Genomic DNA, 60,948 nt, shown 5'->3' on the forward strand with positions numbered 1-60,948 from the left:
ACTAATACAAATAATACGTCAATATAAACTAAATTTTTAGAAAAGATTTTTTGAGGAAATTGTTGATGCTTTAGGTTCGCTATTTTGGTCATAACTCAAAAACCGTTTGACTTGGCTGACACATTCCTTCGTGAAGTACCAGAAGCAAATTATAGATGTCCTCTTATATTGAAACATTGCTGCACACACCTTCCCAATTATGTCTACTCGGCCTTGGTCTACGCTGCGCTTCTTGTTGAGCTCTTGCATGGAGGCCAAGCAAATGGATACTTAGTATCTTCAGAATTAGCGGCAGCAGCAAAGTAGAGGACACTATACATAAAAGAGTTGCTCTTATTTTTATAGCTTATAACTTGCGCTATATATAAAAGGTTTTATTTCATTGCATCAACAATTGAGAACTCCGCCAGAAGAAAGAGAGAGTGAACTAATTTACTTTGCTTAGTTATCTTAAGCTGCATTCACACCAGCCAATTTGCAAACGGTGTTTTTGTGGCCGATCTCTGAACGATTCCGAAGGAGCTATCAACCTGATTTTTTCCATTCACATCAGTACAAGTTTGGCCCAAGAGTAGGCAATTCTGCCATTTTTATTTGCACAGTCAGATAACTTTTGCTGATATATTTTTAGTGAGTCATGCTTTAGCATTTTGTTAACAGTTTCTTACAAAATTTCTCGTATGATCTTTTGCTAACAGGATCTCCTTCAATTACTATAGCAACGGCGTCATTAATTATCAGAAACTGAAGAAGGAATAGGCATAAAGCACTAAGAATTGTTTGGATATTTATTTTCCTTGCTACCAGAAACTCTAGAGGAGCTTTGCAAAGTATTGTTCCTGATTTATACTATTTACATCCGGTTCCAGAATACGAGGAACCTTTGCAAAGTATTTTTCCTGATTTATACTGTCTACATCTGGTACCAGAATACGAGGAGCCTTTGCAAAGTATTTTTTTGGTTTATACTGTCTACATCTGGTGCCAGAATACGAAGAACCTTTGTAAAGTATTTTTTCTAGTTTATACTGTCTACATCCGGTGCCAGAATACGAGGAACCTTTGCAAAGTATTGTTCCTGATTTATACTGTCTACACCCGGTGCCAGAATACGAGGAACCTTTGCAAAGTATTGTTCCTGATTTATACTGTCTACATCCGGTGCCAGAATACGAGGAACCTTTGCAAAGTATTGTTCCTGATTTATACTGTCTACATCCGGTGCCAGAATACGAGAAACCTTTGCAAAGTATTGTTCCTGATTTATACTGTCTACATCTAGTGTCAGAATACGAGAAACCTTTGCAAAGTATTGTTCCTGATTTATACTGTCTACATCCGGTGCCAGAATACGAGGAACCTTTGCAAAGTATTGTTCCTGATTTATACTGTCTACATCCGGTGCCAGAATACGAGAAACCTTTGCAAAGTATTGTTCCTGATTTATACTGTCTACATCCGGTGCCAGAATACGAGAAACCTTTGCAAAGTATTGTTCCTGATTTATACTGTCTACATCTGGTGCCAGAATACGAGAAACCTTTGCAAAGTATTGTTCCTGATTTATACTGTCTACATCCGGTGCCAGAATACGAGGAACCTTTGCAAAGTATTGTTCCTGATTTATACTGTCTACATCCGGTGCCAGAATACGAGGAACCTTTGCAAAGTATTGTTCCTGATTTATACTGTCTACATCTAGTGTCAGAATACGAGAAACCTTTGCAAAGTATTGTTCCTGATTTATACTGTCTACATCCGGTGCCAGAATACGAGAAACCTTTGCAAAGTATTGTTCCTGATTTATACTGTCTACATCCGGTGCCAGAATACGAGGAACCTTTGCAAAGTATTGTTCCTGATTTATACTGTCTACATCTAGTGTCAGAATACGAGAAACCTTTGCAAAGTATTGTTCCTGATTTATACTGTCTACATCCGGTGCCAGAATACGAGAAACCTTTGCAAAGTATTGTTCCTGATTTATACTGTCTACATCCGGTGCCAGAATACGAGAAACCTTTGCAAAGTATTGTTCCTGATTTATACTGTCTACATCCGGTGCCAGAATACGAGAAACCTTTGCAAAGTATTGTTCCTGATTTATACTGTCTACATCTGGTGCCAGAATACGAGAAACCTTTGCAAACTACTTTAGGATGAATGTTGTTTTGAAGTGTTACTTCGTAAGGTTTCTCATTATATAGGTTTTACATGTGTTATATTTATAGATTTCTTAACATTTGATGTGATACAGTGATGCGACAAGCAATTTCCCTACAGTAAAGACGAGCAGTCACTCTTCGATATCTGACCACTGGTTGTAGCTACGCAGAGCTGTATTACAATTTTAGAATATCAATTTCACCGAATTCCTGAGACATTCTACGCAATTGCTTTTGCAATTAAGGAGACATGGAGAACAATCAGTGGTAAAATTTCTCACAAATGGAACATCCCTAATGCTCTTGGAGCCCTTGATAAAAATCACATTGTGATGAACAGGCCAAGGCATGCTGGAAGTTACTACCACAACTGCAAAGGCACAAAAAGCATTGTACTCATGGCTGCATGCGGGACTGATGATTAGTAGGCATATGTAGGCCTGATTAAAATTAATAAGTTTTTCAAATAAAAACCATCAAAAACTAACTGACTGTTATTTTTCAGGTCAATGTTTTCTTGTAGCTATCATCGTTTCAGGCTCATAGAATGCTAAAATCTTTTATCCAATTTTTTGTATTTGTCTTCAAATTTTGCAAGTTTAATTTGACTTTGTTTTTTAGTTTTAGCTATGCGGATGTCGGAGCAAATGGTTGGGTTTGGGATGGTGGTGGGTGAAACATGTTCTTTATTTACAGGCCTACAAAAAACAACTTACATATGCTTCTACCATCTCCTCTTCCAAGGTTAGAAAAAATTCTGTCGCATGTCTTATTAGCAGATGAGTCTTTCCCTCTTAAATCATATCTTATGAGACCAAACCCATGGAGAGAGTTCAACCATGACGAAAGGGTAAATAAAAAATGATGCCAGCCTACAGTCTATCCTTGATTGGTCTCAATATGATTAGCAAAAATTCTCGTTACCATTCAAGATCATTTTTTTAATTTGTAGATATACAACTACCATTACCTTAAACTTGGCAGCTCATTGAAAATGCCTTTGGAATTTTGGTAGCAACGTTGTAAGTGTTTGGTAATAAAACGGCATTGCAACCAAACAAAGTCACAATAGCCACTTGTACACTGCACAATTTTCTAATAGCCCGCTACCAGATATCACCAATCAGCGCAGACACTAAACATGGGCTTGGAAACTGGTGTAACTTTCTTCGCTTCGCTATTGGAGAGTTGAACAATGTTGCCAGACAGGCTCCTGACTGCGCAAGATCAGGGATCAGTGATGAGTATTGACAGTATTTTAACAACGAGGGGGCAGTTGAAGGGCAAGAAGACATGATTCAGTAAATCACATATTATTGTTATAGTATTGTAAAAGGCGCTGCTCGGTCTTTCACGGCACATTAGCTAATTCCTCTTTTTCAGGCTCAGAAATAATAACGCATGAGATTAGAGTACTTTAGTATATATTTGCATATAACAGGTGCAGGCGCAGCCAATGGCTACTCTGCCATCTCAAAATAAAGTGTCAGCCTTTTATATGGTTGACCTACAACAGCAACAAGTATTACATAAGATAGCATGGTCAAACTCGTGATGGCGATTACCTAAGTTGTGGTAAGGCGTTATTTAATACAAAAGGAAAATGAACTGCTAAATATAGGTATACTTGCATAACACCTACTGCTACCAAAGATTACTAAAATAAAGTATAGGTTTTTCCTAAAATGTAGCCGACATTGTCCATCTTACTACGGCCACCACAGTATTTACTACATTAAATGAAGAGTAAATAAGTAAGAAAATGCAGTAAATGAAATAGTAATTGTCAACCAATATGGAGAGTTGAGACCGAACAGCTTGGGTGTGGTGTGTGATGGTTCAGGTGACGAAATGATAATGGTTAAAAAGGGGCGGGCTGGAATTGAGCTGGTTACTGTAGCTAATACGGAGCTGGCTATGTCTCGGGTAAAGATGGAGCAGGGTGGGGTTGAGTTTGTAGGAGTTAATAAGAGGAGGGCTGGGATTAAGCAGGTGGTATGACTTTGGTGTAATTTTATCTGTCTGAAATGAGTGATTGAACAAAAGTTCTTGAATTTTTAACTGTGTTTCTTTTAACATAGTTTCTATCATTGGTTATTAGACAAAGTGATTCACGAACATGCCAGCCAAATGACAGGCTATTGTCCATTGGCTGACACTGATAGCTAGCAACTGTCTAACTGGCTGCAAGTCTTTGCTAGCGGCTCATTTGCCCTGGAGTCCTTGTTTTCCGTCACTATTCGCTTTACTCTTTTGTCTATTTGATGTGGCAATGTGAAGTTCCAGATCTTTTTTGTATTTTCATATTCTAAAATCTACCATCTATACGTTCTTAGAAATAACAAAAAGATGTTACAGAAAATTTAACTCTATATTATAAAAAACTATGCATCAGAACAACAGAAACCGGAAATTATTTGGTATAGTATTGCACCTCAATACTTGGTGTGGCTAGAGAGTTGCTTTCAGCAGGTGTCTTGTAATATGATCTAGATCGTTTGGCAACCTCTACATGATCAGTAGAGAACAAGCATTCAGCAGGTGTCTTGTAATATGATCTAGATGGTTTGGCAACCTCTACATGATCAGTAGAGAACAAGCATGAGTTATAAAATTTCTACAATTTTGGTTTTGCTGCATTAGATCCTGACCTGGTCTGGCTTTCTAATAGCAACTTTAACCCTACAAGCTGTTTCCTAATCAAAGAATACTTGAAGTTTGCTTTTCTAAAAATAACAATAATAATAATGGTAGATATTAATAATAAAGATAATTGTATTTAAATCAAAAGTATATAAACATATTTATTGACTATTTAATACACCAGCTTGCAACAAATTATGTTTATAACAATAATAATGATAATAAGTTATAATTTTAGGTTCTGGACTAGTATATGTAATGTTGTTTATCAAACATATAAATAACGTAAATAAGAAATCCAATTTATTTGCCAATATTTTCCTAGAAGCAAAACCTTTTGTCTTTATGTTTGTGTTTGAGTAGGTTTGGAGCAAAATCAAATGCAATGTGTTCTTGTTATGCTAGTTACAGTTTAAACTGAATCTAGATCCTCAACAAGCTGAGAGTGTATATATTTAAAACTATAAGATGGCCAATATTAAGGGTTGGGATACCAGACAAGCGCTGAAAAATTAGGGCATAATCCTAAGACTTACCGGTGAGCCCAAGCAAAGCTTCCGGCTCTTTTAGCTTTTCTTTCCGTTTGGTATAATACTCCAGAAGAATTGGGTCAAAGGTTTGAGGCCTACTTCGAAGCTCCTCAATGAAAAAGAACTTAGTAACACCTTGAGGGGCGCTATCAATAGAGCTATTACTCGCACTTAAAGCCATGACAAAAAACATGAAATATGAAATAGATGAAAACGGATATGGTATTCACTTCAAGCGAGAATGTGTGATTCGCTGTAATGAGTGATTTCATTGGCTACTCAAATTTAAAATCGGTCAAGAATCGTCCACTGATCAATCACAGCCTGATAAAATTTCTCTCTAAACAAAATCTGTCTCGAGCTTGTTTGCTCTTTTCTTACAATGTGATTCTCGGTCAGTGGGCAAATCGGAACACAGCTTTGGACTAAAAAAATTGTAGTCAGGTACTCATATATTTACACAGCATTTAGAGAACAACAATGAAACATATTTTAATTAACCTGTTTTTAAATCCTTTGAGACATCAACAGCAATGGGTCTAGAGCTAGATTTAAAATCTTAATCCAACAATCATAAGGAAATATTAAATAAATAGGGTCAAGTAATACACAAATTTGAACGCAATAGCAAATGTAAATCGAGAAAAACAAACAGCCGTTTGAGATGTAAATCATTTTGGGCAAGTACGGACACACCTTTTTTCTAAGTATTTCAACTGCAAAGATATTTAAATCTTTATATATCTTTAAAGTCCAGACCACTTAAAACCACAAACGAAATTCCAAATGATAGAAAAACATCTATACTTTCTGATGAAATTTGCCAAAATTTAGCCTTATCACAGCTTTAGCACTTTCAAGCCTGGGCCAGAGATCATTTTGAGAGTTGTTTTTCCACCTGAATCCTACACCCGAGTAAACCCAAGTTCGTAGTTTTGCTTTGTTTTTTTGTACTTTTGGTTTACATAAGATTATGAAATTTTAATGGCTCAGTTTGGTAACAATCCTCAGCTTAAATATTTCTGTTTTAAGTGAATTAGACTATTAATTTTTGAAATATTGCCTAAATACTGAGGGAACTTCTAGTCAACTAAAAACTGAAAAATGGCTGCTGACAGAACATTAGTTCATTTTGTATTTCTCTACTTCTAGCCTACGTGTGAATGCAAATTTTTATTCACTTTGGGTGATATAGACTTTTAATATAATTTGGAAGTTTCAAGTCTTTGGACTGTAAGTTATTGAGATATTGCCAAAATATTGAGGGTCTTTCTAATAGATTGAGAAATGAAAAACAGCTGCCAATCGAACATTAGTTTCTAATAACCATAGATATATAAACCTATATATCTATGGTTTAAATATCTATAGTAATACTGATTGAAATTTTTTGTAATGAGGATAAAAATAGACAAAACTAAAAAGATTATTCTCTTCAGCGACGAGAGCCCCACACTAAAAATATTGGTTTTTCTTTTCATAATATATATACTCGCTCTATCATCTGTACATCAACCATTGCTTTTCGGTTACTTCTAAAACATCACATCTTTGAGAGAGAAAGAGTGTGAAAAAAAGTTATTTACTATAATTGATTTTGGTTTTTTCATCGTATTCTAAAAGCTTATAGCTTCAAATGATATTCACCTCAAAAGGAATTATGGTATTTTAAGTACCTTTACAGTCAATCAAAAGTTGTCGATGCGGTCTTGGATCAGGGACTTGCTTGTGTAGACACAAAGGGTTTAGATATGATAAATGACCTTTACGGCTACCTGGATTCAATGCTAGCGCGGTATTATCTAGAAATTGACTGATTGAGTATAATTTAATGAGGTCACACCTTGATTAGGTTAACTATGAAACAGAAACTATTTGAAGCTACTGTAGGAAAATAAGTTATGCGCCTCATCTCCATGAAGTGAAAATCAAATTCTGTAGGTTAAATTTTACTGTGAGCCAGACACGACACATACACAAACATTTTCTACTTAAAAACTTGTGTTATGACTATCGGTTTGTTAAGTTAAGGCCGTTTAGTGACAAAAACAGACGTCGATGTAATTTTTCTCTACCTGTAGGTACCCTATAAAAATGAATGAAAATACCTTACATATTACTGAGTGACACAGACAATAATGCCTGTTTCAGACAAGTATTTTTGAATAAATAGTGCGAGATCGCAGGACAATGCTCTTGAAGCATTGTCCTGCGATCTCGTTGATCCAGGATGCATTGTAGAGTGCCGCAAAATTTACTTGTTTTATCCTGCGATTTCATAGCTATTCGGTTCACATCAATCACACACCTGCATAAGCGCGCATAACAAGGTGCAGCACCTCTTGCGCCATACATATGACATTAGTCTTAATAAGGCATAACATAAACCTTTCGGTATATTTAGAATTTCCAGAGGTACACCAGTTTTGCTGTACTTATATACAACGTTTCTGTTTTAAGATTCAATTCTCCTTTACAACCATTACCAACAATGATCACGGCTTGCCACCATTGACCCATGTCACCAATTACCCATGTCACCAATTGCCCATGCCACCAATTACCCATGTCACCAATTACCCATGTCACCAATTACCCATGTCACCAATTACCTATGTCACCAATTACCCATGTCACCAATTACCCATGTCACCAATTACCCATGTCACCAATTACCCATGTCACCAATTACCTATGTCACCAATTACCCTTGTCACCAATTACCCATGTCACCAATTACCCATGTCACCAATTACCCATGTCACCAATCACCCATGCATACTAATACAAGGAGGAACCTCTTCCACCATACCAGCACCAGGTGAGTAATACCCGACCTCCAAACTGACAATAGACATTTGCATAAATCGCAAGGCAAACTAACAACCATATGTTTACACTGCATCTCATCTATACTTTATTGTTGAAAACTAAAAAATTTTATCTTTAATATTACTATTATTATGTTTTCAGGTTTTCATCACAGTTTTGCCTTTTACTAACCATGTTTAACTTTTATTGTTGTTGGTGTACGGTTTTATAAAAACTATAATTTTAGTTATATTTTTACTTTCTTAACTATATTTTTTCCTTTTGCTATATTCTCTTTCTCCCATTACGCCAACGCCGACCTTACCATAAAATGCCAACACAATAACACAACAATGTTCTTCAACAGCAAGAGAAATTGGTATATTGAAATATAATAATATATTTTTTGTAATAATCACTTTTTGTAAAACATCTGGTGCATTTTAGGATTATCTAAACAAAACGAACTATCATAAAACCATCAACAAAAGACAGATTACAAAATTCCAGTGGAAGAGATCATCAGATAAGATGCGTCAATCGGTCTGCTAGGAAAATCACTAAGGGTGGTTTGATGTGATGGCATTTAACAATCACTACCAGACATGATCAAAATAGCTGGAATTTATAATCACCTCAATTCAGTGCACTTTCCTGACGTGTGTATCATTCCAAAAAAAGAGAAGCTAACATTCCAACATATGTATAGCAACAATAGCAACATCTCCAACCCAACTCGCGCCTGACAGATGACGTACCCAAAAACAGCGTTCCCCATATACCGAACCCCCACAACATAAAGACACAAGCCTGAATGCCCAAACATATGCTCTCAGGCTAATAGAGACATCCATACTCTTACACCGCTTTTTTATTTATTAGTCAAAATTAGAAAAAATGCATGTTTTTGAATTGTCATCATGGTTTTGGTTTTTACCAATCATGTTTAGCTATTATTTTTGTTGGTGTCTGGTTTTACAAAAATACTATTTTAGTTAAATTTTTATTTTCATAATGGTGATCTTTTTATTTTGCTTTATTTTATTTCTACTTTTATGTTAACACCAGTACCATGAGACATCGAAACCAATATGAGAATACACCGTTCGTCCATGGCAGGAAAAGTTGTTATGGAGATATTAGCAAAAGCAGACACAGTGATACCTTGAGATACGAGCTTAATCCATTCCGTGACCAAGCTCATATGTCAATTCATTTGTATCTCAAAGCAGTTTTTTCTATATAACATAACTAAATACAAATTAATTTGTTTCTAATCTCTGAAAAAAACATCTAAAAACAAGATATTACCGTAAAAAAGCGTGTCTGCAGTTGTTCTAGTTCACAAAGTAACAAATATGTGTCTAGTGGTTATGGTTTGCAATAAAAAGTGAATTTGTTATGTATAGTATTGTATAGATCTCATACCTTAGAAACAGATGCTAGCCGCTAACTGCTGGGTGAGAGAGACTTGACAGCAACACGTTTGGTACGCTACACTTTTGTGGCACCGCGTAACATGACGTAAACTTTAAATTTAGCTTAAATGAACTTAGTTTACTACACACACAGTTTAAAATAAGTTTAATCGTGAGTTACATTAAGTTTTATTTTAAATTTATTGTTTTTTTTCTTTTTTTTGTTATCATTTTTTTTCAAGTTGGTTTTTTAAAATTCCGGCTCAGTTCTTTTTGTTTCCTTTTTTACTCAACTTCACTTCTTTATTAAAACTTTAAAAATAATCCTGCAAAAAAGATCAGGTGATGCTATTCTCATAAGCACGTCAGCTTATAAAAACATACTCGGCTATCTTGGCCATATTTGACCACTTTTCGCCTACTCAGCCACCTTGCGGCCACATTGAGAACCGTTCCTTATGTGTGTATCTCAAATTTGTTTTGGATTTCACAGTAAAGAATGGTTCACAATTTTCCTTGTATCTTAAATTTCTTGTATGTCGAGACACTCGTATCCCACAGTTCTACTGTACCAGAAGGAAGCGAAGGCTAAATCACCAAAAATATACACAGTGCCGCAATGAACAACATCTGGTGCATCACAGATGTTTTGTGGACTGACCATCATGATCAGGACAAAAAAACTATCATAAAACCATCAACAAACAGATTAGAAAGCTCCAGTCAAAGGGATTATCAGAGAGATGCGTCAATCAGCCTGCTACTACTGTATTTAGATTATATTATTGTTGCTATTCCTGCTTGTTTAAGAATTTTATTAATTGTGTAATGGGTGCTGGTTTATAAGAAACAAGAATATATTTATTACTAAATCTTTTATCCACGATTGACGTAGTTAGGCTCTAACTAGGATCTAGATCAAGCTTTAAAGATTAAGACATCAATACCTAACCAGCTCACTTAGACTTGACACCACAAATATATTGAACAATATAGTCATACCTCGACATACAAGCTTAATGGATTTTAGGACGAAGTTTATATTTCAATTATTTTGTATCTCAAATCAATCTTTCCTATATAAATTAACTAAACTCAAATTTATCCATTTTCACCCTCTGAAAAACCACTTAAAACAGGGTATTACGATAGAAAGCATGTTTTTAATTAATTGTTCTAATGCACTACCTACGCTAGCAATGTAACAAATAGCTGTGTAGTGGTTATGATCTTCAATAAGATGTAACATTAGCATATACAGTACTGTATGGAGTTCTTACCTTCAAGACAGATGGTACCTACTAACGACGGTGTGAGACAGGCTTAATGGCAACACATTCGGTACACTACACCTTTGCAACGCTTCATAACATAAGCTATAAATTTAACTTAAATGAACTTAGCTTACTTTACAAACACTTAAAAATGAATTTTGTTTTACTTTTCTTCTTCCAGCTTTTCTTCGCTTTTAGTCAGCTTTTTCAAACTTTTATTAAACTGATCCGACGAGAAAGACTGAGCGATGCTGTTCTCTCAAGCGGCCTCTCGCATACTCGGCCATTTTGCGGTAGCATCGAGCACCGTCTTATATGCTCGTATCTCAAATTTGGTTCATATCTTAAGGCAAATGTTTGCTCAGAATTTCCCTCATATCTCAAGGTTCTGGTATGTTGGGACACTCGTATTTTGAGGTATGACTGCCCCATAGCATAGTGAGATGTGCAGGAATAATTTATCACTTGCGTTGTGTAGGAGTACATGTATTTGCGCTGTTTTATATTTGTATATGAAAGTTATATACTTGGTTATATGTATACTTTAGTTATACATATTTGCATATGAAGTAAGTTGATGAATATTTTCCAATTATGATGAGTATACTAACATAACTCACATAGTGACAGACTACGCCAATAAATCACTGTAACAGGCGTCCTTATAAAACTGCTACTGTAACAGCTCGCATAGCTTACAGCTTGCATAGCTTGCATAGCTTGCATAACTTGCATATCTTACATAGCTTTCAGCTGACGTAGTTTACAGCTTACATTGACTGCAGCTTACATGTAGGGCAATAAATCATTAGAATGTTCTGGAACAGTATTAATAGTACATCACATATCAAACTGAGCATAGTGTGGATAAGTAATGATGATGCAACAGGGTAAGACAATTCCTGGCATTGCTCACCCAACAACTGAATTTCAGCACCAAAATAAAACTTATTAACTTGTGGGAAGCTTCAAATTTTAACAATTTAAAAATCAACTTACACAAATTTTTAGTAGAATTTATCAGAAAATATTATAATTTTTCTATCATTTGCCATTGTGGTTGATGTTTGAGGTGATCTGACCGCCAGGATGTTTAAGATCAAATTTGACAAAACTTGATTGTGAGTAAACGCTCAAAAGAATACATGCCGAAATGACATCACTAGTTTCCCAGCTGCCTGCCTCTCTCATGGTTGGTATCAGCTACTGCCTGCAAGTTGCAGTGTTAGGAGTCTCTACTCTGTCAGTCTCTTTGCCGATGTGCAATCATAGACATCATAATCACACTTTCGCTTGAATCTGAGCGGATCAACCGCGGTAGAGTTTTGTCGATTTTAATCTTGAAACATCCTGGCGGTCAAATCACCCCAAACATTAAAAACGACTATGAGTGATAAAAAAATATGAATACTTTCTGATAAAATCTACTAAAATCTAGTATAAGTTTGTCTTTAACAAGTCTCCACTGTGATTGGTTGTCAAAAACGCATGTTAGAAGTTTCAGATGAGGCTTCTATATTGACAAACCTCAGAAAAACAAATACTACAAAAGGAAATTGTTAAGTTTTTGCAAGGCTAACTCAGCTGATATTGTAATAAAGATTTATTAGGTTAATAGATACTATGTTGCCTAGCAACAGACAACATAGCATCTATTCAGCTAATAAATTCGACAAAAAATTGGTCGTGAGTAAACGTTAAAAGAAAACACATGCCGAAATGAGTTCACTAGTGACGTCAACCTAGCAACAGGCAACATAGCATCTATTAAGCTAATAAGTCTTTATTGTTATTATAATATCTAAATAAAAGTCTAAATAATACAAGTCTATGATAAAAGGGGAGGAGACAAAGACCATGCAATGTGTATATAAGCATGGCCAAGCTGACCCATGTATTACAGTTCTTGTGATAACGAAAATATCATGGCCAATATAATTTCCTACTTTGGGTTACTGCTTTATGGTGTACACCGCATCATCTATTTTTTTGTGAAATGTTGGCAAAGCATCTCTTGGCGACTCAACGGAGTACAGCAACACCTCGAAGCTGCTCTCAAGGATGAAAATTACGAGACTTCGGCTCAACTCGTTAAGGTTTGGTTATGGCCGCAAACTATTAAACCAATGGTAACACTGCGTTTACATAATTTTCTGACATCTCATGTTCGATTCGTTCACCCGGAATACGCCCTGCAGAAGCATATTTCTCTACTTAGTGTCACAAAAGATCATGCTATCTTCAGCATTCCTAAACCTGATGTTAATGTGTTTGATACAAAGAGAAGTCCTTTTCTGTACTTTCCTATGGTTTACACAGCCGAGGAGTTGTTAATCATGCCCATCGCCGCTTTCAATAAGCTTGCAGACTCGGTAGCAGATACAGACGCTAAAGTTCTATGGATATATCATACTGGAAGATGTGGCTCCACAGCCTTATCACAGATTGTGAATGCTCTGCCAAATGGAGTCACCATGTCAGAACCGTTGAGCCATGTTTCTCTCGTTCACTCATTCGCTGATCTCAAAAGTAACCCTAAAACAAATGGTGAGTACCGTCGGCTCTTTCGCAGTGTAGTACGAATGATGTTGAAACCTACTTTGAAGGATGCAGAACTAATCGCAGTCAAGTGCGCCCCTTTCAATGCGCTGCCAGACATTGACCTCCTAACGGAGATGTTTCCAAAGTTTCAAGTGATTTTTATGTACAGAGATGTAGCATCACAGATTAATTCTATGTACCGGGCTATGTATGGAATCTCGCCAGCCACATATGTCACAGGTTTCATATCAAGAAATCCTTTGCTCTTGTGGTTGTTTCCCTTCACTCAATCGATAATTATTCAGTACAATCGCTGCCACCATACCGCGGAGCACTTTCAATGGATGTCAAGTTATGACAAACGGCACTCTATTCAACAGTTTATGGGATTTGTCATATCATATGCTGAACATTGCCACCACTTCAAAAACTTTCTACTTGAACACAAGACAGCAATTCCTGCCTTCAAATATGAAATCGTTATGTCCGATCTAAAAAACCAAATGTCAAAACTGTTCGGTTTGCTAGAAATGGAGATGACGGATGAACGATGGCTCAGCGTTCAAACGGCCCTTAGCAGTGACAGCCAGGCTCAGTCAATCATTAGCAAAGATAAAGTTTCCAAGAAGCAAGTGTTGATAACTCCTAGGATGATCGAAGAAGCCAATAAATGCCTCGATTATTTTGACTTACTACAATGGGAAGAATCGCTTTCTCTACCTAACACTGTCTTTCCTGTTAACGTCAACTAATAGACATTTTACATATGACAAAAGTTCTGTTCAGTTTCTTTTTGTAAAAGAATTGAATTACATTGTGCACTTTAATTATTACCGTACATTCAATTGACAAAAGTTTGATATTAAATTTATATTAAAATATTTCTATACATATCTTTTAACTTCATGGCTTTCCAAGAAACCATAAATCTTTATTGTAAATATACATGGTTGATTAACATAAATCTTATGCTAGTACATGTTGTTCATACTTCTGCTGTTTGGAATGACTACAATCGATACATTATTAAGTTTTCATGATGAGATCGAGGATACATTAAAGAAACAGCAGTGAGATAGAGCGTTCATACAGTGGATTTCATACACCAGATTAGCCAGATACAGCTAAAGTATAACCAGCTGCTGCTTTAAAGTGGTACAACACACAAATATTAACAACTTTGTACAATAATGACTCGTGCTTAGGGTCATTCTAAAACTAATTATAGATTTGCCTCCCTGGTCTACCCTTTATGCTATGGGATGTAAATATACCAAGCAAGCCATACTTCAGAAATGCATACTTAGTGAAAAATTGGGTTGTTTTTATATTCAATTGCATCTAAAAATAAGTTACATTGTAACACTTAGCGAGGTTTGATAAATCAAAGTGAATATTATTTAAAAGTTCTCTGCAAACATGATACATGCAAAGGATATTACTATCACATTTAAAAATCCAACAATTTTGTGAGAACACGCCAGAACCATAGTGAATACTACTTAAAAGTTCTCTGCAAGCATATAGAAGTGATTTGTGCAAAGGAATATCACTATCATTTAAGTATACACATGAAAAAGTGACACAAAACAGCAAAGATATCTGGTGAAAGATCTATCCTAGAGTTGGTGTGGCAACTTCTATAGGAAGACAAAATTTGAAGGGTTTGTGTTTAGATTACAAAACTAATCATTGTAAAAACCAATCATTTTTGGAGAACATGATAGATTATAACAGGTGATAAGCTGTTTACAAATTTGGCGAGTTGTTTTAAAACTACAGATTGAATGTTACAATTGTTTTAGTACAGAATAAAAACCTAAAAATGAGATACTTTGCTAGCTTGTAACACTAATACCATGGCTTTTTGTCAACTGATACCAAGGCTTCCTGTCAACTGATACCAAGGCTTCCTGTCAAATGATACCATGGCTTCCTGTCAACAAAGTTTACAGCCTTCCTTCATAAAAAAATAGGAGGGGTCATAATACCTTTGAATTTTCAAATACAGTTCAGAATAGTGGAATGTTCAGAGCCTTACTGTTAATCTCGCTCACTGTGGCAGCACAGGATATATTTGAATGGTCTTAAATGTACTGCTTGACAAACACACCTTAGATATCATCGCCATCAGGCTTGCAGATTGAATTTAGAAAGGGGCTGTATGAGAATCGGAAAATTTCAAGAACATCTTTGGGTTGGTACAAGCTTAAGTCACAGTCATTAGCTTGGCAAACATGGACTTAAAGAGAAAATATTAGCTTGGCAAACATGGACTTAAAGTGAAAGTATTAACTTGGCAAACATGGACTTAAAGTGAAAGTATTAGCTTGGCAAACATGGACTTAAAGTGAAAGTATTAACTTGGCAAACATGGACTTAAAGTGAAAGTATTAACTTGGCAAACATGGACTTAAAGTGAAAGTATTAGCTCGGTAAACATGGACTTAAAGTGAAAGTATTAACTTGGCAAACATGGACTTAAAGTGAAAGTATTAGCTTGGCAAACATGGACTTGAAGTGAAAGTATTAACTTGGCAAACATGGACTTAAAGTGAAAGTATTAACTTGGCAAACATGGACTTAAAGTGAAAGTATTAGCTTGGCAAACATGGAGTTAAAGTGAAAGTATTAACTTGGCAAACATGGACTTAAAGTGAAAGTATTAACTTGGCAAACATGGACTTAAAGTGAAAGTATTAACTTGGCAAACATGGACTTAAAGTGAAAGTTTAAAGAGAAACTCGGGAAACCAAACAGCTGATAGCAATCTGTAAGTTTTTAGATGATCTGCCTGAACCTTTGAAGGAAATAAGTCGGGTAAGCTGGGTAGGGGTACTAGGGAAGGCCTACACATAGCTAATACAACTAGTAAAACAAACTTCCTACTAAAACTAAGGTTCACAGAGTCCAATGGACAAACCAATAATTTTATTTGACTCGTCTCATTGGTGAGATACTGTAGGTTTTATCATTTTGGGACTTCCCCAGCTAACAAATGTGTATGAAGATGCTTTTTACATTTTGTACATAAATATGTGAGTCATCGTTAATAAAATACGTAAGACTAAACATAGTGTGTAGAAAGGAAACATTGCTAAGGATTTAGAGATTGTTTATAAAAAAGGTAGCCATGGTACCAGTGCAGTGAGTGCACTAATGTGAAAGTCTTTAAAGACAGCCAGATGATAGTCATTAGACTGATGATAGACATCAGATGATAGTCATGATAGTTTTAACCCATATGGCTGGAAACACCCAGCGTACCGAGCCAATTCCTATCGCGATTTGTGCCTTTGAAATGAATGCACGAAAACTGCAGCAACCAACATTAAAATAGTGGTAGATACATAAATTAATATGCAAGCTAAACTGAAAAGTTTTTCTACCAGCTGATATTATTTTTATGTAGATAGGCTTGCACAGATTTTGCAGCGAAGGTCTCAATTTGTTGAAGCTGTGATTTTTATATTTTAATACACCAAATTTAAATACACCAACTCTTTTTGACATCAGGCATCGGTGAACTTACAAACATAATAGTGCTCATACATGCATACTTTGTTAATGATGTCTGGAGTTGTGTTCCTATTAAATGCTTCTCTACAAAAGTTGGTAGACTAGGGTAAGATATACACCTCGATTACATGCTTACAGCTTAAAACTTGTTGCAGAATTTCGTTGAAACATAGGTTAGGTTTTATAACGATTTAAAAATAAATTTTTAAGCTACAGCAACCAATAGGGTAATGACGGCATCTGTGCTTAGCTAAGAAGTCGCTTGCATATAATTACACGGTTTGCTATAATTGAATTATTCCTGTAAAATATATATGTTTAAAGGAATCGTTGAAAATTAATGTAATATTTTATATGATATATATATATATATATATATATATTGGGGTGCTTTGTTAACCCAGTATAGCTTGGTATATATAAAGAATAATAACAAACTTTAGCCAGACTATAGATCTAAGTTTGTACTATCACATCCAGGAAGTGAGCTGATTGCACAACGTCACTCAGTGAAAATAAATAGCATTGATTAAAACAAGTAAAAAAGGTGAAACAACTCCAAGATCATACTTTAGGCTAATAAGGTTAGAGAAAGCTTCAGAGGTTATGATTTTTGTCATTGAGAGCAATGGGGCATCAATAAAAAACCAGTTAAACTGCAGAAAACAATCATATAGCCTGTTTAAAACTAAGTTAAGATTGCAAGGTGTTAGAACAGTGAGCTATTAAAGAAATGAGTGTATCAGTAGAAAGATTCGCTAGAGAGTTTTTACTTAAATGTCTAGTCATCTAGAGCCAGCTCAGGGTCATCTCAGGGTCATCGAGGACCATATCAGGGTAAAGATTAAGGAAATCTAGTATCACACCATTCGACCATCCAAAGCCAACCTACAATGATATATATAATTAAAATTGTGGAATGCTGGAAAGTGCAGGAGTACTACAGAGTAATGCATATGTACATACATAAAAACAAGATTACAGAAAGATAATTTTTGTATATTATAGACAACTCCATATTTGGGCATTAATTTATTTTGGATGAAATCTAGGAGCCATACAAATATATCTGTCCTGGCTCTTCAGCACAATAAATGCAGAATGCATAAAAATACAACGGCTTAGAGAAAACTAAAAAAATAAATGGAATTTTGTAAACCATATATTTATACATATATTTGTTGTATATATTTATTATATGTATATATAAAGACATATACATATAATAAATATATAAATATAATGTATATATAAATATATATATTTATCATATATATTATGTATATACATATAGATTTATTATACATATATTTATATACATTATAAAAATATCATATATAATAACCAAATATATATACATAACCATATTAATATTTTATCTAATATTTACATATTTTACTATTTATTTTCATAGGTATATTATATATATCACACATATATTTTTTATTAATATATATTTATAAATTTCATCTCTTATTTATAGTTATATATTCTAATACAACTGATATATAGTAAACCCGAATAGAGTGTGTAACACTTTACATATGAATACAAACATGTATATGTATATAGCAACACTCGAGATGGAAAGTGCTATCACCAGTACTCAGAATTAATCCCATATATATCCTGTGATTACTCAGGAGATGCGTGAAAAGCAGGTTCAAATACGTTATAATCACTGAGAAGATAACTCTCATCTCAATTACTCCATGAACAGGTACTGCTTGACAAGCGCCTAACCGTTCTTACCACATTGAAGTCATCCCTCCGCAAATATTTGTATAGAAAAAGTGAGCCAACACCATTTCTGCTTTGCAATCTAATTTTCAATCTATAAAGCATTGGGCCTAGTTATCCGATGGCAATTTCCTTTCACTCAGCCAGTCTGCAACCAGCAATTCTGCTGTTGTTATTTGCAGAGCAGAAACTATTTTACACAAACAGTAACAGCCTCAGATTGACATTCATCAAACTTGATAATCAGTAATTCAATATTAGCAAATCAGTCCAGCTGCATTCCTTAAACATGTTCCCTTCATTCAGCACTGGCTTTACATCACAGTGTATATGGTACAGCACTGGCTATACATCACAGTGTATATGGTACAGCACTGGCTATACATCACAGTGTATATGGTACAGCACTGGCTATACATCACAGTGTATATGGTACAGCACTGGCTATACATCACAGTGTATATGGTACAGCACTGGCTATACATCACAGTGTATATGGTACAGCACTGGCTATACATCACAGTGTATATGGTACAGCACTGGCTATACATCACAGTGTATATGGTACAGCACTGGCGATACATCACAGCAGTGTTTTTTCATTTTGAGTTTTAAAATCGCTACTATTTTCGCGTATTCACTGCAACTTACTAAAAACTATAATAGCTATCAGAGGTGTTGCCGCAGATAATATGTAATGCCAATAGAGATAATGAAACTCTGATGGAAGAGGACAGGAGATACTCTGATGCCTATAAGAGAATGTATGAAGAATACAATGCATAGCACGATGCATGGACTGAGTTTAAAGGTGAACTTACACAAAATCTTTATAAATTTTCGCTTGAGCTGAGCATTTTAAACGTGATCAAGTTTTGTCGATTTTAATCTTGAAACATCTTGACAGCCACATCGCCTCAAACATCAAAAACCATCACAAATGATAGAAAAATACCGATAATTTTTAATAAAATCTACGAAATTTTGTATAAGTTCGTGTTTAACTGTTTAAATTTTTTACCCAAGTTATTTACAAGTGCAACAGCTGTAAATACAGTGTCATTGAAGTTGGCTATGACACGCCACACTTACCCAAGTTATTTACAAGTGCAACAGCTGTAAATACAGTGTCATTGAAGTTGGTTATGACACGCCACACTTAAAATTGGGGACACACACTTATCACAGACATTCCTGAACGGATGCACATTGCCCAGCAGAAGCCTGGTGAGTCTATAGATAAAAATCAAACTTTACAAAATTGCAAAATTTGGGAACAAAAAAGCTTCAGTCTGGTTGTTGCATTTTGTTAAAATTGATTGTTTTCAAGTTCTATTATTTGGGAGTTGTTTTTCCTCTGTAACTCAACGAGATAATACAAATAACTGTGCTGTGAAAAAACAGGCAGTCAGAAGACTTCCTGTTTTTTGCTTTCTGAAGTCAGAAGTCGAAATGGACAATGGCAAAAAGTGGAGATGAGAAAAGAAGCGCGCCTAGAAAAACGCTTAGCCTAAGAACCAATAGATACCCTCCCCTTGTTAACCCCAGGCAGGCCAGCCATGTTCAGCGGTTCCTACTGGTTTCCCTGGTCTATGCTGATTCACTCAATGAACAGCAAGCACAGATCTTCAAGTACATATTACACAATAAAACACAACACTGGTTTTAGTAAATTTCAAGTTTCAAACAATATTTTGCTTTGACCGGCACAATTAGTAAAAGTTAAAAAAGTGGCAAACATATCTGTCAACACCTTCATAAAAGACGCTGAACCATCTTTTAAAAAAGAAAAGAACGTCAAAGGTTACTGTAGCATGGGTCATCACAAAAGCAACAGCTTACCTGCACTTCATACTCGCCACCCTGTCCTGCCTTTCCATTGACTGCATCATACTAAAGAACAGTGAGTCAGAGGTGATGCATCATACTACAGAACAGTGAGTCAAAGGTCATACTACAGAACAGTGAGTCAGAGGTGATACATCATACTATAGAACAGTGAGTCAGAGGTGATGCATCATACTACAGAACAGTAAGTCAGAGGTGATACATCATACTACAGAACAGTAAGTCAGAGGTGATGCATCATACTACAGAACAGTGAGTCAGAGGTGATACATCATACTACAGAACAGTGAGTCAGAGGTGATGCATCATACTACAGAACAGTGAGTCAGAGGTGATACATCATACTACAGAACAGCGAGTCAGAGGTGATACACCATACTACAGTATAGTGAATCAGAGGGGATGCATCATAATACAAAACAGTGAGTCAGAGGTGATACATCATACTACAGAACAGCGAGTAAAAGGTGATACACCATACTACAGAATAGTGAGTCAGAGGTGATGCATCATACTACAGAATAGTCAGTCAGAGGGGATGCATCATACTACAGAATAGTGAGTCAGAGGGGATGCATCATACTACAGAATAGTGAGTCAGAGGTGATGCATCATACTACAGATTAGTGAGTCAGAGGTGATGCATCATACTACAGAACAGTGAGTCAAAGGTGATGCATCATACTACAGAACAGTGAGTCAGAGGTGATGCATCATACTACAGAACAGTGAGCCAGAGGTGATGCATCATACTACAGAACAGTGAGTCAGAGGTGATGCATCATAATATAAAACAGTGAGTCAGAGGTGATACATCATACTACAGAACAGTGAGTCAGAGGTGATACATCATACTACAGAGCAGTGAGTCAGAGGTGATGCATCATACTACAGAACAGTGAGTCAGAGGTGATGCATCATACTACAGAACAGTGAGTCAGAGGTGATGCATCATACTACAGAACAGTGAGTCAGAGGTGATGCACCATACTACAGAATATATCATAATATATGAATATAACAATACAAGAGCTCCTTTCTTAAAGTCATTCTACTGCATTTAACATTATTCACATTATAGATTATGTGTTCATTTACTTGGGTTCAGTACGTTTACAGATACTGTATATATTGTACATAAGTACAGAATATGTACATATACTGCGCCTATTGTATATATATCGTACATAAGTACGGAATATGTACATATACTTATCTACACCAATTTCAACGCGTTGACCAGAAAGACAGTCTCTAAAACTCCTCAAGTAACCAAAGCCATTCAAGTTTTTACCCTAACATACTAATGAGACAAAATGGAACTGATTTTTCTAAATGTAAAATGCTATGGAAAGAGACACTGACCTTCTCAAACATGTAGTTATTCAGTTGCCATGCACTCCAGTTGCATCTCACCCATTTGCTAGCAAGCTGATAAGCAAACTTCTGAGCAACAGGATTAGACGATTTCTGAAATGCTCGAACCCACATATGTTGCAGGGGTGGCCAGGCATTGGGATAGTCCCACTGTTGCTTGGATTCACACAGGGACGTTGGAATGCCACACTCGAGTGATCCAACCGAAGGCTCTTCATTCTGCGATATTTAATTAGATGAAGTTACTGCTGTATAGAGATGATAAAATACAGTTTAGCCTCTCACTGCAAAATCAATTTGTTCCAGAAATAATTTCATAATTAGAAAATTTTGTATGTAGGAACTGATTTTACCATACATATTTGCCCTAAACCATTCTAAGCGCCCACTAAACGCGGACAGAAAATTTGTATAAATTATAAATACACTAGCCAAATGCTCGACGTTGGTAAGGTAATAAAATAACTACCCGATGAATTTGAGTAAATTACCTCGTAAGCTAGTAGTCTAAATCTTTACTAAAACAATAGCCATGCTTGAAACCAGCTTAATAATCGTAACAATCAAATGTGCTAGTTAATGACCTTGAGCGCTTTAAGCGTGTGTGGTTTAAGGAGTGTTTAAGATATATCGAATATCTTCACTATTATAATAATAGTGATTATAACAATAATTATAATAATTATAACAATAACAATTATAACAATAATTGTTCACTATGCACAGCTGGATGCATAGTCTGTAATAGATAAGCTCGCTGCCTCCAGAAATGGAGGTTCAAAGATCAGAATCTTTGCAAAGCAGATTTTTCATTCCCAATACTTTATCACTATAACTGGACACATGGAAGAACCGACAAATCAACAAACAAAGGACAAACATTGAGATTTATATATATATATATATATAAATGTAATTATTAAAACCTGTAACAAATCCATGTTAGAATTATATTACTATACAATAAATAGAGAAAGTACACATGGAAAGAAAGAACAGAGAAATAGTGAGTAAAAACTACGAGGCTAAGCGAATACGGCTGGTAGGGAAAAGATGGCGTCAGAAGTGGGCGCTGTATTGTTATTTTAGTTTTTTTGAGAATAATTGTTTTTAAGAATGCAAGTAAAAAAATATATTTACATCGGCACAAACTATGTCATCATACAGAAAACACAGAACTTGAATTGATGGAAACAAAAGTTGTCCTACTCTGTGTGTGATATAATGCAAATCCAAATTACTGTATACAAGAAAGAAATGCAAAACACTTGTTTAAAGATTTTTCCAAACAAATGGCACTGAGTGAAATACACTGCCTGTCATACCCAAGGGAAAAAAATGGGCCAAGATATGAAATAAACAGACCAAAATGCGAAAGGCTTTTCGACATATCTAGAAAAATCTTTCGAAAGTTAAAGGAAAATTTCTATCAAAAGACTTTTTGCGGTTTGCAAATTTCATATGTAGAGTGTTTCACAAGTAGAGGCTCCCTCGTTCTTTGAACGTACAGAAATTTTCTGGGACAGCCAAACAACTGAATAATGTTTTCAAGCCAAACCACCGAAAGCAGTAACGAGGAAAAACTAGAGTAGAAACTGCTTTTACGAATTGATATTAATAAATCACACTTTCTCCTTGTGTGTGTCTGATAACCAGCGCAAACACCATGCGTTTCCACTTGTTTTGGACGATTTCATAACAATTTCACACGCATATACTCTGTGCTTTCCACCAAAAGTATTTGGTTACAAAACTCTGGCAGGTTTCTGAGTACCAACCTCTCAAACACCCGCCTCCGGTAGCCAACAATGGCATTGCCAGTCTTACTGCTCGTAAATCATAAAATTGGAATAGTTGAAAACCAAAGGGTAGACATTGCCTGCTCTATTTCCATGATTGCGTTCCCATTTTAGCAGATAAACAATGTGAATAAACCAGTACAACTAATTCAGTGTACGCTATGCTATATATTACCTTCTTTTTTAAAATGCATTTTCTGGTAAAGTAATAAAAAAAATGCTACTGATGCTACGGTTTGAGATTGAGGAAAAAGACTGCATCATTCAGGATTCAAACCAACAAGATGGGGCTTCACAGCCTGGCGCACTACCTGCCAATCATTCGCCTTCCAAGGACTATAGAATTATTGTGTACCTACTTATTCTCTGTGCTTTAATGGCACAACCAACTATCTCTCATGACCCTCGAAACTGCCAAGGTACTGGTATTATGTAAAACATATTGCCGCACTACCAGATACCTGTGACATGCATCAACTGTTTCTCTAATAACTTGACTCATTCTCTATCACTGCATAAAAACTACCTTGAGATAGTTGAGAAGCTTTTGAACTTTTCTTTCCTGCTCTTCCTGGGTTCCTCCGTGACAGCCAGTAAACACAGGAGCTATCATCGAAGCAAAGAAACGCGTGTCTCTTTTGCCAGTATTTAAATGGAAGTCGAACCAAGCACCTTTGCTTTCATCCCAAAAGAGCTGTTCCAGATGTTGGAGCATTTCCAAGTATTTCTCACCATAATAGGAAGCCCTCGATTTATTTCCTGCAACGTAACATGTTCACTGTTAGTATGTATGCTGCAATACAACTGGTTTAATAATGCATACATGAAGTAACTAGTCTGTGAAAATATAGGCAGAAATTAAATTTAGTTTCATCGTGAAGAAGCAAAAGAAGTCCAGTTATTTAGCTAAACCCTTAGCAAAATACATTGCGAGACTACTACTAGACTTGTAATAACAGAATATATTGAGAGACTAGTACTAGACTCTTGTAATATCAGAATATATTGCGAGGTTAGTAGTACTAGACACTTGTAATAACAGAATATATTGAGAGACTAGTAGTACTAGACTCTTGTAATATCAGAATATATTGAGAGATTAGTAGTACTAGACTCTTGTAATATCAGAATATATTGAGAGACTAGTTTAGACTCTTTTAATAACAGAATATATTGAGAGACTAGTACTAGACTCTTGTAATAGCAAAATATATTGAGAGACTCCTACTAAACTCTCGTGATATCAGACTACATTGGAAGACTACAATGACGGTGCCAAAGTTTTTCAAAATAAAACTTTTAAATCCATGCGTATGCCAGAGTACCGGAGTAGTAAAATAACTCCCAAATTACCAGCTGTAAATTCATGCCTAGTGTTTTTTAGTCTACCCCCTGGTAAAACAACAAACGTAACAATCACATCTCTCCTTATGATGACGGTACTGCCGATAGATTTAGTTGTGCTTCTTAGTCACCTAGTCGCTGATGAAACTCCATTAGCAGTCGTGTGTTCCAGCAGAGAAAGGCATTGAGGTCTACAGGAACAACATTTCGAGTAGCTATAGAGCTCAAAGCTGAACTCTTTTCTGGATCATACCATCTGGAAGAGAAATCCCAGCCAGACTCTGCAGCTGAAGCCAGATCAGAAAACAGTTTTGCTCTGTTCTCTGTAATGTACCAACTGTCTTGGTTATGAAGGATCAGTTACATTTACACAAATTACAAGCTACAAGATGAGAACCCGAAACCACAAACTGTAACCAGTAATCAGTAACAGCAACTAGTAAAGAAGTTTTCCTACATAATGTAAAAGCAATATTATAGTTTTAAAAGCGCATTTAAGTAAATAGTAATTTAAAAAGTTACAATAAAAGCAATAAATTAGTATTTAAGTAATTGTTGTGACTAGATTCAATATTAATAACGCAAAAAACCATATGATCAGAGTCACAGTTCTGTGACATCACATGTTTTGTGATTGGCTAGTGGCTGCCCAACCTAATTTCATTTAACAATACTATTATAGTTAGTGATACTGTTTACTTGAATAGCACTTCGATAATAAAAGGCCAGCCCTTAGACCTAGAAATGAAAACTTGCAGTAACCACATTTTTTTACTTGAGGCAGCTCTTTGGTTAAAAAGGTTAATCAAAGTGCCATCAGTGACTCTCTGAGAGTGACTGACTGTTCAAGTACAACAGCGCTTGACATAAGACTGCCTTACATAATTATGATACATATTACATATTATTATTACATACATATTATTATTACATACATGATTAATCATCACAATACAATGCCCATAGACAAGATATGAACAGGTTTGCTACGATAGCGTCTTACGTTACGGAAATGAAATGTTATTTTTTTCACGACGGTGAATCGACAGCTAGAGTTATGATAATTTATCTACATTGAAGGAATCAACATACTGTTATGTCAGGATGCCATGTGAGCGATTAATTAACGAACCGCAAACATAACACATGCAACTCTACTTTTTCTTCTTCTTTTAGCTTTTCCCCATTCAGGGGTCACTTCACAAATGGTTTATCCTGGTACAGAATACACTGTGAGCATTTGCACATGAGATTTGGCACAGGATCAATCGAGGTTGGATACCCTTCCTAACACCATCAATGGTCCTTCTGTGATTCGAACCAATGCCCTACTGATTGTATGCCTGCGTACTAACCACTGAATAACAGCTGCTCCTTATGCCCAAATGTACTAAATAAACTATATACTCTACACCAGGGGTGCTCAACCTTTTCATAGTGAGGGCCAATATGAAAAATTATCTGTAGGCAGGGGGCCGAGATTACATCTACATAAGTTAGGTCAAAGTTGCTATACTCCTTGTTTGCACACAGAGTTCCGTGAACTGATTAATTAAGATTTACAGTGCTATTTACAGTAAACTTTATTTAGGTTAGTAAAATAAATTGTACAACTAAAGTAAATGAGATATACATGTACAGGTACATAAATTGAACATTTCATGGACAGTTACAAACACTAAAACATGTAATTAGATATTTCAGTGTGATACTTGGCATTGCTTTTCTCTGACTATTCTATCAATGTCAGGCTGGGTAGCTGAGGAAGCCAGTCTTAGTTGCTGGGTCAAGTGTTCATCAGTGATAGTTGTCCTGTATTTATTTTTGGTATGCTTCATACGGCTGAAGAACTGCTCGCATAGATAAGTCGAACCAAACAAACTGCCCATGAGTAAAGTATGTTTGTATAGGCCTGGAAATTTTGTTTTGGAAGAAAATCACGGTAAAATTCTACAAGTTCATGGCTGTTGTGATGCTGGCTCAGCCTTTTATCAGCTTGAATATCAATCAGTTCCATTTGTAGAGGAGCAGGTGCTTCTTCTGCGTCGACTGAGAATGGGTCTTCAAAGATGTTGATATGCATGCAAGTGCCATCAAATTGAGCAAACCTTCTGCCAAATTCAGCAGCAAGGCCAGTCAGGAGCTTTGCATATGGCTCTGCACTGACATGATTTTCAACACTCTGTTGTCGCTCCAGCAGGCTCTTAAAATGTGTGCAGTTTCCATTTTGAAGTTGATCGACCCACAGATTTAATTTACACCGGAAAGCTGTTATATGGCTTCACAGAGATGATACATGCTGCTGCTTTCCCTGTAGTTTGCGGTTGAGATCCGCCATATGCTCAGTAATGTCTGCCAGGAAAGCAAGATCATTTATCCATACCACATTTCTGAATTCTTCATGGTTACGTCCTTTGCCTCTCATAAAAGTATCGATGGGATCTAAAAGACTGAGAAACCGACGAAGTGTTTTTGCACTACTGAGCCATCTTACTTTACAATACTATGTCACGTCTTGAAATTCTCTTCAATCTCCTTCAGCATCTCTTTGAACTGGCGGTGGCTCAAAGCTCGAGCCCTTATGTAGTTTACGGTGGATACAACCAATTCCATGACATGTCCCATCTTAAGGTGCTGTGCTCCTAAATTTTCCTGGTGAATGATGCAGTGGTACACGATAGGAGGGACATTCCACACTCTGGACTTCAACAGCAAGCCAATTAAGCCTGTGTGTTCTCCAGTCATTGCCGGCGCACCATCAGTGCATATCCCTGATAACTTCTCAAGTGGTAGATTGAAATCTTTAAGTTCTTTGAGCGGGTTGTCGAATATGTCTTGACCAGTTGTGGTGCCGTGAAGGCTGCTCATTGTGAGAAAATCCTCTGTGATGCTGAACTGATCATCAATACCTCTGACCATGATGGCAAGTTGTGCTATGTCTGAATTATCTGTACTCTCATCAAGCGCAATGCTAAAGTAGATAAAATTGCTTGCAACCTCTGAGTTTGCGCTCAATGTCCTTACTCAATGTTTCAATCCTTCTAATTATTGTGTGTCTTGATGAAGAGATGCTCTCCAGTGCTTCTTTCTTGTCGGGGCAAAACTCTTCCACAAATGCTGTCAGTACCTACAATACAATAGTCAATAACAATACTTTCATGTGCTGTTGAATATGCTGATAAAATTTAAATAAAACATAAAATGCATGCAAATATAATACACATATAAATGGTACCCAAACAAGAACCGGTAATATTCAGCATATTGATGAAATAGAGATAAACTTACCTCTTTTGCGAACTCTCCATGTTGAAATGGCAGCTGCCTCTGGCCAATTTTGTTAGCTATCACCAAACTACACTTTGTTGTAGCCTTTTCACTGATTTCAGTGTAGCGGGTGAACAAGCGCTGCTGTGATGCGAGATTTTTTGACAGTGTTTCATACTTCTCTGCTCTCTCTCAGCCACTGTGCTGGTCATACTGTTGTGCATGGCGAGTAGTATAATGCCGTCGAATATTATATTCTTTGAGAACTGCTATAATTTGGTTGCAAACTACGCAGACAGCCTGATTTACAGAGTGGTGTTTCACAAAATAGCTTAATTTCCAATCGTTATTAAATTCTCTGCCCTCTTTGTCTATCTTCCTTTTACTTGCCATGCTTGTGTTTAAATGAATGAACCGATTTATAAACCAACAGTTAGCAGGTCAGTTAGGGAAATTCCCTAAAAACTGGGGATTTTACCCACATGTGCAGTAATATCAGACAGGGAGAAAAAAGTGATGCAAGGGAAGGGGATTTCCAAGAGTCATAGCATAGCTGTTAACATGGTCAGAAAGTGTGGTTACAATTGGCCTACATTTCAGCTAAGTTAGGGCCTGAACTTGGGCAGAAAATTCAGTATAAAAATTTTAAATTGGTAAAGTCTCTGGGGGCCGCATAAAATCAGGCTGAGGGCCGCATCCGGCCCCAGGGCCACCTGTTGAGCGCCCCTGCTCTACAAAAACCGCAAGAACTAAAAACACTGCATGAACTATACCCTAGATGAACTACACGTGCTACAGCAGAGCCTTGTAATATGTACTGTAGAGCCTCCTAGTGCAACAGTATCAGTCACAGACAATTCCTAACCCTCTCTTCTACACCTTGTAGAGCAGCTAATACAAGTGTCTGATGCTGGGCACCTGTAGGCTGGCTTGCTGCCAAGTCCATATCTTCCTTGTATGATTCGTCCCTCGGCCTGTCGGTATCGACTCTGTACTGGAAGTAGTCAACGGATTGGCCACCGAGTTTCACTGAGACCCGCCGGTTCACCTCCCAGAATTCATACTCCTACATAATTAAAGGTCAGATCTTGTAGGCAGATCTTCTTAGCTTCTGGCATCACAGCCCGGTGTTGAGTGGCTCGGAGTTGTGATCTCTTTTTCAGCCTGTACACAACTCAGAGTTGTTATCATCTTCTAAGCTTAGACATAAAATGGAGTTGTGCTCTTCTGCTTAATTTGTGTGTAAATTTTAATCTATAACCTTCTGTCAAACCTGTCAGTAATCATTCACAGCTTAGACGAAGCATGCTTTAAAACATCTTAAAATGTCTTTACATTCTGGAAACTATGTAAGGTAAAGGTACGGCCACCTGTCCGATTTTTTCGTTGGTTCTGACTAAAATCATGAAATGAAAAACACAGAATTATTCAGTCGAAATTCACATAATTATCTGAGCTGTGCATTGACCACCGAATTCGACGGCGAAACGTTTTTAATTGGCTAAACAAATTATTAGCGAGCACGATTCTAGCAGCTTTCGCAATTAGTATAGTCCAAGACACGTATTACGATACACAATAAAAGTACGAGTGCAATTCAACGTAGTACACGGGATGTAACTGCTTAGATTGCGCTATTGTTGGTTCTTTATCGTTCGGACATCATTCGAAAAAAATTGTTTCTTTTTTAATAATTCCAATTTGTTTTTAGCGGAAAAAGTTCCGTTGTATAAAGAGTTGCCAATTTTAGCGCAATCAAGTCAGTTGCATCGTATTTTCTTTGGCAAATCGCGTCAGGATTTTTCTTGCGTGTCGTGTTATGTGCCTCAGACTGAATAAATCGCAAAAGCTGATAGAATCGTGCTAGCTAATAATTTTTTTATCCAATTAAAAGCGCTTCGCCAATGATTTCGCTTTGCATGCACAGCTTTGACGATTCAGTGAACTTTGGCTAAATAATTCTGTATTTTTCATTCATTTCGTGATTTTGGTCAGAACCAATGGAAAAAATTGGCAAGTGTGGCCGCACCTTAAGCCAAGGAACTCCAGCAAGAATGCTGAAAACTGCTTGATGGAAAACAAGCTACACAAAGAATACTATTTATGTTTCTGCAAGTATGACAGCCATCACACAATGGCCAAGCATAGGATTGTGTCGGCTACAGATAAATGACTGTTTTAGCTACATATATATGACCATTTTAGCTACAGATATATGAATGTTTTAGCTACAGATATATGACTGTTTTAGCTACAGATATATGACTGTTTTAGCTTCAGATATATGACTGTTTTAGCTACAGATATATGACTGTTTTAGCTACAGATATATGATTGTTTTAGCTACAGATATATGACTGTTTTAGAGTTAAGACAAAAATGATGAATCTGGACTACCCCAAATGTTTGAAAAAAGCTCCTAAAACAAACAGTTGGCCTCCTCATTCATTGTATTTTGAAAGGAAATAGTTTGGTCGATCATAGCTTGATGTACTACAAAAGAGGTCCCCTCTGACAGGTCATGAGACCCTACATTCTTGCTTATTTATTACAAAAATTGTGCCATTAACATGAGAAACACCTCGCAGCAGTCACACAAAAATTTCCAAAATCTGAAAATGAAATACAAGCTTTTAATAGAAACATCACAACTAAAGTTTTGAATAAAGGATAGCAAAATGGTAAGATTTAAAAGAAAACTTGGTTTTCACATTTCCTTCAGCTCGGCATCCATAAAACTCTTGGTTTACGTTTCACCTCCTCATATAAGACTTTTTAATAATTGCAGTTTTTAAACATTTTAAAAGCTGGTTTTAAAAGTAAATAATTTTTCAAAATAAACCCTGGAAACTGCTACTCTTACCCAAAAAATCATCTGCCAGCATATGAAGAATATGAAGAATGTACAAGTGTTCACCAGAGATCACTTTTCACCCCTTCACCACTTTTTTCTAAAACCAATTACAATTGTCACGCTGAATAGCTTTATTTCCAGCAGTATTTCTTAAAGAAAAGAAAATGCAGATGTTCCTCTTTGGTAATGCTAGCAAGAATCACCTAAGAATTCATAAACCACATTTGTTCATTTTAACCTTGAAAGCACCGGTTTCATCTGGTTAGTAGCGCTAATCCTGCTACAAAGCACTCACTGAATACCATATGGCTTTTTCCCCCAAACAACAACTTTATTAAAAAGCTATTTAAAGCCTTCTTAAATAAAAAAGACAATCAAGAAGATAAAAACCTAGTATCCGGTGGCTATCAGGTGTAAAATGATGAATCTGTATATGACAATAATTTGAACATTTATATCATACTAGCCAAAAGCCAGGGTATTCAGCAACAGCTTATAAACAGTTGCAGATAATGTAGTTGCCTGCCACTTGCCATTAGCCTGGCACATTGCTAAAGACTAATTTGAGTACGCTATTCTCTGGATTACCAAACTTACCAATATGAGCCGTGAGAGCAAACTTTAATCAGTTGCGTAACTCATAACGACTCATATCGCCTCAGAATTCAATGCATCTCGCGTAGCTTAATTGCTAAGATATTTGCCTGGTGACCGAAAGGTTGCGAGATCAAATCATGTGCGATACGGATTCTTCATTTAAATATTTTAATAACTATAGCTGGACAAACCGAAGTACCCACACAAACTTTGAGATTTATATACAGTGAAACTCGGACAGCTCGAACACATGGTTAACTCGAACGGATTTGTTTGGTCCGTTCCCACGCAATGATAAATTGCTTTAGATAACTCGACCTTAAGTTCGTTAACTCGAACAGTATTTTTGTCCAACGGCTACTGAGACGGTTGTTAACGCTTTAGAATATCACTTTATTCCAAGCCATAGAGATAAACAACAACTTTTAGTGGTTCTTAGGCGTCATTATTACCACTATCGGCAAAATATTTTTGTTAACGACTTTTCCAAAGGTTTACAAAAAATCAAATTTTACCAAACATTCGCTCGAGGATAGCCCTCCGCAAGCAAGGAGAGCGAGGTAACCTTCAGATAAACATTAAGAAAAATCGGCATAACCGGTTTTTGTTAAAATGCTCAAAAGAAAAATATGTCTTTTTTTCTGAGAGTTTCAACCGCAATCAGGTTTTGCCTAATTTAATCTGAAAACGTCCTGGCAGTCACATCACCTAAAACAAACAAACGAATCTCAAGTAATAAAAGGAAAATATTTATACTTTCTGATAAAAATTGTTAAAACATTGCATGAGAGGTCCCTTAACTTGCAACAAGCAATCAATGCTTTTGATTTATATATAGTTTGTATATGTACTGATAAATACAATAATACATGCACTTGTGACAGTGTTCTCATAACTTGAACGCTCTGATAACTCGAACACTTTCTCTCGGTCCCGTGAAAGTCGAGTTAGCCGAGTTTCACTGTATATAGATTGGTGAAAACTTAGGCTATTATCTTGCACACACAGCAAGGGTAGCCTTGTGTACATTACTTTTTCCAAAGCTGCAATATTCTCAAGGAGAAAAGGAAGGTCATCAGTACAGCTCAAGTAGCTAGCGACCATAGGTATGAGCATCGGTGGTTGGCTTCTGTTCAGGTAATATTTCCTCCCCCCGTTAGGGACAAAACCATATCTACAGACAAAACAAGATTGAAGCAAGGAATGTACTAAAATATTTATGATACAAAAATTGCTACTTGGTCCCCAAGTCAAACTCTATGATACAAGAATTGCTACTTAGTCCCCAACTTAATCTCTATGATACAAGAATTGCTACTTAGTCCCCAACATAATCTCTATGATACAAGAATTGCTACTTAGTCCCCAACTTAATCTCTATGATACAAGAACTGCTACTTAGTCCCCAACTTAATCTCTATGATACAAGAATTGCTACTTAGTCCCCAACTTAATCTCTATGCTACAAGAATTGCTACTTAGTCCCCAACTTAATCTCTATGATACAAGAATTGCTACTTAGTCCCCAACTTAATCTCTATGATACAAGAATTGCTACTTAGTCCCTAACATAATCTCTATGATACAAGAATTGCTACTTAGTCCCCAACTTAATCTCTATAATACAAGAATTGCTACTTAGTCGCCAACATAATCTCTATGATACAAGAATTGCTACTTAGTCCCCAACTTAATCTCTATGCTACAAGAATTGCTACTTGGTCCCCAACATAATCTCTATGATACAAGAATTGCTACTTAGTCCCCAACTTAATCTCTATGATACAAGAATTGCTACTTAGTCCCCAACATAATCTCTATGATACAAGAATTGCTACTTAGTCCCCAACTTAATCTCTATGATACAAGAACTGCTACTTAGTCCCCAACTTAATCTCTATGATACAAGAACTGCTACTTAGTCGCCAACTTAATCTCTATGATACAAGAATTGCTACTTAGTCCCCAACTCAATCTCTATGATACAAGAACTGCTACTTAGTCCCCAACTTAATCTCTATGATACAAGAATTGCTACTTAGTCCCCAACTTAATCTCTATGATACAAGAATTGCTACTTAGTCCCCAACTTAATCTCTATGCTACAAGAATTGCTACTTAGTCCCCAACTTAATCTCTATGATACAAGAATTGCTACTTAGTCCCCAACTTAATCTCTATGATACAAGAATTGCTACTTAGTCCCTAACATAATCTCTATGATACAAGAATTGCTACTTAGTCCCCAACTTAATCTCTATAATACAAGAATTGCTACTTAGTCCCCAACATAATCTCTATGATACAAGAATTGCTACTTAGTCCCCAACTTAATCTCTATGATACAAGAATTGCTACTTAGTCCCCAACTTAATCTCTATGCTACAAGAATTGCTACTTAGTCCCCAACTTAATCTCTATGCTACAAGAATTGCTACTTAGTCCCCAACTTAATCTCTATGATACAAGAATTGCTACTTAGTCCCCAACTTAATCTCTATGATACAAGAATTGCTACTTAGTCCCTAACATAATCTCTATGATACAAGAATTGCTACTTAGTCCCCAACTTAATCTCTATAATACAAGAATTGCTACTTAGTCCCCAACATAATCTCTATGATACAAGAATTGCTACTTAGTCCCCAACTTAATCTCTATGCTACAAGAATTGCTACCTAGTCCCCAACTTAATCTCTATGATACAAGAATTGCTACCTAGTCCCCAACTTAATCTCTGTGCTACAAGAATTGCTACCTAGTCCCCAACTTAATCTCTATGATACAAGAATTGCTACTTAGTCCCCAACTTAATCTCTATGATACAAGAATTGCTACCTAGTCCCCAACTCAATCTCTATGATACAAGAACTGCTACTTAGTCCCCAACTTAATCTCTATGATACAAGAACTGCTACTTAGTCCCCAACTTAATCTCTATGATACAAGAATTGCTACTTAGTCCCCAACTTAATCTCTATGATACAAGAACTGCTACTTAGTCCCTAACTTAATCTCTATGATACAAGAACTGCTACTTAGTCCCCAACTTAATCTCTATGATACAAGAATTGCTACTTAGTCCCCAACTTAATCTCTATGCTACAAGAATTGCTACCTAGTCCCCAACTTAATCTCTATGATACAAGAATTGCTACTTAGTCCCCAACTTAATCTCTGTGCTACAAGAATTGCTACTTAGTCCCCAACTTAATCTCTATGCTACAAGAATTGCTACCTAGTCCCCAACTTAATCTCTATGATACAAGAATTGCTACTTAGTCCCCAACTTAATCTCTATGATACAAGAATTGCTACTTAGTCCCCAACTCAATCTCTATGATACAAGAACTGCTACTTAGTCCCCAACTTAATCTCTATGATACAAGAATTGCTACTTAGTCCCCAACTTAATCTCTATGATACAAGAATTGCTACTTAGTCCCCAACTTAATCTCTATGATACAAGAATTGCTACTTAGTCCCTAACATAATCTCTATGATACAAGAATTGCTACTTAGTCCCCAACATAATCTCTATGATACAAGAATTGCTACTTAGTCCCCAACTCAATCTCTATGATACAAGAACTGCTACTTAGTCCCCAACTTAATCTCTATGATACAAGAATTGCTACTTAGTCCCCAACTTAATCTCTATGCTACAAGAATTGCTACCTAGTCCCCAACTTAATCTCTATGATACAAGAATTGCTACTTAGTCCCCAACTTAATCTCTATGATACAAGAATTGCTACTTAGTCCCTAACATAATCTCTATGATACAAGAATTGCTACTTAGTCCCCAACATAATCTCTATGATACAAGAATTGCTACTTAGTCCCCAACTCAATCTCTATGATACAAGAACTGCTACTTAGTCCCCAACTTAATCTCTATGATACAAGAATTGCTACTTAGTCCCCAACTTATTCTCTATGCTACAAGAATTGCTACCTAGTCCCCAACTTAATCTCTATGATACAAGAATTGCTACTTAGTCCCCAACTTAATCTCTATGCTACAAGAATTGCTACTTAGTCCCCAACTTAATCTCTATGATACAAGAATTGCTACTTAGTCCCCAACTTAATCTCTATGATACAAGAACTGCTACTTAGTCCCCAACTTAATCTCTATGATACAAGAATTGCTACTTAGTCGCCAACATAATCTCTATGATACAAGAACTGCTACTTAGTCCCCAACTTAATCTCTATGATACAAGAACTGCTACTTAGTCCCCAACTTAATCTCTATGATACAAGAATTGCTACTTAGTCCCCAACTTAATCTCTATGATACAAGAATTGCTACTTAGTCCCCAACTTAATCTATATGATACAAGAATTGCTACTTAGTCCCCAACATAATCTCTATGCTACAAGAATTGCTACTTAGTCGCCAACTTAATCTCTATGATACAAGAATTGATACTTAGTCCCCAACATAATCTCTATGCTACAAGAATTGCTACTTAATCCCCAACTTAATCTCTATGATACAAGAATTGCTACTTAATCCCCAACATAATCTCTATGATACAAGAACTGCTACTTAGTCCCCAACTTAATCTCTATGATACAAGAATTGCTACTTAATCCCCAACTTAATCTCTATGATACAAGAATTGCTACTTAATCCCCAACTTAATCTCTATGATACAAGAATTGCTACTTAATCCCCAACATAATCTCTATGATACAAGAACTGCTACTTAGTCCCCAACTTAATCTCTATGATACAAGAATTGCTACTTAATCCCCAACTTAATCTCTATGATACAAGAATTGCTACTTAATCCCCAACTTAATCTCTATGATACAAGAATTGCTACTTAGTCCCTAACATAATCTCTATGATACAAGAATTGCTACTTAATCCCCAACTTAATCTCTATGATACAAGAATTGCTACTTAATCCCCAACTTAATCTCTATGATACAAGAATTGCTACTTAGTCCCCAACTTAATCTCTATGCTACAAGAATTGCCACCTAGTCCCCAACTTAATCTCTATGATACAAGAATTGCTACTTAATCCCCAACTTAATCTCTATGATACAAGAATTGCTACTTAATCCCAACATAATCTCTATGATACAAGAATTGCTACTTAGTCCCCAACTTAATCTCTATGATACAAGAATTGCTACTTAGTCCCCAACTTAATCTCTATGATACAAGAATTGCTACTTAGTCGCCAACATAATCTCTATGATACAAGAATTGCTACTTAGTCCCCAACTTAATCTCTATGATACAAGAATTGCTACTTAGTCCCCAATATAATCTCTATGCTTTGTAAGCGTACTAGGTGAATGCCCGGCGCTGCCCAAATAAATAAAAACTTTTTTACACAAAAACTTTATTTTTATTAAACATCTACAGCATTTACCATTCCAACCTTTAAATGAAGGCGTTTGTTTTTTTCTGTGTGTCCAGCCAATGCGCAATTCAAATACAATCCTCGCCAATACGCAATTCAAAATTTCAAATTCAAAAATAGAGTGCCACCCTTAAATTGAACGCAACCTCCATTTGACCGCCACTTTGTGATTGTTTGATTTCTATGAACCCATAACAGGAAGTGATCTGTAGAAAAGTGTGCACAAAAATGAATTAATAATGACTCAATAACACCTAATTCTATCAGTGTTTCTATTCGTATTGAAGTCTGTTTTCTAACTCCAAAGCTTTCGGTTTTTTTTCGTTAAAATTTTGAAACCAACACTATAGAAATAATTAATAGCTGTATCAGGCTAATAATAGCTCCTTGTTTAACGCGGTCTTGATGCTTCGATAAATATGACAAAGTGGTTTACATTTATGATGGTAAATGAACGATCAGTTTTAGGCTAAAAGTTATTATTAAAGAGCATGCGGCTAAAAGTCTATCATTATTTATGCAAAATGCAATGTGTAAAGATTTTGCTCTGCAAACAAAACTGTTTGGACGTTAGTATCGACTAGTTCAGCAGTGCAGAAGAATAGTTGAGGTTAGAATACATTATGGAAGGTATTGAATAAACAGAAAAAAAGTAAATCGTTCTAAAAAATGCAACAATCAGAATGCAACTGACTGAGCGAACGATGCAAATATTTTTGTTACAAAAATGTTAATTTTTGTTTCTGCTTGTATTATAAGAATGGTTTGTTTATTTCACATATTCTTAAGCATATAATTGCAGCATTAGATTGATTATTACTATTATATAGGCCTAACTTATAAATTTGCAGATTTATAGCACATTATTTGATAGCTTCCTTGCGGTTATATAAAGCTTATGATAGATCAACGCTAATAACTCCTGTTCTAGTGCACATAAAAAGCCAGCTTAAGCCGCAAACTGTAGAAAACATCTCAATGGGTGCAATGAGCTTAGTGCAACTTTGTTAAAAATAATTATAGAATAAATATATTCCTTCAAATTTAGAATGAAATAAAAAATTAAAAGCTTCAACAAAATGCAAAGCAGGCTATAATATCATCACAGGTTAATTGCAAGCAATAGATATCAACTGGTAGAGATAATTATCGGCTTTCTCATGCATATTGATTCAGAGACATACTACAAGTTGGAGGTAAGTAATCAAATTTTTTGTATCTAAAAGGGTTAATGTCACTCCGCCCAAAGGAGAATGCAAAATACATGTATAGGTGACATTCGTTTCGCCAGTAAAAAGATTAAATTTATCTTCCCAAATTCTGACGAGCTATTTGAAGAATACAACGCCAGCTTCTATTTTAATGCCACCTCCATTTCGCCGCCACTATTATGACAAAGGGTTGAAAAATAGAGCGGCATGGTGTTCAAATAGAGGTTTTAAGGTAATTCAATGCAAAGTAACCAGTAAAGTTCACTAGTAACAGTAACTACTAATAGTAACTACTAACAGTAACTACTAACAGTAACTAGTAACAGTTACTAGTAACAGTATCCAGAAAGTAAGTTATTAGTCAGACATACTCATTAACAAGGTGGATCAGGTTCAGCAACATAGACTTGACTGCAGAATTTAGTTCACACAGGAGCATCCCCTGCACTGCCCAGTAAGTGTCCCTGTAACAAATTCGGTTCACATAGGAGCATCCCCTGCACTGCCCAGTAGGTGTCCCTGTAACAAATTCGGTTCACATAGGAGCATCCCCTGCACTGCCCAGCAGGTGTCCCTGTAACAAATTCAGTTTACATAGGAGCATCCCCTGCACTGCCCAGTAGGTGTCCCTGCAACAAATTCAGTTCACATAGGAGCATCCCCTGCACTGCCCAGTAGGTGTCCCTGCAACAAATTCAGTTCACATAGGAGCATCCCCTGCACTGCCCAGCAGGTGTCCCAGTAACAACCATGGTCTCTGCTAAGCTTTACCGGGCAGTCTATATGTGAACTATATGGAACCCATGTATAGTGTTGTTGCTTGATTCGTAATTTTCAGATCATGTCCCTGCATGTATTTCAAGCACATAAATTACATAATTTTTTTATCATATATTTTAATACATCAGAGTCTTGGCTTTCGAATGAGCAATTGTTTGACATAGTGAGACAGACATTGGTTGGTGTTTATAGGATTTCCCCAGAGCTCTACCGCAGAAATGTTCAATGGTATAGTCTCGAAAATTGTGACGTCACATTTTTCACATTCGGTGTTGTGTGCTCTTACCGCTTATTTTATTGCTTACTACTTACCTATATTTATCAACTACAATAATGATGCAAGTGGCAGGCGAAGGTAGGACAACTCCAGAGAACCAATGAAGATGACAAAGGAATCAATGTCATTAGCTCTCCGTGTACAGATTATTTCTATGATAAATAACTCAGATTCCAAGTACCATACCATGTTTTCCCGATGATATTATGCAGTAGCCCTCTCTTTTCATTGTGATGTTGAGGGGCACGACTGGGACTTATTAATTTCAGGCGTTGCGTGATTTCACGAAAGTGCAATTGACATATAGTTCTGGGGCCACGGACTGCAGGTCACAATTTAATCGATGTGATTTCATTACCTTTATCAACGATAGTATATTTATTGAAGCATAATTAATTAACCCAGAACATGTGTTTGTATTGGTCAGGCGTTAGCACGATCCCCGGGCATTGTTGATTATCTATCTAGAGTCCTAGTTTATTATTAGCGTTCTTTGGGTTTAACAGCACCGACGGGTTTAGTAAAACGCGTGACGCGTGACGAGGCGTGATGGTCAAAAACGGATTGCCGATTTAGAAAAACGCGTGATGATTAAAAATACTTCAAAATGACATCAAATCTTTATAAAACATTCCTAGATGATATTTTGATGGTTTTTGGTTGGGTCAAAAAATTTACCAAAAATTGCGTGACAACGCGTGACGGCTAAAATCATGCCAAATCATCGTGAAATCGCTCCTAATGGCTTACTGGATGCGTTTTACGTAATATTTCGACAAACTTTGAAAAACGCGTGATGGTCAAAGTCGGTTTAAAACAACTTTAAAATATTTACAAATGTATTCTACATCGTCAGGAGTCATATTCACGCATGCCTGACAAAAACTTCGACCTGTATTAGCTTGTAAATCGTCACGCGTTATACTATGCGGCTACCGATATAGTAAAACGGCGACCGTTTCGCACACGTTTTACTAAACGGGTTGCCGTTTTAGTAAAACGCGTGATGAGTTAAAATACTTCAAAATGACATCAAATCTTTCTAAAACACTCTTAGATGATATTTTGATGGTTTTTGGTTGGGTCAAAAAATTTACCCAAAATTGCGTGACAACGCATGACGGCTAAAATCATGCCAAATCGTCGTGAAATCGCTCCTAGTGGCTTACTAGATGCGTTTTACGTAATATTTCGACAAACTTTGAAAAACGCGTGATGGTCAAAATCGGTTTACAACGGTGGTTCTTGTGAGTTAGTAGTCACGTGGTGCCCGATGGTCGCTCGGAAGGGTTCGTGGTAGTGCTGGGCACGGGTAGTAATACTCGTTGAACTCGCAGGTTTATTTTCTCTCGAGTATCGGGTAATAGAGATTTCAGGTATTCCGGTCCTTCGGGTTCGGGTTTTGACTTTCGAGTTCGGGTTTTGGTACACGGATCCGTGGGGTAGTGTGAACAAAAACTCGGTCTATTGCACCTTGCGCTTTTAGTCTGGGCCCACAGGGCATTTCTGGGTCATTTTTGCTAAGGAGGCACGACAATGGGGTATAACGAGTCTTTAATTTAATAGATAGAATAAAGCATCTCATACTTTATTTACCGTACCTACCGGAGATATTGTAGTCAAGCAGTGATTACTTGTCATTAAAAGGTGAGTAGAAATACTTACATCAAATTTTATTTGCGCAATTAGCCAAATCGGCTTCGTAAACAAATCTATGCCTTTTTTAATACAGCGCGTGTTTGCTTTCGCCGATAACACATAGGTCCTTAGTCTGTTTCCGCTATCGCCTTGTTAGAAACTGCCATCAGTTTCGCGATCGTAGCAGTGAAAATTTAATAACTCTGTTTAAATTTATTACCACAGCTAGCTATTATGGATTACATAATTAATTATAACCAAGTTTTACTAAGCCAACAAGCCTTACTAACGGAAAAAGCCGATAATGAAAAGTTTTTTATGAGATTTGGAGCACCATCTACAAAAGGTTAGAGAGGTCCATAGAACATGCTTAAGTTTTAAGCTACCATAGACCCTATCTTCTGCCACCTGTTGAAATGAAAATTCCCTGTGGCTCAGACTATCTTGACTGTTTAACAATCCGCTTGTTAACGCTGCGAGTACGAATGTCAGTCGATAAAAACTGTGGAAAATGATAAATAAATTGAAAAGAAATATAACTGCTTTGTAAATTTGAAAATATATCTGTTTGGAAAATTTAAACATAAAATCCATATCAACAAACCCGATACTCGAAAAACCTGTAGGCAAAGAAATATCCGAGCTTAGCACTACTAGCTACCCGATACTCGAAAAACCCGAACAGAAGGGGGCGGGTCTAAACCCGTTGACCAAAAAGTACTCGTGCCCAGCACTAGTTCGTAGGCATACACCACCGGACGAGCAGAATCGGCCATGTTGGCATTGTGAATCAGAGCTCCGTTCGCTCAGCTCGTGACTCTTGCGCTCTTCGTGAGTTGTGTTACGTTTTGAGGATCATAAAAGTCTGTGAGTCTTGGTGACTCGTGAGTAAACTTACTGGTGTAGTCTGGCACGACGGTGTTTTCTGGGAAAATGTGCAGGTAGAGTAGGAGTGACACAAGGGGAGGTTTGGAGTGTCACGGCTGGCAGTGTGTTACTGCGTAATGTTTACTTAGCAGCTTCCAAGCTATTTTGGCCTATATATTGTATTTGTTTTGCCTTGTTGTTAAGTGGTGCCACTCAGCTGGGCTGAGGTAAGCACGAGCGAGCCATGAGTGAGCCCGGGAGCAGCCAAAAGGCTGAGCCATCTACCGAAGGCGGAGGTGGTCAGCCACCTGAGGGCGCCGCGAGCGCTGGAACAGTACCGTTGATTCTAGATGCCGCTTTTTTAACGAATCTGATGAACTAGCCACGAGGGCCTATTCTAAAAAGGCTGAGCCGGCAGATGCAGCCATTTGCCGGAGATGGTGCGGTTGAGGTAACCGCATGGCTCTCACGGTACGAGCGACTGTGTGAGTTGGAGCACATTGCTCCGTGCGTGCTGATTGCGTACATGCTCGATGGCACTGCTGCCAGAGTGCATAGACGCATGAGGGTGGGCGAGGCATCTCAGTGGAACGCCGTGGAGGCAGTGCTGACTGCTGATTATGCCATGCCTCGACAGGAGACATGGCGTTGCTTTGTCAGCTGTCGACTCGAACCCGGAGAGACAGTTTACGTGTACCTGGACCGCTTAGATCAGCTCGGTGGTAGACTGGGGGTGGCGCTGGAGGACATGGTGTTTAAGACCAAGTTCTATGAAGGGCTGCCCGAGTCAGTCTACGAGTGAGCAGTTACGCATGATCAGGCGTATACTGCTGATTTTGGCTCGGTGCTGAACCGAGTGAGGGGGAAGTTGGTTTCCCGGAGAGCGGTTGAGGGTCGCCCCTCAACAATTAGCTCAGCGGCCAGTTCGGGTAACCGGCCGGTGACTGCTTCTGGCAAGCAGTTGGGGGCTGCTTCTAGCTAGCAGCCGGAAAGCAAAGATAGTTGCTTTCAATGTGGGGGTCCACACAGGGTGAAGGACTGCCCACAGATTAAGCGGCCTTTGTCTGGTACGGGGTGAAAAAGACCTCTTCTGGCAAGAGGGTCGGGTGTTTCCGGTGCAGTAGCGCGGAGCACTTTGTATGGGACTGTCCTGTACGGCCACTGACTGGGGCGGCGGCATGGCTCACTGAGGATGAGCCGGGTTTTCATCAGGAGGATGCAACTCGGGGCGCCGCATCCTCTCATATGGACACCATGTAAGCCAGGCTTACGGGGACTCCCATAGCATCAGGGGAACCCGAGGTGGCGTTGGCGTGACAGAGGGAGGCTAGAGGTCACATGCAAGCAGTGAGAGTGTACTGCGGGACAGTCCTTGGCTATCCGGGGCAACTGGTGCGCCTACGACGAGCAGTCGTATGCCGGTCGTTCGAGCAATGCTGAATGGTTGCGGTTTTCAGTGTCTGGTTGACACTGGAAGCGAGCAGACTCAGGTAAGTCTGCAGGTGCTGACAGGCTCAACTCGACTTAGGCCGAGCCACTCGCTGTTGACAACGGATGGTAAGGCGTCTCATGTGAAGGGTCAGTGTCGGGTGGTCGTCGGTGTACAGGGACACTGTTTCGGCGTTACGGCACTTGTTATGGACAAGTTGTGCTATCTTGGGGTTGACTGCTTGCTGGGTGGTGACGTCATTGACCACATGGGAGGCGTCACTGTCTGTAGAGGAAGTGAGGAAGTGAGGAAGTATTCGGTCAGGTGGGGGAAACCCTATCAGAATGGATGCTGTAAAGTACCTGCAGGGCAGGATACTGGGGCTGGCTGCACATGCGGGGCAGCGAGGGTTCTGCCATTGTCGGGGTTGGGTAATGATCTGGTGTCACTGCGAGTCGACGACCCTGATTTTATTGCCACTTTCGCCAAAGGCCGGTGGACCGTTAGCTGGCGGTGGTCTGAGGAATCTCCAAAAGGATTGCAGACCTGGGTCGCGGAGTACAAGTGTACTCGAGCACCTAACTTGCATGAGCGGTACTGTGCTGAGATTGAGCGCTGGATCTCAAAAGGTTGGTTGAAAAGGTGGAGTCGGCCCGTTGAGGGTATTATTCTCCTTTTGGCGGTGTTTCAACCAACAAAGGACAAAGTGTGACCAGTCATGGACTACCATGAACTGAACGCGTTTGTCAAGAGTCACACGGGAGGTGACGCGGTCGCTGTGTGCAGCGAGAAAATCCGGAAGTGGAGACAGTTGCGTGGCAAACTTGGGGTAGTCGACCTCAAGTTCGCATACCTACAGATCCATGTTTCGGAGGACCTGTAGAAATACCAGATCGTGAAGTATAAGGGGGCCATCTAGTGCTGACACGTTTAGGCTTCGGGCTTTCGTGTGCGCCTAGGATCATGACCAAAATCCTAGGCAAGATTCTTTTGCTCGACGAGCGGGTCCAATGAGGGACTGACCACTATATCGACAATATAGTAGTGCAGGAGTCTGTGCTTGGCATGGAGGAGCTGAGGAAGCACCTTGTTAAGTATGGACTGGCGACGAAAGAGCCGGAGGGCCTTGATGGAGGTCGGTTGTTGGGCATTTCTCTGAAGGGAAATACTCGTGGACATTTGCAAATGTCGAGGGAAACTGCACCTTCCGATATGCATCTTGAGCCAGCTAGGCTGACTAAGAGAGAGCTTTTCTCGTTTTGTGGCTGACTTGTCGGTCATTACCAAGTGGCTGGTTGGTTGCGGCCCTATTGCAGCTTCTTGAAGCAGATGGGATGCAACGGAGCCTGGGATACCCCTGTTGAAAAGGATGTCAGTTTGCTGGCTAGTGAGCTTTTCATGAGGGTATGTCAGAAGGACCCTGTTAGGGGTCCGTGGCACGTAAGACCGAATGGTTCGGTCGTTGTGTGGACGGATGCCAGCTCTCTGGGCCTCGGTGTGGCAGTTGAGGTTGATGGCAGCGTTGTTGAGGATGCGTCGTGGCTGATGAAGGAGTCTGACCATTCACACATCAATGTTGCCGAGCTGGAAGCTGTGGGACAATGTGTTAACCTGGCTATTGCGTGGGGGTTCAAGACTTTCATCTTGGCGGTTGACTCTCTCACAGTTGTCAATTGGATGTCAAATACAATTGACGAGCGCCATCGTGTCCGCACGAATGGTGCTGCAGAGATGCTGGTGAAGCGTCGGCTAGGGGTGATCCGTGACACGATCATCGAGTACGGATTATCGGTCACTATGCGTCTTGTACCTACTGTGGAGAACAAGGCGGATAAAATGATGAGGGTGCCCAAGAAGTGGCTTGGGCATCGAGGGATGAGTAGAGGTGAGGCCGAGAGCTGCCATCTTTACCGGCGAGAGCCTCGGGGATGCTGTCAAAGATGCTACCAAATTTCGTGGTTACGTCATTGGAATAAAGAGATTCCAATCTACGGCGGCTTTTTGTTTTTGAGCTTTCAAGAGCTTGCAATCACATTGAAAGTGTAAACAGAAGCCATCTTGTACAACTACGTCCCAATTGAGCCGTTTTGGAAAGAGATTCTAATCTACTGCGGTCTCGTGATGGCGGCGATTAACTGTTTATTCTGAACTTTCAAGTGCTTGTAATCACATTTCCACATTTTTGGCACTTGCAACACAGCAGAGTAAAACATAGTGAATCTTTTGATGCCAAATAACTGTAATCTGAATTGTGTTCCAAGACAACTTTAAGGGCATTAGCTTTTATATGAATAAGACATTCATTTTGGTTGATTATATGTAAATGTTATAATTGATGCTTTTGTTTAGGTGGTTGGAATAATAATCCTAGTGTTACACAGTTTAAGGCTACCTGTCGCAAATTTATCAACAAATGTGGCGCAAAATCAGATGCATGTAAGTCAGGTAATGTTAGTGCTCGAGACGAGATTCTCATCATACAGGCTACTCCAGAAGTTAATTGGTTTTTGGAGCTCACAACGATTACAGATGTCAAATTTCTGTTATAGGTAACAGTACATTCAATATAGCTGGGTACACTGTGCAAATGCTAACTAGAGTGCTGTCATGTAACATTGGCCGACAGTCCCTAGTTACGACTAAGTCAAGTATCCATTACCGACATCTCTATACTTTACTCGAGCTACAAAACAATGGAGGATTGGTGCGTCCATCAGACGGTGTCATATCATTTTTCACGGTTTGTTTACATATGAAACTAGAACACAATTAGCTCTCCAATATGGCGCTTACATTATGTTTTGCTATCAAAGTAAAAGTCACGTAATTACCATTCCAGGGGTTTGTGAAGTTCAAAGGTCATAAAATTACTCCCAATGGCATTCTATGTGCTTTTTAAATAATGTCTTAACAAACCGGGGAGTTTGTTTTCAAGGTAAAATTATTTGAAGGCTGATTTAGAAAGATTTGATGTCATTTTGAAGTATTTTAACTCATCACGCGTTTTACTAAAACGGCAACCCGTTTAGTAAAACGTGTGCGAAACGGTCGCCGTTTTACTATATCGGTAGCCGCATAGTATAACGCGTGACGATTTACAAGCTAATACAGGTCGAAGTTTTTGTCAGGCATGCGTGAATATGACTCCTGACGATGTAGAATACATTTGTAAATATTTTAAAGTTGTTTTAAACCGACTTTGACCATCACACGTTTTTCAAAGTTTGTCGAAATATTACGTAAAACGCATCCAGTAAGCCATTAGGAGCGATTTCACGATGATTTGGCATGATTTTAGCCGTCATGCGTTGTCACGCAATTTTGGTTAAATTTTTTGACCCAACCAAAAACCATCAAAATATCATCTAAGAGTGTTTTAGAAAGATTTGATGTCATTTTGAAGTATTTTAACTCATCACGCGTTTTACTAAAACGGCAACCCGTTTAGTAAAACGTGTGCAAAACGGTCGCCGTTTATAACGGTGACCGTCGCCGTACTAAACCATCGTCGTTTTTTACTATAACGGTCGTAAAACGCGTGACGGGTGATTATTTTCAGGCTAATACAGGTCGAATTTTTTTCTAAGCACTGTAAATATGTTTTCTGACGATGCAGAATTGATTTTTAAGTGCTTCTATGCAGTTTTAATATATTTTAATCAAATTTTTTTTTCAAACATTTTTTTGGTCAGTCGAGATATTACGTAGAATGCATCACGTTAGCCATTGGGAACGATTTTATGACGATTTTGCACGATTTTAGCCATCACGCGTTGTCACGAAAATTTTTTGACCCTACTGAAAACCATCAAAATATCATCTATGAGTGTTCTAGAATGCTTCTACGTTATTTATAAGTGTTTTTGACCATCACGCCTCGTCACGCGTCACGCGTTTTACTAAACCCGCAGCACCGATTGTCACAGAAAAGTGCAGCCTCAATGGCAGCGAAAGGGATTGGCTACCTAAGGCTAAATAATAATTATCACATCACATTGTGGGAACTGCAACCAAGTGTTTTTTATTGCAGGACCTACTTTTGACACCCTGTTTTTCATAGTTCTATTATTCTTTGTGTAATGAATATACGCTCATATGAAAGCCAAGACTCTGATGCATTGAACTATATAATAAAAAAATTATATAATTTATGTACTTTAAGGTGAGAACTTAAGTAGATACACGACTATTAGGCCTACTGTTTTTCCTAAACAAAAAGCAAATATTACACCTTTATATGTCATATCTTAGTCCTGTTAAATTCCGTTAACAGTTATAGCACAGCATGTAAAGGTTTTTATGCAGGTTTTTTCATGCATGGTCTTTATTTGATTAAAATGGCAACATAGTATTAATAGGATTTAATGACAGGGGAACAGCGGAAAAGATATTTTGTCACCATTGTACTTGTAATATGGTCATCCTTTAAAGAGGAAATTTTTCAAACAACTAACCGTTATAAGATTGACAAAAACCCCAATCAAAGGGAAAGCACAGCACATAAAAAGCAAAAGTGAAAATTTAGAGAAAAGACAGATTTTTCTGAAACATTGACTAGTCAATCAATCTTGCAAAGAAGGAGCCGTGATATTTCCTGTTCCATGTTATGAGATTCAATTTTCAGCAAAAACATGAGACAAAGAATACATGATATAAAACTGCATTCGCTATTAATATATTATCCAATCAAATCGAAGTACAGTGCTGTTTGACAAATCCAACTTGAGCATGCTTTTCAATCTTATTGATTTTAACAGTAGGTATTCCTTTCCAAATTGAAATCAAAATTCTTTTGTTGATGAACCCCACCTCCTTGACCAACCAAAGAAAGTAGCAGAACATAAATTGATGTGCTCATTATGATACCTTTTTTGTCCAATTACATGTAAAAGTATACCATGAATAATGGAGGTAGACTTACCAGTAATAGAACTCTCTGAACCGACCACCAGGCACTACGAAGGGCTCAGGGACGTGTAGAAGAGAGTACCTTTCAGGAAACTCCTTCACTTCCGGTTTCATCTACAAATACTATCTCGCTTCACAAATCAAACTTATTCACAAAATGTTTATGCTATTCTGCCACACGTGTCTACAAAAGCTCTGTCCCGTACTACCACTCCTGCATATCTACAAAAGCTCTGTCTTGTAACAGAGCTCACGCCTATTAATCAACTCCGGCCTACTTAACTAAGTGTGTCTATCAAGCTGTGAGAAGCGCTGGTGAGCTTATAGCTACAGCAGTTTTCCATAAGTAAGAGACTCGGAGTGTTCAAGTCTTTCATAAAAATGTTTGATAGAGTTCTAAAAATTTAAATTAAATCATCTGCTTCATTACTGACGATGAGCGTCTTTTTTATTTGGAGACCGGAATATAATCATCAACTTTTAAAACAATTGGAAGACTTGATATTAATGAAATTCAGGTATCTGAATTTATTGGTATTTAAGTACGGCATTCGTTGTCATGGTTTTCATCAGGAATTTTTAAACTCAACATAGTAGTGACAGTCTTTCAAATAACATTAGGAAAAAGAAATTGCAAAAAAACATGCCTACCTTTCTGCCCAACTCTCCCCATTTAGCATTCAAATCTCTTGCAAAATCCTGTAACTTCTTGTCTTTTATTTTCTTGAGAAAACCAGGACTAAAACCAACCAAATTGAAACACGTAAGTTATATAGTAGCTACTGCTACTCCTACTTGGAGCTCTTAATATGGAAGGTATAGTTAGTGATCCCCTCTTGGTACCGGCTGACCGAGACCACAAACGGGACAACAACAGTGATAGAAAATAAAAAAAATGTTTATGATTGCTGCAGAGCATAACAGTTTTCTTCTTTTATCATTATTTGTAAAAAGGTTTCAGGTACACAGCAATGATTTATCAGTGAATACTTGTTGGCAACCGTTTCACACCTCCTTTTATATATATGTATATATATTTATATATATTATATATATCAACTGGTAGAGATTATGTCTCAGCTTCCCAGTGCATACTTATTTAGAGAACTACAACAAATTGGTGGTAAGTCGTAGCAGATTCCTTACATCTAAAAGGGTTAACGTCGCTCCGCCCGAAGGATAGTGCAAAATATAGGAGACATTAAATTTGCCGATAAAACCTTAAATGTATTTTTCCAAAATTATGATGAACTATTTGAAAAATACAATGCCGACCTCTATTTGCGCGTCACATCTAATAAAATGCCATCATAGGGAAAGGGTTGAAAACCTAGAACCATGTAGTTTAAATAGAGGTGTTAAGGTATACGAAATTTAGGAGATATTCTACTGAATTAACCTAATAAAAAAGCTCACGATTGGAAACTTTTAAATGAATTCCATCCAATTATCTCTAAATATTTTGCTTAAATTATAAAAAGATCTACTTGTCCCAGAAAACCTAACAAGAGTTCCTGCTGACATGTACAGCAGTAGAGTAATGATTGTTTAGAGCAATCTACGTACAACAACTCAATACCATAGAATATGTAAACATGCAATACCTGCTAGTGAATCCTTCCGGTGTACAACATATGAGCTCTTGTCCTTCTCCGTCAAAGCATTCATCAATAAAACTCTTGAGGTCAGCTGTTCCACTTGCTAGCACTCCTTGGAACCTCTTCAACACTTCAGCTATCAATAATATGAGTAGAACAGAAATTCACAGAAGATATTGTAAGTATTATCAGAGATGTTATTAAACTGACTGGCACAAACAGGACATCTAGATTGATGTTAAATTCTGAAGGTTTTGTAGGCAGGGTTCACCATTACTTTTGACATTAAAAAAGCTTTATTTATCTAAAAGCTTTAAAAAAGGCTTTGTTTTTTGACATTAAATTATATTTCTAAATATTAGCTTTAATTTATAACATTAAAATATAACCTACATAATAGATACGTTTTCAGCCTTCGGATGACAAATACAATTTCGGAGTTATCTGTTCTTCCAGAGAAACACCAAAAACAACGAACTCTCACAATGGTTTTAAAATGAACTTTTTAATATTTTTGGTTTCTGTCCTGCAAATATGCCCTGTAAGAAACCTGGTGACTCCTATCTGCATCTATTATGTTACAAATCTGTACAACAAAATAGACAGACAGACTCACATGCGCCGAGCACCTAAATAATGACTTTTAAAAATTAATATATGATGTTATTAGCTAGTGGCGCACTCGTAAGGTTTTGTACACCAGGGAAACCCAAACAACGGGCTGATAAACTATATCTCAGGCAGTTCATAGTACTTGTTCGGATAACTGATACAATCATGGCATCCTGTAGTAAACTGTAATCAACTGTTACCAACAAAGTGCTGACCAAACCACATGCGCGATTGAGAGGTTGGAGTATAGTTGCTACTTGAAGCATCATATATGTATATATATGATGCTTCAAGTATATATATGATACATGAACAGCAATTAGTAAGATTTAGTCAAGCTTAGATGGAAATATATATGTATATGTTACTATATATAGTAATATATATGTATATATTACTATATATATATTACTATATATAGTAATATATATATATATTACTATATATAGTAATATATACATATATATTACTATATATAGTAATATATATATATTACTATATATATATTACTATATATAGAAATATATATATATTACTATATATATTACTATATATAGTAATATATATATATTACTATATATAGTAATATATATATTACTATATATAGTAATATATACATATATTACTATATATAGTAATATATATATTACTATATATATATTACTATATATAGTAATATATATATATATATTACTATATATATATATTACTTTATTGGCAATAATTTCATTTCAAATGGATATGTTTTTCAAATTAGGCCTTACAACAATAGTAAAACACAAAAAAGGGCAGCAGTTAGCCACTAAAATTGAATAAATAGTTTGACAAATAGTGTTTAAAATGCATTTCTCTGCTAAGAGAAAGGATATTAGATGGAAGATTGTTAAAGCAGCTGGCAACGATATTTTCGAAATAGTTGTTAGTGGTTGTATACAATTTGTTCATATCACGTAAGTTGAAATGAGTTGAGAACCTGTAACTGTCATGTAAAAAACGAGGACACAAACGAGAAATGAAGGGTATGGACGATTAGGGCAAACCCCTATTCTTTCCCATCAACACACCCAGGTTCATAAAAAGGAGAGTGGTCATATCAGAAAAACTGTATAGTAAGAATATGGGTGAAGAGGTCAGCGACAGCTGTTCAACTCTAACTTGAGATTGTGCCTCTTTGATAATGTAAAAATGAAGCAAGCTTTTTTAATTATTTACCCAAGAGATTTGCCGACTTTTGAACTTCTGAAAACGAATTGTAGCACTCGTATTAACAAAGTTTTGTATAAACTAGTTAAAAAGTGCAACAATTCAAACAGAAAAAAGTTGTCCTAATAAGGAAAATCTATCAAAAAACATCCGCTGGGCTATCAGATATGCTACACAGGAATTGCAATATTTTTACATACTGGCAGTATTTTTGTTGTGTAGAGAACATGGAGACAAGATGAAAATGCATGTATTATCAAAACTTAGTGAATGATTAAACCGAAGGAACTAATAATCTACATACATACATTTGTGACAGCAGAGTTCAAATTGCAGGTAGAAATGTTCATCTTTGAATACCTGCCTGCTAATTTATCTAAGAGGCGTTATATAGTCTAATCGAGGTCAAAATACAAAATTTTTTCAGTTCATCAAAAAGAAAAATCTGAGTTTACCTTTTGGCAGCTTTAGCGGCTTGTCCACAAAGGTCTTGGAGTCAGAATAAATGCCACTTGTCTGAACATCATCTAGCAACTCACACCACATGTGCCACTCGCTAAGAGATGGCATCCTGGTACCTAGGAAATACATCCCATGCACATTACCACGGTACAAATGCATGAAATTTGGACACACATACACTTCTGCGCTGTGCAGAAGAAAAGCTGAGGTCAGAAAACATTGTCGAAGGTATTGAACAGCCAAAATATGCTCGTCTCATCAAAAGCAACAAACAATCAGAACGCAACTGGCTGAGCAAACGATGCAAATTTTTATCTTGAAAAATGTTTATTTTTGTTTCTGCATGTATTATAAGTATGGTTCGCTTATGTCACTTGTTCTTGAATATATATATATATATATATATATATATATATATATTTGTAGCAATAGATAAATTATGACAGTATGACAGTGGAATTATGACTGTATGACAGTGGAATTTCTAGTTAGTATATGATTTATAAATTTGCAGGTTTATGGCATACTATTTAATAGCATCCTTGTGGCTATCGTAGCAAGGCTTACAATGGATCGACGCTCATAGCTCCTCTTTTATTGCGCATAAAAAGCCAGTTTTGGCTGCAGACTGTAGCTAATATATCAATGAGTGCAATGAGTTTTCATACAACATCATTAAATATATTTATAAAATAAAAATATAACTTCAAATTTAAAAAGAAATAAAAAAATTAAAAACACCAACAAATTGGAAAGCAAGACAGTTTATAGTATCATTGCACGTTAATTGCAAGCAATAAATATTAAATGGTAGAGATATTTCTCAGTTTCCCAATGCATATTCATTTAGAGATCCTTGACAAGTTAGCCGATTTATTGCATCCGAAATAGTTGATGTTGCTTCATTCGAAGGAAAGTGCAAAATGTAGGCAACATTCGCTTTGCCCGCATAAAGGATTAAACTTGTTTGTCCAAAAATCTGACAAGTTATTTGAAAAATACAACACCAATCTCTATTTGAATGCTACCTCCATTTGACCGCCACTATGGGGAAGGGTAGAAAATAGAGCGCTTTGGTGTTCAAATAGAGGTTTTACGGTACTTCAAATGTACTGCAAAGAACTTAAACTGACTTGACGTTTTATACTATGCAAAATTTATTATGTAATACGAAGCAAAAACTTAACATAAACTTTTTACGTTAAATGGAACTTGTGTAAAAGGAGGTTTACATTATTAGAGCATCTATTGTATTACAATGCATAGACAAAAACAGTACAAAACTTTTACTGTGCTCTTACTAACTCTCCAGGCTAACTAGTTTTATAGTTGTTTTGTGCACTGCAAACATTAACCCAAAAACACATCGTTAAAATCATTGTTTATATAGTAATATCAATAGAAAGTCTAACAGATGATGGGCTGTACAAAAATAACATAAATTAGCATTAAATAAAATATGTTGAAAAGAAGAATAATAACACTGGTAGAAAAATAAATAACAAAATGGTGTCCAGGCATTGGCAGTCATTAATTGGTAGTTGGATTACCGGACCTAGTTGTGCAAAATTGATGGTACTAGATGAGCAAACTCTGGTCGCTTAACCAGTGAGGATAAGGATGTAATAAAAGGTGACTTCACATTGATTTCATGAAAGCCAAGCATCATAGATTATGCTAGATGTCAGTGCGTAAGTTGATATTTTAAATCAGGTTTGTGGACACATATTTCTACATATACATCAATTATATATAATGGATGAGACAGTAAGTGCATAATTGTGTTGGCAATCGACGAGGTGAGGCATCTCTATGTGCTGAAGAATGTGAGTGATTGTGAGTACAGGAGCGGGTTTCTTCGACCTGACCTCAAGGATGCTGGGCAGTTGGTGAAGGTTAGCAGTGAGGGTAGTGAGGGCCACACTGTTAGTCGAGTCCGCTATGTCTCAAAAGGAAGTAATGATGTCTGGTTAACGACTAACTTGCATTAGGTCTCTGTAGAGCCGTGCATGAGATCTTAAATAAATCAGCCTGGCAGTGTTCAGGGCAGCCACCAAGATTAACTGCTTTATGCCAGTAGCTAAGGTCGTTTTATAGGCAGTTATTTTAGATTCTTGCAGACAGGAAGATTTAACACTCTAATGGTAGGTATGGAACAAGTACAGCAGGATCTTAACCCAGATTGGCCATTTGTGATAGCAGATGGTACAGCCTCTACATGAAAACTATTGCTAGATTATTATTAGCTTCAAAGAGACTGGTTCCCTGGATATCCACTAGCAGTAACGAAGCTGAGCAATTGTGGTGTTGACTGCCTCTTATGAAGACATCCTAACAATCACATGAGTCACTATATGGCAAAGCTCAGACTCTGTATGATATTCATAAGAGAAATCTATGTCGAATGCATGTTGTGGCAGCATAGCTGCACTGGTGTAACTATACAAGCCTAACTTGTAAAATCATTAGGGCATGTGCGTAAGGAACATGAAGGAGCCTTGAATCTATGGTGAATTGCAGATCCTGATTTTATTCCTGTTTTTGTCAAGATTTGTCTGACAGTGGTTTGGTGAATTACAGAAGCAGCTTTTGACTAGGGTTTCTGATTACAAATAGACTCAAGACCCTTAGGTATGCAAGCGCTACAGTATTGAGCATATTATTCAATTTTCAAAAGGATACATGAAAAAATTAAAAATTAGCTCGTGCCAAGCATCATACCGCCGTTGAATTACAGAAAGCTGGACAATTTTGTTGAGCATCGTATTACTGATGACATAGTTGCTGTGTGTGACAAAACATAGACAGTGGCAGTAATTGCAAGACCGACTGAAGGTAGTGGGACAGGTTTGATATGTAGGACATTCCTACAAGTTAATATTTTCAAAGAACTGTACAAAAACCATACGGTGTGCAATATGGCTCAACATGATGAGGTTTTAGCTAGTCATAATGATGAATGATTATGACTTAGTTATTGTGTAAGGCTCACTCATTGGATAAGAGCAATCATTGGGCCAACAAAATCATACGGAGAAATTACCAGGCAAGCAAGAGAATTACAAAGAACAGAGCTGTCACTCAGAAGAAATTGCTTTTTGGTGCAATGTAATGCCTTGAAAAAAGATACAGTAGAGTTGGACTCAGTGATATGTTAGACTCCACTATAGTTAGGCTCAAATATGCTTTTCGCATGGAATTGACATGTGCCATTAGATATCAGCATAAAATGGTACTAGGCGAGGATTGCAAGAACAGCTTAGTCATTGCCTCATTGGTGATGAAGTGTTCCACACTTTTAAGCACAAAATGGCACATTTTAGGTAAGGTTATTAGTATCCTGCCAAAGCCCATGCACCAAGATTAATGGAAGTGCCAAATGATCTATGATGAGCATTCTTCAGCATGCCAAAAAAATTTAATGATGTGGTGATGTGGTTGACTCTTGCTCACCTAAGATGCTGGTACTGCTCACCTAAGGTATGTCAATTATGGACCATGACAATGAACCTCCGTTGTTGCCCATACATAAGAAAAATCTGCACGCCATAGAAGACAACATTGTTGAAACTTTGTTAATTTATTAAAACTGATGAAACACAATTAACAGCTGATGCAATGCATACTGCAGAATAAGAAGAGAGTTGTGCTGTTTATGACCAAGCATTTTATGGTTATATGTACCAAGATAGTCATTGCAAGAACAACAGCATTCTAGGTTGTTACCCACTTGTGAGCTTTATATGAAGCTCCAAAAAGTGAATGAAATATGTTTACTATTTTTTTAGGAGATTTTGTCAGCAATTTTAGCAAAATATTTGCGTCTGTATATACTGTAAGTTCCGTTTCTTGGTCTACTAATCTTACTAAACGCCTCTCAACTGCAGCTCTGTTGCATACTCTCCTTTATTGTTCAAACACATGTAGCTCACTGACTCCAGCAACACAATGTTACTAGCATAACTCATCAACAGCAAAAACAGCTACGAAAACCACAGCATAATTGCTTTATAATAAAATACCTTAGGCAAGACTAACTAATGACGAAACATATCATGATTACTTTAACAGATGATTGAATGCAGTCAGCGCTAAAACTATTATAAATGACATATACAACGACAGATCTAATCCTACTACACATACGATAAGTATTCCAATTCACATTCTCCCCTGATCTCTAGATCATATAAATGTGCCTGCAATGTCAGTAAAGAACAAAATCATTCAAGTACGGAGGTAACCTTCCGTCTCACTCGAGAGGTAAAGTATCGTTCTCACGTAAATCACTGTCACCATTGCTCTCGCTATTGTCAGTATCATTGCTGGGCTCACCAACATCAAATTCACTGAATTGGTCATCACCATCACCTACACAGTATTCTACAGTTCCATTGGTCGCCAGGCAGTCACAACTCCGTGATATTTTCGAGCCAGCTATGGCTAGTCTTACATCGGCCACGCGTCTATTTGAACCATCCACAGCAACTACATGATCTGCTACCACTCTTGTTGTCGTTTTAGCTTGTTTGCGTATCGTATTAGTTCGCATGTTCCTCGGTTTCACATACACCACATTGCCTGCCTGATAAGGATTGGCTTTTGTATCTCGCAATTTTCCTGGTAACCCAATAACCTTGGGTGCTCCTAATAACCTGGCCTCATACTGATACAGATTTGCTGCAGGAACTATGCTGTCAGAGTTGGGTGAGTTATTATACCGATAGACCATGCCTTCCACCCAACCACCAGTTCAGACCACCATTCTTTTAATTGTACGGTGGTTGCGCTCTATTATGTCATTCCCCGAATGTTTGTATGCACAACAGAACACCTGTATTATTCCCCACTCCTTGACAAATTGAGTCACCTCAGAGCCTCTGAAGCGTGGCCAATTGTCACATAGCACCTCGTCTGGAGCTCCTCGTTCCAAGAATATTCTATGCAACTCCTTGGCTACTGTGGCAGCAGTTTCATTTGGCAGTCTTCTCCACATGGCAAAGCGACTTGGTCCACAGTCAATCAGGGTCAGTAAAGATCTTTTATTAACATACGCAACGTCCATTGCCAGCCTCTGCCATACCTTGTCAACTGACAGCCGTCCGTGATTCCATTTAACTGAGACTGGGTCCACTGGCCGACACTGATTGCAGCAATCAACCACCTGCTTCACGACCTTTTCATCATCATCGTGTTCACACACCCTCTTAGCCAAATACAAGGTATTCTTGACTCCCAGATAATGCTTGGTAGTAAGCTTTGTCACTTCTATGGTTTTATTATCCAATGTCACTACAGCCAGGCACGCGCTGTTCAGCCACTTCTGTGGGACCCTGGTTAACACATTTGTCTTGTTAGATGTTGAAGGCACCAACTGAAGAGTCATTTCGATGTGATACTATATTACCAATTGGGAAATGATCCCGAGTCTTTGTTTAATCTCTATCTCACTCAGGCCACTGACCTTAGGTCTTTTATTATCCCCTAATAATGACCACACCCAGCCATATACACTAGCAGAATCAGTTAGAACTTTCAGTTTACCAATCCCCCAGCGCAGGACAATATTCAGCCCTTTTATCACAGCGTCCAACTCAGCGACATTGATATGTGACCTATCAAGCTTCCTGAGCCATGTCGTATCCTCTACGATACTCTATCTACGTCTAAACAACTACCAACTGCAAAACTGCTTGCATCACACCACACAACACCTTCCGAAACGTTGCTCACATTCCAACGCCCAGTGACTGAATCATGCTGTGACATTCTGTTCATGACTTCTTTGGCAAATGCTCTGACAGGAATTGGAATCTCTTCATCCCATCCTATTTCATTAGTTTGTCGTTTCCAGTAACTGCAGGCAGGTCTCAGCCACCCTGCCACAGAGTAATGACCAATCAACTTCCCAAACACGGAGAATAACTCACTTTTTGTTGGAATCTCTTGTAATATGGGAACTACACCATCTCTGTATCATTTGTACTGGTTATCTGGGTCTTTGATTACTCTCAGGCCTAGCACACGGGAGTTGGTCAATAGCACAGACCCTTTGTCTCCAAGCCATACTTTGACAAAAGCTCCTTCGGCTGACTTCTTCAGCTGTAACGACACTTTCACAAATGTCATCTATATAGTGATCAGTTTCCTCTGATATGCGGCTGTCTTGGGCAAGAACCTTCGCACTTATCTTTGGCATCACTTTAGGGGCAACACTCAAGCCAAAACCCATTCTTTTCATAACATATATTTGTCCTTTGAACTTCACACGTTGAAATCTCTGCAGTTGTTTTTACACATGTATTTATAGGTATGCTTTGCTTAAGTCTAAAATTGAAGCCTGATTGCCTTATTTACGCCATGCTCGTAATTTTTTCTTGGCACACTGCCATATAAATTCCAGGGTTACTCTTTATAAAAGTGTTGAGCTGTCGATAATCCATTACTGGTCTGACATTTTTTGGCTGGTTTGGCTGCCGTACAGCCATTAGCGGTATAACACCATTTGCTTTGCCATGAACCTGAGGATTAAACTTTTCAAGTCATCTATCGCAGTGGTTCCCAACCTTTTTTCTGCTTTTATCCCTTTGCAAAATTTTCAAATACAAATTCCCCCTGGAAAATGTGGAGTGTGAACCTATACTATATTGTATTCACTGAAAGGGCTACACAGGTACATATATGTAGGTCAGCAGCATATATACATGTATTTATTTGTTAAATAACTGAAAGTAGCATATACAGCAATAAATCGCGTCAACATTATTGTTATTCTGGTACACTCAATGGGTGTGGGATGAGATTATGAATTTTAATGAGACCGCTCCTGCTGATGCCTCTGTGCAAGTTTACACAAATCAGGCTTTGTTTTTTATAATGCACATCTCAAGTTGCTCTCAAGGTCAAGTCAATTTATTTTCTCATTTTTAAGGTGCAGCATTGATAAAAATCCTATTTCGCATCAGTAGATAGAGCTAAATGGCATCAGAATCTTTATTGCCTTTTCAGCAATGAGTGGAGAAATGTTTCTTGCTGAGAGCCAAAACTGGTCAATAGACATTGATCTGAGATCATCTTTCAGTGCAGAAATGATAACCAACTCAACAAACTTCTATTGTAACTCCTCTGAAATTTCTTTAACAGTGTGTTAAAATGGATTTCGTGTGAAGTTGAGCATCTTCTTTTTTTCTGAAGGTAGTTCAGGGAAGCAGCATCCAAATTCTGTTATGAGATCAGACAGGTGTTCAGTAATGGTTGCCACTAGACTACCAAGAGCAGGTTTTGTCTTCCAATAATTCAGCGAGTATGGGAAAGGATATCGCGTTCCCAGTGCAGGTTCGCGTATGCCACAGTACCAGCTTTGCTTTGAAAGCATCAATGCTGTCATGAAAGACAAGGGAATGCTGATTGCTCCTTTGTAACTTCAAGTTCAACTTGTTTAGCGAGGCAAATGTATCAACCAGGTATGCAGCCTCAAATACATAGTTATCAGCTTTCATGGCTGCTAAAAGTTCATGCTGGCCTTTACTTTCAAGAAACTTCATAACCTCGAACGTAGCTCAAAGAGCCTGCCTAACATGTTTCCCTTGGGCGACCACCTCAATTCAGTATGAAATAACAAAGTTGTAAACACGACAGAACCTTCATAACATAGTGCTGAAAACAATTTGATATTTAGTGCTGATGCTTTGATGTAATTCACAACTTTTATGTTCACATCAAAGTTTGATTTCAACGCTTCTGGAAGAGTTTTTGATGCTAATGCTTGAATGAAGCAATGCACTCCTTCTATATCAGGGTTCTTCTGCTTGATCTGTCTTACAAAGTCTGATCTACATCCTAACATAGCAGGTGCTCCATCAGTGCATACACTTATTAACTTCTCCCAACCTAATTTGGCCTTTTCAAGGAAAGTTTAAACTATTTTCAACACATCTCTTGCTGAAGTTGTTCTAAGCAAGGGCTGACAAAACAAAAACTCTTCTTCAATAGATGTGTCATGCACATATCTATCATACACCAATAGCTGAGAAAGACTGGCAACATCAGTTGACTCAGCAAGTTGTATGGCCCAAAATGGGGATGCTTTAATCTTAGCAGCTACATTCTTTTTAACATTTGCTGCAATATCATCAATGCATCGCTTCACAGTGTTGTTGGATGGTGGGAGGTCTTGAAATTTTTGCCCAGCTGGTTTTCCAAGTACTATTGATGCGCAGTCTAACATACACGGCTTGATCAAAGTCTCTCCTATTGTATGTGGCTTTTACACTGAGCAATATAGTAGGAAACAGCGCATGAAGCTGTAATAAGTACATTACTATGAGCATAGAGATTTTCACTTGCATCAAGTCTACTTCTCTTTACTTGCCGCTCTTTGAACTAAAAGTAATCCTGGTCATTCTCAGCTAGTGTGGGCTGAATATTTTGCAAGTGTTGCTACGACTGAAAGGGTTTCATGAGTCATTTGAGAATTTTTTCAGGCATATCACACATTGCGGAAGCCGAAGACCGATTTTCATAAGATACAAAAACCCATAATCCAAGTAACTCTCAGTGTAGGTTCGTTTCTTTGCCTTTGACATCTTGCACTAATTAATAGTTGTAAAAATAAAGCGGTGGCTGAAAAATATTATTCAAACGACCTAGTATCTGTTTGTACAGTAATAATCATCTGTGACTGTATTAATATTTTTTATTTGATCTACTACTATAGATGCATGATTATGTGACTTATTTGCAGAAAAGCAAGTAAAACATAACATGAGTGATAATAGGAAACAGTAATGTGAGCATATATGTAATTATACTTATACAAAAAATCTTACAGATTGTTTTTCTTTTAC

The 60,948-nt window shown here is 37.4% G+C and overlaps 1 protein-coding gene across 1 annotated transcript; it reads right to left on the reverse strand.

The window, feature by feature from the left end:
- Nucleotides 1–17,296: 17,296 nt before the first annotated feature.
- On the reverse strand, nt 17,297–52,213 carry LOC137387291 (trehalase-like). Its single transcript, XM_068073661.1, has 12 exons — nt 52,096–52,213; nt 49,832–49,961; nt 48,879–48,966; nt 48,241–48,341; nt 38,700–38,792; nt 32,760–32,901; nt 29,195–29,342; nt 25,141–25,332; nt 24,192–24,424; nt 21,855–22,085; nt 20,484–20,534; nt 17,297–17,789 (listed from the first exon to the last, which is right to left on the reverse strand). Exons 1-12 carry the CDS (start codon nt 52,208–52,210, stop codon nt 17,691–17,693), a joined length of 1,623 nt encoding a protein of 540 aa, XP_067929762.1. The 5' UTR covers nt 52,211–52,213; the 3' UTR covers nt 17,297–17,690.
- Nucleotides 52,214–60,948: the final 8,735 nt, after the last annotated feature.

Source organism: Watersipora subatra, chromosome 2 (assembly GCF_963576615.1).
Source record: "Watersipora subatra chromosome 2, tzWatSuba1.1, whole genome shotgun sequence".
Taxonomy (NCBI): Eukaryota; Metazoa; Bryozoa; class Gymnolaemata; order Cheilostomatida; family Watersiporidae; genus Watersipora; species Watersipora subatra.

Coding starts and splice junctions, on each gene's coding strand:
- LOC137387291 (XM_068073661.1), bottom strand. CDS start 52,210: ATGCCATCTCTTAGCGAGTGGCACATGTGGTGTGAGTTGCTAGATGAT. Junction 24,425..25,140: donor GGAGTTTCATCAGCGACTAG/GTGACTAAGAAG, acceptor GTTACGTTGCAG/GAAATAAATCGAGGGCTTCC. Junction 22,086..24,191: donor AGCTTCTCAACTATCTCAAG/GTAGTTTTTATG, acceptor TAAATATCGCAG/AATGAAGAGCCTTCGGTTGG.